Below are 72,089 nucleotides of genomic sequence, written 5' to 3'. Positions count from 1 at the left end.
GTTGGGTGTTTGGCTATTTTCCATTCCCCTATTTATTTTGTCTGTTCCCTTTTCTATTCAATATATGCATGAATAAAATAAGATTTTGTGGTCCTGTGATGAATAAAATAAGGTTGTGGTATGTACTACTGTAATATTGCCTTTTTGTTGTTGTTGTTGTTGGGAAGTTGTTTTGCTTCTTACTAAAGCATTATTTTTTTGTGTTTTATTTTATTTATGTGCAGATGTTTCAGACACAAGACATATTTTTTGGTGGGTTGAAAAATTTGTAAAACATCCTAAACTTAGTTATGTAGGAGGGCATAAGAAAGTATTTGAGAAAGTGGATATAGATTATCTGGGTTTATATGAATTAGGAGAAATGCATCAACAGTGTGGGAGGAAAAAGTCAATACTTAAATTTTATTATAAAGATCCTACTCTACCATTTGAATGGGACATAAGAGAAATTAAAGAAGAATGTCCTGATATTTATTTGGTTGACTTAAAAAATTGCTATAAAGACTTTGATGCTCTAGTAAATATTTATATAGAGAAGAGGATGTTGAACCTCTTCAAACCATAGATAGTCATGGTAATCCAGTTGAAAATGAGCAGGAAGTAGAAATTAGATACTTGTTAGATGGAATAGACTTTGATGAATTTGATGGGAATGAGATAGAGGGTGATGGGAGGAAGGACGGTGAGGGGCAGGGAGTGGGGGGATTGAGTGTGGGTGTGATGGAAGGAAGAACTGTGAAGGGCAGGATATAGAGGGTCAGGGATTGGATGGGGTTGAGTTTGAGTATGTTGACTGTGAGGGGCAGGGGGATGAGGCATTGGGGGTTGATGATAATTTGGCTAATGCAATTGAAATTCAATTCCAAGAAAATATTGAAAATCCATCTAAAATTTCACTAAAGTTCCAATAACTGAAAATGCTGAAAATTCAAGTAAGAATTTGAATGAAATTTCAGTTCAAGAAAATGTTGAAAATCCACTTGAAAATTTCACTGAAGTTCCAATAACTGAAAATGCTAAAAATCCAACTGAGAATTTCATTGAAATTCCAATTCAATTTTTTTTTTGAAAAAATGACTGAAAAGGGGAAAAGAAAGATGTATGGAAGATTTTTGATGAGTCTTCATTGGAATTTGATGATTCATCTGATAAGGACTATGTGCAAGGTAGTGAGGGGAGTGATAATGAAGCCCCTAGTGCGGTTTTAGAAGACATTGAATGTGAATATGATCATGACATTTTTCTGTCAAAAGACCCAAGTAAAAAAGAATTAATGAAGAAATTGAATAGGGTGATCAAAGAAAAAAAGAAGAAAAAAATGCCTGAAAGAGTTGAAACTGAGTTTGGAGAACATGAATGGGCTAGTGAGGATGGGAATGAAGATGATTTGGTTAGCTTGGAAGGTAGTGAAGAATCTGAAACTGAGAAGCATCCTATTTTTAAAGAATCTTCTTCACTGAAAAATTTAAATCTGGTAGTTGGGATGAAATTCCAAAATGCTGCACAGTTTAGGGTGGCTTTGAGGGAGTGGTGCATAAGGAATGGGGTAGATGTTGAGTTCTTAAGAAATGAAGCTGCAAGAGTGACTGCAAAATGCAAAATAGAGGGTTGTCAATGGAGGATCCATCCCTCAGCAATACAGGGTGGACCTACATTCCAAATTAAAACAATGAAGGGCAAGCATACATGTGCAAAAACATATGAAAATAAGTTTGCCAGTGCATCATATCTTGCAAAAAGAATTGCAAATGCAATAAGAGATAATCCAACAATTCCTGTTCAACAATTGAAAATAGAATTCTCTCAAAACGCAATGTAAAATGTGAGTAGATTTAAGGAGATGAGGGCAAAAAAAGAAGTGTTAGAGAGAATGGGGGGGGGGGGGGGGGTGCAAAGCAATATGAACTGCTGTGGGATTATTGAGGGGTGATGCAAAGCAATATGAATTGTTGTGGGATTATTGTGAAATTATAAAATTATAATCCAGGGTCTAAGCTCATACTTGGAAAATTGGAAAATTCTGATCCTCCAGTTTCTGATAGAATGCATTTCAATCTCCATGCTTTTAAAAAAAAGGGTTTATGGAAGAGTGTAGACCAATCATAGGCCTTGATGGCTGCTTTTTGAAAACAGTTTATGGGGGTCAGTTGCTTGTAGTTGTGGGAGGGGATGGGAATGATAATATGTTCCCAATTGCAATAGTTGTAATACAGGTAGAAAACAGGAACACTTGGGGTTGGTTTGTGGGTGAGCTTTTGTATGACCTAGGGGGAATGGGCACCAGTAAATGGTTTTTCATTTCTGATAGACAGAAAGGTTTTGTTGAGACCTTAAACGATTTAGTGCCAGATGCTGAATATAGATTGTTTTAGACATATGTATGAAAAGTGAAATTCAAATATGTTGAATTGAAAGAGTATTTTTGGAAGCAACCTCAGTTATTAACTAAAGGCAATTTGAGGGTTTTATGAAAAAAAATTGAAGAACTTGATCCAAAAATCACAGTTGATGTGGAAACAGCTTTTGAATGGCTAAGAAAGATAAATCCACAATATCAGGCAAGATTACATTTTTCAGTTCAAAACATGCAAATAACTTATGTGGAAACTTTAATAATTATATACTTGAGGCAAGGGACAAACCAATTCTAAGTATGTTTGAGTGGATTAGAACAAGATTGATGTCTAGGTTGCAAATGAAAAGAGAGGGAATGGAGAAGTATGAGTTGTCAATTTGCCCTAACATCTTAAAGAAGAATGGCTGCAAGAAATTGTTTCATTAGGTGGTGTTGGGGGAGTATGAAATTGACCACTCTTGAACAAATATGTGGTTGGGTTAGAGAAGAAAACATGCAGTTATGGCATGTTTCAGTTAACAGGATACCCATGTTGTCATGCTTGTGCAACAATTTTTTCAAAAAGAGCTAGAATAGATGATTATATGGATTATTTTTATAAGAAGTTAGTGTACTTGAAGTGTATAATGACATGATACATGTCTCTGGGGCAGAAGATATCATAAAAACTAGTTTTCAACCCTTTAAACCTCGAAAGATTAAAAAGAAAAGGGGAACACCTAAGAAACTTAGGAGAAAGAGCCCTAATGAGCTGCAACCAAAGACATCAATAGGAAAATGGTTGACACATACCTGCAGTAAATGCCTTCAAACAGGCCACAACAAGGGTAACTGCAAGAATGAAATACATCCAAAGTCTAAGTTTTTCAAGGTTTTTGTTAGTATTTTTATATGTCATATAATAATTCTAATCTGTTATGTAACAAAATTATCTTTTTGCAGGCAAATGTTGTTGTTCTTGAATAAATCCCACATCGATCTCAAGCCCCCCCCCCCAAAGCCAGGAGCAACCAAGTGCAAAGGCAATATCAAGCCTGTTGAATGAATTGTGCTTTTTTGTTTTATCACTGAACCTTTTTCTTAAACTGATTTTTTATCAGATTTTGCAGGTTGCAACAATAGGAACAACACAAAGCAGAAATACATCCTTATTGGGGAATGATACTCCAACAACTTCTTCAGTACGTACAACTAGGAGATACAACAAGAAGCCAACTATTTCACATGTCTTGAACAAAATGAAGGAAAGACAAAAGAAAAGATAACAAGAGTAGTTTAGACTACATCCTTCTTTTGTAAATGGCCTATTTTCTTTTGTAAATGGCCTGTTCCTTTTGTAAATGTGGATTTTTTTGGTAATATGGAAAAATTTGTCTGTCATATGACACTCAATGGCCTATTCTTTTTATAGATATAGATTTCATTCAAAACGTGTAATATAGCATTGAAAACTATATCAGGTTGCAATCTGTTCTAATGAAATTCAATTTTATATTTTTGTCAATTTTGTTTAGTGTTTGTGTTTAGTTTTTCTGTACATTTCCAGCTTTTGTTTTTGGAATTTTATCTTCAAGAATCCAATTTCAACTTAATGTTTCTGGAATCTAATTTTAGCTTATGTTTCTGAATCCAACTTCAGCTTAATGTTTAGTGTTAGTGTTCACTTGTCATTTTTTTTAGTGTTAAGTGTTTGTGCTCAGTTTCTGCATATTCAAGATTAATTTGAACATTCACTTTTATTTTCCAGTCACAAAGGTGCCAAAACCCACTAGGTGCTCATGTAGCTCTTTCAGGCTCCAACCAACGAAAAAATCTATAAACTTCATATCTGCAACGATAATAAAACTTACATTTGGAGGGCTTTGTTTGTGACTCCACTACTCTAATTTCGACCTTCAAATGGCACCTAAATAAAGGCGTAGTTGAGAATCTCCAATCTAGTGATTGTGTGTTCTGTCTTGATATGCTTTTTCGAAATGAGGAGCTTGACTTTGACATTTTCTCTCTTTTTGGAGAAAAAATTGCGAGAAAAAGGTGGAAAAAAGAGAAAGTGCAATAACAGATGAGTTGCTGCACTTTTATTTGATGGAGGGGCAGAATTGTCAAAATACAACGTAAATACGGCCCCCAGCCGCAACATTGGTGCATGTGGCACACCTTGGACACGCAGGGGTCTAATTGCTAGAATAAAATTTTCACAAGAAGGTAATTTGATATTTGTTATATCACATGTGGATATCATGCACATTACACATATCACAGGGATGCCCTGCATTTTCCCCTATAAAGATGTGTCAAATAGTAATATTATAAAGTAAAATACCGATATGATTATAGTAACATTCTAAGTAATTATAATTAAATTTTAATAGTATTTTAAATGGAGGAAAAATTTAAGATAGCCGAGTTTGGCCATATTAAATTAATTGTAATCGAAATGCAATTAGGAAGTATTAGCAATTGTTTCGAAAAAGAGAATTTACTATTTTATTTTTTATAATTTTTTTTATTCATTTATCATATCACAAAGTGTATGTTATATTTTTTGAATTAACCAAATATTTTTTTATTTAATAAAATTAGAACACATAATTTTAAATTTATTTACGGAAAATGAGTGAACGTATAAATTAGAATAGAGAGAAGCGTAGCGTAGCGGTTGGGGCAAGTAATTGGAGTCGTCGTTCGTCTCCGAATTTGGGGCTCGTTTTTGTCGAGGATGTTGTACTTTGGTACAGATAAGCCGTTAAAGTTCGTACAAAGCTACAAAAGTTGTGTCGTAATATGAGGAAAATTGTGAATTGTACACGCAGTAGTACACCTACTCAACAACCATACTCACATTTATTAGTTGCTTATTATTTTATTTTTAAGATATTATATTTGAAAATTATAAGTGAAATATAAATACTTTGAGTAGATGATAATTACTTTTGATAATGTATGGTGAAGTATATCGATGATGTTTTAATTTAGTGATTAAAGTTGAGTAATTACAGTAAGAAATATAATATCTAATTAGGATTAATTATTATAGTTAATAATAAATAGTCGAAGCAAATAGTTTTGATTATGACCACGCAACGATTGCTGGTCGTATTTATTGTAAGGGTGGCTAACTTTTAGCAATAACAAATATTTTTGTCGTGACTTTTAGCTATGATAAATATTTTTTATGGTAAAAAAGTTAGTTTTTTGCGTCGATTTTATTTAACCGTGACTAATAATAATTATTTATCATGACTTTTTTACCATAGCAAATAATATTATAGCCAAATAGTATTTTTTTCCTAGTGAAGTTTGAGATTGTGGTTCGAAGATATATGAGTATTTGTCTCTTTTTATGTGAATTTAATGTAATTTATTTTATTATTGTTAACTATACTAATGTAGTGATTGAACATTTTTTTAATTATTTAGATATTATCGCAATCATGTAATTAAAAAAAAAATTCAAACTTGCAAATCGTACATATAGCGAGGTGGCAAAATTAGTCCTATAAATATTTGCTTGGCAATTTTGATCCTGTAAGGTTTATTTTAGTGGCATTAGTCATTTCAACCAAAAATTGCAAAGTCGGACAAATTGAGATTTAGGGTTCCGACTGCCAACTGAACTCAACTTAAATGCGTGGTGTTGAGTCGACCTAGTAGGAGGGAAACAAATCACATGAAAAGAAGACGATTCTCAGACTTTGCTGCATGTTATTCGCAAGGAGGATCAAGCTCCTAGACCTAATCCCTTTACTCGGGGATTGCTAGAAACTTTTGACTGATTTCGATGCAGTCAAGGCCACTTTTTGCTATAGGGAGAAAAATCGAGCTGCAGACATTTTTCCTCGAACTGCAACGCTATCAGGATCGTCGTTTACAATATTTTTTAATATCCCATCTTTTGCTGAAGACATAGTTGATTCTGATAGGTTTTTTTGTATCTAGTAGACTTGTTTCCCACCAGTTGTAATCTCTTTTGAAATGATATAAAATCTACTTTTTTTTTGTTCAAATAAAAAAAAAAGAAGAAGAAATGAGAGAAGTCAAGCGATGAAGAGGCCATAGCGTGGACGGTATTGTTGACGGAAAATGATCAAAGGGGTGTATGTTGTGGGGAGGCGAACACATGGGTGGTAGTCCATCAAAGAAATGATCATTAGTGGCTGAGACATAGAGAAAAAAGGGTGAATAGCAATTTATCCTCCCGTGAGATTGAAAATGAGCATATTACCTTCATATGAAAAAAATATAGGAATTTGCCCCTCTATACTTTTTAAAATGAAGCAAGTTATCTCCTTATGCAGGGAGGTAAACTACTTTATTTTAATAAACATAGGGAAGTAAATCGTTGTATTTAAAAAGTATAGGGAAGTACGACACTATTTATTTTTTTATAAGGGGAAAATATGCTCATTTGCAATATCACAAAGGGGTTGCTTACATCTAGAAAAAATGGCGACAGGCCGGCAAAAAAGTGAAGGAAATTAAAAGGACAAAATGCATAAAATCCCCTTATGTTTTAAAAAGTCTGCAAAAAAAATCCTCTTATTATGAGAATATGTTAAAAGCCCCTCTGTGTTTTGTAAAACTCAGCTCAATCGCCCCCTCTCCGTTAAATCCAACTAACGGTGTTAATTTTTTAAAAAATGACCGTTATACCCTTACTTATTTTTCTTATATTAATGACCGTTGGATATTCTTTGATCAAATACTGATCAATAGATCTAATCAATTAATCTCAACCGTTATATTTTAAAAAAATAAAAGGTTATCTATTCAACAAATTATTTAACTTATATTATATATAAATAATTTTAAAATTTTAAAAATATATTATTATATATTTTAAAAAAAACTAACTACCCAGAATCGTTTTGAAGAGACGAGTCTAATGGTGTGGTTTGAGACCGAGATTCGACCGGACGGAGACGAATCAACGAAAAATATGTTCGGAAGTCGTGACTTGAGCCCACTTTCTATGATTGACGAAAACTCAAATTGAAGGTACAGAAATGTTCATCTTGAAGAGAGTATTCGAATGGTACCATTGGCCGTTGAAAATTCATCCGGACGGAAAATCCCCTCTTTTTATAATTTTTTAATTAACTTTAATTATATTAGTTAAAATATATTTTAGTTAATTAAGAATATTTTAAATAATTATAATAACTAAATATTTTGGTTAATTAATAATAATTATAATAATAATTATTGTAATTAAATATATATTTTAATTAATTAAAAATAATAGTTAGATTTAATAATTAACAATTACAAAATTATTTGAATTTAAATATAATTTAATTTAATATTTCAATTTAAATTTAATATGACAAAATTTAATTTATTTTTTAAGGTGGAAATAACAAAAGGAATACACAAAACAAGCAAAAAAAACCCCTTTTTATGTTATATAGATATATAGAGGGGTATTTTGGTCCAAAAAATCATTAAATATCAACCTAAACCGCAGAAAAAGACTACCAAACGCAGCAGACGCGCGTCTTCTCCACTTTCCGTTATTTGCTAACAGAATGGGGATTTTTTGCTAACTAAAACAAAACAGGAGAGGGTTTTTAGCCTATTCTGAAAATAGGGGGGTGCTTTTTGCAGACTTTTTAAAACACAGGAGGGTTTTATGCATTTTGTTTAAATTAAAATGAAGAGAACTGGCTAGATAATGGATGAAAGCATTTTGTTTAAATTAAAATGAAGAGAACTGGCAAGAAAATGGATGAAAATAGATGGGCCTGGCTTGGTGCAATTGACTCACGAAGGATGGGGATTCGATTTGTGGTGGTTTTGAATGATGGATAGTACCGACAGACGGTGGATTGAGAAAAGAGAGAAAATAAATCTATATTAAGGGCTAATGGTGGTGGGCAGGGGGTTGGGCGTGGGCGAGAGAGGGGATTGGGTTGGCGAAGGGGTGGGCAAGGTTGAGTGCTAGAGACGACGAGAGGCGCGAGAGGGAGGAACTAGGTGATCATGACGGTAGTGCAACTAGGGGGTTCGACGGTAGAAAAGGGGTGAGGATTGCTTTTATAGGTTTTTTTTTCCTTTTTAATTAATAATAAAATTTGATACGATTAAAAATAATTAATTAGAATTTCTTAAATATTTATTAAATAAAAATTATGTAATTGGACTTTGTCTTGTCAACATCCGCATAGGATGTTGAATGTGTTAGTAAATTTCATTTGGATACCGAAACCCGAAGTCCTAATTTTTTAATTTTCGACTACTTTTGACTAAAAGAACCAAAATTTTTATAGATTTAAAACATAAAGAATTAAAAATTTCAATCCCATAATTATGGGACCAATTTTGCCAATCCCATATATATAGGATTAATTTTGCAAGTTTGCCTTAAAAAAAAGCAACAGAATATGTATGGTGAAGTAAGTTTATCTAAACAATAATGTTGCGACACGAGCAAAAGAAGAAATCGACAATATACCTCAAATGATTTTATTCTTCAGTATCTGAATGGGAGAACTACATTTTCTCGTTCTCAAATTTTATCATTAATTCGATTTTGATCCTCAAATGAGTTAAAGTTTTTTTCCCTCTACAAAATTGATTCTTTTCATTAAGTGCTCATTACAACGAATGGAGAAAATTGGCCGATAGGAACACGGCCATATTGGAGAACACGACGGGGATGTGTTCTCCTTAGCTCATGTCGTAATCCTCATTTTCTTTACCTTCATTGTCAGTACCAACTGCAAATACATTAGTGTACTTCTAAACTGTAAAACGAAGTATAATGATGCAACAAATTAAATCACCAAGAAGAACAATCTGATTTTTGTTGGAAATAAGTTTTAAAATTTTTTACATTGTCAAGTTATTTCCAACACTTTGTTTGATCTTAATGTGCCAGTTTAATTAGATATTTATTTGAGGTTTAGGGCCCCATTATTATAATTATTTAAATTGTAATTTTATGAAGTTTAATAAGTATTTGATCGTTACATTTTGTTTATTTATTTTTTGATCTATTTATAATGGATCTATTATAATATTATGAGTTTTAATTAGGGCACCTAATGTTTTATAACATCAAATTCTTACAACTATTTAAAGAGTCATTAACTTTCTTCATTTGGCATATTGAGAGAGTGAAATTTAAGTTGATAGTTTATGAGATTTGAGAAACACTTCATGGTCTCCCCACAAGTATTTTTGTTTTTGGCAACGTGACTGTGGACTGGTTCCTAGTTTCCTCGTGGTGGTGCATATGGGATGAGACACTACTGGAGCTTATGAAGTTTTATCCTAAAGTCATAGTCAACAATTAAAACCTGCATGCGGGGAGGCAATCATGGCTTTAGGACAACACAAGTGTCTTGACTCTCCATTAATGCATCATTTCTAATTTCAAACTTTATTTTATTTATTTTATCACTTTATATATTATGATAATATATTTTATTAATGAGATTATTAAAAAATATAATATAATAAAAACCACACAATATGTACAACAATTTTTTCTTTATTTTGCAACAAATCAACAAGAAGAAAAACCATTAATGGGGAAGAAAAATAATAAGCAACCATGAGTTTGTACTATATTATTTTCGAGTGAAACCAACCTTCAATGGGCTAAGTTGCTTGATATTTTCTTTTTCTATTTTTCGTATGTAGATTATTGGGGAGATTTTTGGAGAAGACCTAAGCAATTTCATTATTGTGAAATATCTGAAGTTACAAAGAAAGTAATTGCAGGAGGGACAATAGATTCGCCTCTAGCGGACCACAAGCAGATTGAGCTAAAGCATGAGCCACGACATTACAAGAACGCTTGGCATATTGAAAGGAACAAACCCGAAAACAAGGAAAGAAAGAACAGATGTGTGAAGTTATAAGTCCAATAACAGAATTATCACAACCTGGAGATAGAATTTTGTGGATAAAGGTAGCAAAATCCCCTTCAAAAAGATTACTGATTGCCAATTTTTGCGTAGCGCCAGAAGGATAGCTTCTCGTGCAGCCAATGCCTCTATTAACTTTCTATCCCCCATTCTGTACACACGTTTCGAAAGCCAAGCCAAACACTCCCCTGAACCTCCTCGGGCACACCTAATTCTTGACTTCTCCTAAATGTCGTGTTGTCAAAGTTTACCTTGATGTGTTCCGGGGGGGGAGCCCACCTAGTTGCCGACTAAGACCACCCTGCATCACATCATCCGAGTTCTGGGAGAGAAGGGAAAGTAGGTATACGGAAGCAAAGCTTACCACCTGCAGAGGGTTGAGGCAGCGTCCCTACATTGCCACGACGTTCTTGCACCACCAGATGGCCCACCAGCTGAACAAAATTAGCTCGCAACCATTCCCAAAAACCCATTTTCCATGTAGGAGCCAAAGGTAAGTGGAGAGGAGCAAGTTCCCACACCTGTCTAGCGAATGAACAGAGAACAAGAGTGTGCAGAACAACCTCATCGCTACATTGATAGAAGGGGCAGGGAGCAGAAAACCCAGGAATACGTTTTGATAGAGACTTACCTATCAGTAGAGCATTGGCCACACAAAGACTTTGAATTTATTCGGGATCTTTACCTGCCATAGTTTTCCCACCAAGATTGTTCATTCTTACGAAGGGAGCTAGAGCAGGGTAGGTTTTCAAGCGAGCAAGCAAGGTGATAGGTGCTTTGAACCGAAATATCCCGCTGCACGAGTTGTGCTAGATCCTCAAATCTTGGGTATCAATTCTACTCAGCGGTATACTAGAGATAAGATCACTATCCATCAACCAAAATAGACATGATTTTAGGAAAATCTCAATCCTAACTACGGGGAGTGATTAACTCTGAAACTCTCAAATTTTCCAAGGAGGCAGAGGCTGGAGTGATAGGCCAAAAGGAGTGCGGTCGAGGAAGCCAAGGATCAAGCCAAAGCCGAATAGCCAATCCTGTACCCACTCTCCATCTACAGCCCACTTGGAACAAGGGCTGACTGCCTGTTAATGGTCTCGGGCTCGCCATATATGCCGGTGAAGTGCAACCAATACAGATTATCATCCAACTGAACAGACACATCAATATGGTTATGAGAGTAATGCTGAAGGAAACTAACTGACCTTGACCACAATAGTACGAATCCCCCACTTTTACCCTAATTTGGAACACAGATACCATTCATGTCAAATTTCTGTCTTACTGAATCAATGCGGCTAGTCCAGCACATAGTTTTTGCCAATAACACCAAGGAAGGGTTATTTGCTCGAATAAGGTACCCATGATGCTGAGTTGTCCAGTGCCCCCTAACCCTTGACAATTCCAAATAAGCAGACTCATGATGAATGGCGCCTCCAAATTAGTCACATCCAGCAGTGGTATAGTAAGTCAACAAGATTTACTTGGCCCCTGAGTTGCCAAATCATCAAAGGTCTCATCCACTAGTGGGCGTATTTGCGAGAATACCGATTTAGTTTCAACTTTAGATGATTTTAAAGTAAGGTGTGGCGGGGGTTGGCTTTTTTTGAATGCAGAAGAGGTGGGGGAATGTCAGAGAGGCGTGCTAGCGTGGAAGCGGGCTCGAGAGGTGGGGGAATTGGGGGAACCAAAGAGGGGTGGTCGAAGTAGACCCACTTACCCGGTTCATTCGGATGACCCACTATCTGATCCATGACCTGTTCGAAAATACAGCTATTTATATCCCTATATTTTCAAAATAAATCAATTTACCTCTTTAACAGTCAGGTAAATTGCTTTGTTTTAAAAAACCACAAAGGGATAAATTGCTATTATTTTTTTTATAGGGGAACAAATTGCTATTATTTTTTCGTAGGGGGTAAGTTGCTATTATTTTTTCGTAGGGAGTAATTTACTCATTTGCAATGTCACGACTCACATACAAATAAATTGCATTAAACCCTTTACAAAAATGCCTTAAACGGCAATTCTTACCTTATCACTACCTTACCTTTTTAGCTTATTTAGCTTAATTCTTTTTAAAAAATATATATATAAAAGCAAAAGATATTTTCAACTTTTCTCTCTAAATTAACACTTTTCTTTTCTTTGTATATTTTCAACTTAAGGTTTTATAATTTTCTAAAATAGAATTTTAATTCTAAATATAGTACCTCTATAACATGATTAAGATAGTATTTGGGTGAATTTATAAGTTATTTAATATATTTTATAAAATATTTGCAAATTATCATAATGTGTTTTATAAAAAGTTTTAGAATATCATGAGCTGCATAAGATTTAAAATTAACATATTATGGGTTTACAAATTAATAATTGGACAAGTTTTTTTCACATTAATTATAAAATTGTTATTATCAACTTTATAAATTTAAATATTTTAAGAGTTTATTTTAAAAAATAAAATGTCATATTCTATAAGCCCAAAAATATTTTATAAGATATATGAATTTGTAATTTTTTAAATATCGAAATGTTGTAATTGGCATGATTAAATTGCTAATTTGAAACAATATTTTGATCTAAAAGTTGTATCAACAAAAATATTTTATTTTGAATTGACCTATTAAGATGCATAAGCTCCAAATTTCGTATGGACTTACGAATTTATTATTTTTTAAGAATCAAGAAGCCTAAATTTATTATAACTTTTTTTTATTTAAAATCTAGTTATTAGCCAATTTGTTTTGGGCTTTTAATTGCTGGTTTATTCCAAATTTTTTATGTCAACAATATGTTAATCCAGATTTATTATTAATTTTAATTTAAAAACTAAGTATTAGCCAATTTGTTTAAAACTTTTAATTAATAATTTATTTTTAAGATTTCGATGCTTATATGAGTGCCATAGAACATGACTAATACAACATAACTGTAATACTATGACTGATCAAATTTATTTATTTAAAAAATGAACATGTTGAGAATTAGGACTTGATTTTTCAGATAATTGTAAAAACATAAAATAATTACAATGATAATTTAATTGAGTCTTATGATACATAATCATGTTCTGATTTTGGAGTTATTTCCTTCATAGATGTATAATTCACAACACCTATAGTACATGAGCATTTTGAAAAATTATCTAATGCAGTGTCGAATACGTATTGAACACGCTTTGAACAAGTAGACATGCAGATGACTTGTCCAAAAAAAATATTTTAAAAAAAAGAACACGGCGTCGGACACGCTACGGACACATCTATTGGTGTATAAAGTGAGAATATTTAAAATTCCTTTCATTAAAATTTGAATATTCAATGACAGCACGTCAGGGAACTATCCAAGTCCAAGTTCATGGTATTAAAATCAATAGAAGTGAGCCCAAACTACAAATCAAAGCCTAATCATGCCTATAAATTAGGACATCCACCACACAACAAGAGCACATATACATTACACAACACTAGTTATGTTAAAATCATGGTATTCAAGTATAATAGAAGTGAGTCTAAGCTATTTAAGTCTTGCTTGTGCCTATAAAAAAGGGCCTCCAAAACTATGGTCGGCAACTGGGTGGGTTTGGATGGACCTGAAACCCGCACTGCCCCAATTAATTTTAAACCCCTCCCCAGTACTAAACCCACCGGAGTGGGTCTAATCCGGTAGACCACGTTATTTTTATTTATATATCTAGGAAAATTTAAGATATCAAGTACAAATAAAATTATTCATGGTCTAACTCAAGTATTCAAGTTCAAAAAATAAATTCTCAATGATAAATAAAATTATTGATAAAAACAATCCAAATAATTTATAGCAATTATACATTACTAACAACTTTTTCATTTTCGTCCTCATTAAGTATTGTACGACAAATTTTCAAAAATAAAATAATGTATTTTGTTAGTGTTTATTCTACCAAGATAAAGTAACATAAATTAAATAATTCTAGCGAAACGAGTCTTGGGGCTGGTCCTTAAGGACCTGGAACCCACCCCAAACCCGACTGGATCCTACTTTTAAAACCCGTTAGCTTGTAATTTTTTGGACCCGATTTCTATCGGATTCGTTGTTCAATTGCCACTCCTATCCAGAACCCACTATACACTACACACTTACGTATAGTAAATCCATAGCAACTCAAGTTCAAAACTCTCTACCACAACGATGTTATGCAAATCCTTCAAATTTTAGTACCATATTTTAAGGTAATCCATCGTTAAAAGCCTGATGAGATTACATGCCAACACCCCAAAACAAGCTTTTATCCCTTATACAACAATTTGAAGAAAAGAATCACGGGATAACTCTTTTTTATTTAAATTTAATTTATTTGTCATATTTTTTTAGTCTCGTAATTATTTTTTGCAGACTCGAAATTTGTGTGAACTCAGAGATAATGCATTTATGATGGTCTATGCAATTTCATTCTCTAATTAATTGTCTTTATGTGGTTGCCGTTTATTAACTATGGACAACTCAATAATTCGATATAACAATCATATTGCGTGATTCTCTTTTGATCTTTCTTGAAAGCAAAAATTCTGTTATGCATTCCTATCTCATTATTATTATAAGGGAAAAGTATTATTTTAGTCCGTTAAGTACGTCTAATTTTAATTTTAGTCCAATAATTATGTTCATTTTTATTTAGGTCCAGTAACTTACGAAATTGTTTACTTTTAGTCCCTTGGCATATTTTCAGACAATTTTACCCCTATGAGTGCATATGGATTAAAACTGCCTTTCAAATGTTGCATAGGGGTAAAATTGTCCGAAAATCTGCCAAAGGACTAAAAGTAAGCAATTTCGTAAGTTACTGGACCTAAACAAAAATGGACATAGTTATCGAACTAAAATTAAAATTAGGCATACTTACCGGACTAAAATAATATTTTTCCTTCATTATAATCAATTAATTGGGCAAAGGATAATTATCTTAAAATAATAGTTAAATGTTTTAATTACACTTCAACCCATTTCCAGAAATTTATTGTTTATATCTGACTCCCTTTTGTTAGGATCTGGTCGAAAGATTAGCAAAACAGATTGTATAAATTTTTAATTTTATCTTGTACTTAATATTTTTCATGTAATTATTTGTACTTGTAAAGGGAAAAACGTAATGAGTAACCTCACTCTATATATATATGTATATTATATTTATCTCTTTATAAGTTAAAAATAATATTTAATAAAAATTAAAAATTTATGTAATTAATTTTGCTTACGTCAGTATTTTTCGTTCAAATTTAATGAAAGGAATTAAATATAAAGTGAGAATATTTAAAGATGTATAAATGCAATTTCAATTTTTTTTGAAAAAGTGTAATTTAAGAGGGAGGGGGTGAGTGTGGGAGGTTGTTTTGACATGTTACTGTAGAAAAAGTGGGTAATCCAACTCCAACCAAAGCAGTATCATCATTACATCAAACGTGTGTTGTACGATGAGTTAGTTTGTGTGTTTCCTTCAATGGTACATTTTTCAAACGTTGGAGTAATAATATATACATATATATATATATGTATATGGGGTTTGTGTTGAAATTATGTGGTTCATGTGCCCACCGTCCTATGTGACTGAATTTTCTTGTACATTCCCTATCGGCTCCATTACTTGAGAAGTTGACTTAAAAAAAAGGTGTTTATATAGTTTTGATTCTCAAACAATTAAAGATTGAAATTTTGATTATCAAAGTTTTTTTTTTTTTTTTTGGCATTTTTAGTCTTCCGTTAATAGAATCGTTAAAGTTAACAGAAGCTTCATTTGAAAACAAAAAAAAAAAGAGAAAAGTATTATTTTAGTCCGCTAAGTATGTTTAATTTTAATTTTAATCCGATAATTATATCTATTTTTGTTCAGGTCCAGTAACTTAGAAAATCGCTTACTTTTAGTCCTCTGGCAGATTTTTTGACAATTTTACCCCTATGCAACTTTTTAAAGGAGTTTTAGTCCATATGCACTCATAGGGATAGAATTGTCCGAAAATCTGTCAGAGGACTAAAAATAAGCAATTTCGTAAGTTACTGGACCTAAATAAAAATGGACATAATTATCGGACTAAAATTAAAATTAAGCATACTTAGCGGACTAAAATAATACTTTTCCCCCAAAAAAAAAAACCATTTTTGTTAAGATTATATAAAATTTTGCTGCTTAAATCAGTTTTTTAATTTTTTCTCTCTTGAAATTTGAAAAAAAAAATAAAAAATGGGTGCAGTGAACCAAAACTTGAAAAACACCACAAAATAGAAGGAAATGACTATTTTTCCTTTTCAAATGAAGCTTTCATTAACTTTATCAGTTCAAGGACTAAAAACTCCAAAAGAACAATAACTTAAGGATCAAACATGCAACCTCAAATTGTAGGAGGATCAAAATTGCGTAAGTAACTTTCTTTGAGAACCAAAATTGCAATTATCTCATATAAAAAAGATCATAGCTTGAAAGGTAATTATTTTCTTTTTCCCGTTTTTCTTACCATTTACGTGCTACAAGTAATCTGCTCCTAATCTTGTCCCACATACAATACCGGTTTATACTATCACCCAGTTATTTCATGAAACAAAGTACATACGGCCTTAAAGCTGTTGGCTTCATTTTTGCCAACTAAACAAAATGAATGAAAATTCATATTTTGACTTACTACTAACTTATTGCAGATCAAACACATCTGTTCCGATCAAACTATCCTTATACGTAGTTACATTCATTAATGCACGTCAGGAGGTGCATCTTCACCCTTATAAAAGTAATTTGGTCATGAAAAGATTTATTTAACCTGTAATAGGTCAACAGTAAGTCAATAATAGATAATCATATATGAATTTTCATTATTATTTTTCTTTTAGTAACGTCGGCAAATTCGTTGAATTTTAATTAAAAAAAAAGAATTTTTATTTGTTGAACGCAAATAAATATCAACGATAATAGATTTAATTTTTCAAATATCATAAAAAAGAGAGGTGTAATTAATCCTTAATTTAACTATCAATTTTAATACAAGAAATAGGGAAAAATATTATTTTAGTCCGCTAAGTATGCCTAATTTTAATTTTAGTCCGATAACTATGTCCATTTTTATTTAGGTCCATTAACTTACAAAATTATTTACTTTTAGTCCTTTGGTTGATTTTCGGACAATTTTACCCCTATGAGTGCATATGAACTAAAACTGCCTTTCAAAAATTACATAAGGGGTAAAATTGTCTGAAAATCAGCTAGAGAACTAAAAGTAAGTAATTTCGTAAGCAACTGGACCTATACAAAAATAGACATAGTTATCGAACTAAAATTAAAATTAGGCATACTTAGTGGACTAAAATAATACTTTTCCCCAAGAAATAATATCATAAGTTACTTTCCGTCCACAATAATAAGAAAAAGAAAAAATCAGCTTTTATGAAGTTTTAATGGTATATGTACCAAACTAGTCAAATTAACTACACGAAGTTGACATTCATATTGAAATGTTTTGTCATGTGATGCTACTTCACCGCCCACTTATCTGTTACTGCTAATCAATAATACCAGAAATTTGAATAATAGGTTTTTCGGTAAATTCAATAAACTTCCCTTACATTTGTCATAATTATAAATATTCTCTCGTTACTTGAAAAATTTATAAGTATTTTTTGATGTTTGAAGAAATTATGTAATTTTTGAATGGAGGTATGAAATTATCAATTTTGCCTTACTTAATTTTTTATTTAAAAAAAATTAAAACTTATAAAAGAATCGAATAGGGTGGATGGAAAACATTTTAAAATTATCCACTTAATCAAAAAAAAATCCAGAAAATTTTAAACAATAAACAAGACTATGCTTTAATCAACGACGGCATTTTTGTCAGTTCATCATAAAAAATTGATAAAAACATAATGGATTGAACTAATTGTTAGACAGTTGTTAAAATCAGGGGGTATTAGTAATTTTTCAAACAATAAGGGAGTATTTGTAATTATACGAACCAAAGGGGAGATCGTTGTAATTTACCCTAAGTTTTATTTATATCGACTCAATAGTTTTATTTACTTTAAGTTACAAATGAACAAATTACCCCCTTATAAAAAACCAAATAGCAATTTACCTCCGTATATTTTTTAAAGTACAACAAGTTACCTTCCTATGTTTTTTAAAATGAAGCAATTTACCTCCCTGTATAAGGAGGTAAATTGCTTCATTTTAAAAAGTACAGGGGGATAAATTGCTATAATTTTTTTTTTCATAGAAGGTAATGTGCTCGTTTTCAATATCACATGAGGATAAATTGCTATTCACCCATTTCTAATATGTAATCAACTTATAGAATGTACGGAACATGATGGGGGAATCATAAATCCATCAAACATCACCAAAATCCAACATAATTGCTGGCAAATTTTTAAATGTAAGATATATGCATTAATAGATTATTGAATGCGAGAGTGAAGGGTTTATAAAATTATCTCCAACCATTGATTCAAATCACGAAAAACGGCCAAGAAAATTGAAAAAATTGTAGGAAAAAAGATGTTGGATTCTTCGAAAATTTGATGCAATCAAGCCGATGGGGTGTACTTGTAAGATCCATAGAATTTCAGAAGACCCAGGTTTTAAATCGTGTTTTCAAAAGAACTGGAAAAAGAATTAATATTTTCTGTATTTTTTCATAAAAAAAAATTACATTTATTGATACGGTGGTTATACGAAAATTGCTTAATATTTGGTAGTTGACCATATTATAAAATTGTCGCACAGTAATAAATTATGTGCACTTCTACAATAAGAAACATAAACGATCATGTAATAAGTCATGCCCAACTCGAGATCACGGAATTTCAACTTAACCAGCTAAACTACTCGCGTCGGTCCAAATAATATACAGATTTAGTAACCATATCTTCCAGCTTTAAGGAGTAATATTTATTAGTGAAGTTAACATCTTATTATTATTTTCATGATTTTTTTTTAATGATAATTTGATTTGATCAACACCAATATATATTTAACACATAGGTAATGGTTGTGTATTTGATATTTATTAAATGAGGCATTAAATTATTTAATTGATTTTTTGATATAATTGTATAATTATTTTTTATAAAAAAATAAAAATAAGGATAAATTATATTTTACCATCCGAATTATATTCATTTTTACACGTTGCATCTCAACCTTTCTTTCTTCTTTTGTCAATTTACCAACTCAACTTCGCGAAATTTGCACTTTATCATAAATGACCCTTTTTTTAGTTAACTTTTCCACTTGAAAAGCATTACATACAACGAGTATATGATATTTACGGATAATGTAATGTAATATTTTTCACATATGCACTGCATGTAATATTTTTCCTAAAAAAAATCAACAAGAAAACGACTGTATAGGCAAAGTGCAAATTTTGCAAAGATGAGATAATTATAAGTTGACATAAAAAATAAAATTAGATGATAAAGTGTAAAAATCGACGTAATTCGGATTCTAAAATATAATTTATTCTAAAAATAATATACCAAAAGAAAACTTATGTTATATATCCAAGAAATTAAATTATTTTACAATACAAAAACTATTGACATCTAAAATATTATTATATAATGTTATATAATGTCAAGAATCAAATGTTAAATCAGATGTGATTGATGAAAGATAAAATATAGACTATGAGATGGACCAATAAAAAACCTTCTAATAATAACTCAATATTTTTGTCAATTCAATAAAAACAGACAAAAGAAAATAAATAAGAAAAATGAATATTAAAAATATTTATTTTAGTAGTATAGCAAAAATATTTTAATCATTTATGAACTTTTGATTGAAGTTAAGCTAATTGCGGTTTACAGTCTTTTTTCTATAAAAAAAAAGTTAATCGTTATAACACATTATTTCTGTATGTATATAATTTTTTTATATTTTTAAATATATTATAAATAAAAAGAATAAAATCAACAAATCATAATTAAAAAATAAATAAAAGAAAATCAACTTAAGATATTAATATATTATTGATATAATAAAAGAATTTATATAATGATATTAAAATAACGTGGAGTCGTTTTTTGTAAAAATTACTAATACTAATAATGATAGTTACAATAAATTTTGAAAATTATCGAATTAGAGGTATAATTGTCATATTTAATCGGTCTTTTGAATGGTAAAAATAAGAAAACATTCTATTACTCTGTTTCTACGGAAAATCTGACAAAGTTTATTTAAACCCTTGTAATTTGAGTTCTAATGGTTCAATTCGCATTATTCTTTTGTAAACTAAAACTAAACAAATAGGAGCCATATCATGAAAATATGGTGATTTTTGGAAGAGTATGATTTTTGAGAAAATATTATAGTACGTTCGAATTTGTTCCGGTCTAACCAAGTTGTACTAAAACTTAAATGACTCACTACATGGAGATCCAATTTGTATGATTCTTGTTGGAAATAAAACTAGGCACAAATAAGAATATTTTGAGTGAAAAATGAAGCCTGTAGCGGCTATATTTCTATTTGGAAAGAATTTGTACAGTAAAGCAGAGTTGCTGTAACTTACATTTATAAATGTAACTTACATTTACCCAAAAAAACAGAGTTGCTGTAAAAAATTGTGCGAAAAAAAAGTTAAGAAAAAATCGAGAGATAAATATTTATATTTTATTGTTATTTGTTGAAAGTGTGAATATTAAAATAAATATATTTGAAATATTATTAGAAGCTGGATCAAGTGGAAAAAACGCACACTACCAATTAAAACTGTGTATCAAATTAACTTGACATAAAACAGTATTAACATTGGGTAGCGTCACATAAATTGATAGTACACTAACTTTTGTTTCAAATACTTTTTATATCAAAATTTTCTGCTAATGACTTTCAAACACTTCCAACTTTTGAATATCTTGAAACGTCTTTCCTACTTTTTCTACAATTCCACTTTTCAAACAGCATTGAGGTTTTTGCAAACACCGCCATATAAAAGAAAACAATAAAATTTGGAATGAAGAGTAGTTAGTGGCTGTGAAGATTGGGCGGTTTGGTCCTCAACAATTTGTGTCCACACCAAATGAATCTGTGCACTGTGTGCGAATGAGTATATAAAGGCCCCCTACCCACACCATCCTGAGATTCAGGGCCCATCGTTCTTTGCAATTTTATCTTCAGAAGTGCTCGCTGCCCATTGCTGAGCTGTTGAGGAGAGGGAGTATCTTTTGAAGAAGAAATCGAAAAGGGGTCTCTTGAATTCTAGTTTTTCTGGGCAGCCATGGCCTGTAGAATTGCGCACTCGAGCTTCCTTTTCCTGGTATGAAATCCTCTTTGACTGACTCTAGTCTATCTGTTTGATACACAAGTGTAAGATGCATGGGAGTTGGTGATTGGGTTGTTTTTGATGTGGTTATTTGTTTTGCTTATGGTATGTTTCTTGAATTTGTTAGGGACCCCAGAAAAGGCCGACTGAGGGCAACAGGATTTTCCCCCAGAGTTCAGCTTCATCAGGTAATCGTGGTGTTCTTGCAAGTGTTTCCACTAAATTTAGTTTAATTTGTAAATGTGGGATGAGGGTCTGAAGTATTATGTGGCTTGGTTTCTTTAGTTCCTTAAGTTTGAATGCTAACATGGTTTAGGAGAATGGTTGTTTCCGCCGGTCTGAGAAGCTAAATTTCCACAATTACACATTTATGTAAGTCTGTCATAGGCTGAATTTTGAAGTGAACCAACTGTTATCTAAGTTTCAACTATAAGATAGGATGATATGTGGAATAAGTTGTGGTAACCATGGATTATGTCTCCCTAAATATCAAGCGTATCTTTTGAACTGCTGCATGTGAAAGAGATGACATTGGTACAATCTTGTTAAATTGGAACTGACTCTGTTCACAAGGGTTATGATGATCCTTGGTATGAGGCTTTATGTTATAGAGTTCTGCCTTCCAGGATCAGATGTATTATTGAAATCATAGGGTATCAACGTTAGAAGCCGTGTTTGCATTTTCACATCTGAAGGGTACACGACTCAGGAAGAATGTAGTGTGCAAGTGCTCTTCCAGTATTCAAGAATTTGGAATTTCAGATCATAAGTCTTTTAATGTACATCTGCAATTTTTCCTTGAATAAAACAAAGAATACGAAAGCAATTTGATTGTCTTTTTCAGTAATAAACATCAAATCTGTTGTAATTGCATGACTAAAATCACTTCTTTCTGGATTCTCATTATGAATGATGAACATATAGGTGCATATCTTCTGAAGTGGGAAGGTCTACCTCAAAGAAGAAGCAAACAGAACCAAAGTCTTATATCCTTCAGAAAACACAAAGTTGTGAAAGCTGTGGCAGTCTCTGTGGCACCACCTCCAGCAGACAGTGCAGAACACAGGCAGCAATTATGTCAAGAATATGGTTTTCGGCAGATTGGAGAAACCCTTCCCGATAATGTGACTCTGAGGAACATAATTGATACACTCCCAAAAAAGGTACTTACTGTCTTGTCACTCATATGTACCCAAACCTCTGCCTGCTGCAACAATTTTTCAATCGTCATCCTAATTTTATTCGTATGTATATTCTTATGAAAGGTCTTCGAGATTGATGATGTAAAAGCTTGGAAGTCTGTGTTGGTATCTGTCACTTCCTATGCTTTGGGGATCTTCATGATTGCAAAAGTACCATGGTATTTGCTTCCTCTAGCTTGGGCTTGGACTGGAACTGCAGTTACGGGGGTTAGTTATGCTCTTATATTTTCCGTACTTGTCATAATGCTGGTTAATCAACTGAATGGCCTCTGACATGAGGAAAAAGAAATTTAAGAAGTGTATTTGCAAAAGAGAGGGTCCTGGCTAAAATATACCCACCTCTGCCTAACCAACATATAACAGTTCCTGTTGACGAAATGTTGCATGCTAGAAACATTATAAACTTTTTTGATCTGTTACTTTCTCTCTTCGCTTCTGACTATCATGCAATACTTCCATTTCATTTGAGTTCTTTTTATTCTGATGTATAGTTTGCAAACTGTTTCAGATTCATTTTCCCCCTGTTGGTGCAGTTCTTTGTTATAGGACATGATTGTGCACACAAATCATTTTCGCGGAACAAATTGGTCGAAGACATTGTTGGAACTCTGGCCTTTCTGCCACTGATATACCCGTATGAACCATGGCGATACAAGCACGACAGGCATCATGCAAAAACAAATATGTCAGCATCGTCTCTCTTGACACCTTTGCTTTAATATAACTCTATTCTTGACACCTTTTCATTATATGTAGACCTTGCAATAGCACAGATATATATATATATATATATATATATCACAGTGGCTTGAGTTTTCCAAGCAATTGCTGCCGAAAGTTTGCATCTTGCTTAACATACCAACATTGCACATGTGAAGTTTCTTAAATGTTAATTCTGATAGATAGGCAGGTGAAAACGTGTTCAATAAGAACAATTTTTGTGTTGATGAAGTTTTCACTAAATCCAATGGCAGACAGTGATAGAGACAACTGAACTAGAAGCATCTACCTTTAATATTGTCTTTAAAACTGAGTTGTATTAATTCTGAGTCAAAGAAATACTCAGTCACACTTCTCTCTTATCTGTTCATGTCAATGTCGTGGATATTTTTATGAAAACTTGGAGAAATTAGGGGCTTTCTCATCTTAAGCTAGCCTATGAGCAAATTGGTCTATTTGGTTTATATATGGAAATCAAAAAATAATTGTCCATCAGTTTGATTAGTTTATGATATAATACCGATCTATGAGGAAATGGGAGAAAACATGAAATATGTAGCAAAAAGTTCCCCTTGTAGAATTAACCTACATATCTTTAACTGTCATGTTTGTATGATTATTCTCTCAATATCTTAATGATGGTGTCCAAAGTGTTGTAAACTAGTCTCACAGAGACTGGAGTGGCAATTTTGCATTTGACTGTATCCACAGATACTAGTTTGTAAACTTCACAAACTTGACAGCATTTTACTGGGGTAAACTATAATGTTTAACTTGCTGTGTGCCCTTAAAAACTAATATCTATCATCCACTGTATAGCAGAGATACAGTTGCAACTTGCTGCGTTTGACTGTATGCACGCTGTGTCCAAAAATTGCAGTGAGCTATAATGTTATATACTAATTATGAAATTGTTGTAAACTTGCTGCATCTTACTCAATTTCCCACTCTCATTACAGGTTGGTAGAGGATACAGCATGGCAACCTGTTGACCCAGAGGAATTTGATTCTTCTCCAGTTCTTCGGAAGGCAATTATATACGGATATGGGCCATTCAGACCATGGATGTCTATAGCACACTGGTAATATCATCTGGGGTAATTATTTTAATAATATCCAAAAAAAGAATTACGAAAGTAGTGTTGTTATGAAATTTTTAAGGAAATAGGCAGCACCACATTTTTAATAGCGGCACCGCGATTTCAAATCACGGTGCCTTTTCTTATTGAAAAAAAAACAAAAATTCAGTGGCACCGTGATATCAATTCGCAGTGCCATTTTCTATATAAAAGAGAAAACCTTGGATGTTGTTGTCCTTAAGGGTTGTGCCTATTTCATCTTTAAATTAATAATACACATGGTTTATCAATTAATATGATACAGATGGTTTATCAATTTTGATGGTTAATAATATGGGTAAACACATTAATATTTTTTGAGGTTAGATCAAATTACACAAAAAAACCGTATGTGTTTTATATTAAATTAAAATTACTTTTTCCTATAAAAATATATTCTAATAGTAATAATAATAATTTTTTGCCTCGGTATCGTCACTTCAATTAAGTCACGCGATATAATTGCTGTTAGTTTTAATTTCATTTCTTTTAAAATATAAGTTACGAATAAATTGGCTCTTAAATGTTTTAATTGGTCATTTACCTTCTTATTATATTACGTCGTTTCGAATAATAATTTAATTGTGTATGTATATTATCATCTTTCATTTCTTCTTTTGTTTTTTTTTAAGTAAATTACGAGTTCTATTAAAATTTGGTATAATTATAAATACTTTATGGTTTGAAAATTGTCACCAATACCCCCTGATTTTAACAGCCATATAACAATTAGCTCAATTCATTAGTTTTCGAAACGATGTAATCTAATAAGAAGGTAAATGACCAATTAAAACATTTAGGAGCCAATTTATTCATATTTATATTTTAAAGAAATAAGATTAAAACTGACAGCAATTATATCGCGTTGACTTAATTGAAGTAACGATACCGAGCAAAAAATTATTATTATTATTATTAGAATATATTTTTATAGGAAAAAATAATTTTAATTTAATAATAAAACACAAACGGTATTTGTGTAATTTGATCTAACCTAAAAAATATTAATGTATTTTACCCATATTATAACCATCTAAATTGATTTTTAAATTGATAAACCATTTGAATTATATTAATTTATAAAACATGTGTATTATTAATTTGAAGATGAAATAGACACAATTCTTAGGGACAAAAACATCCAAGTTTTTTTTTCTATATATAGAAAATGGCACCACGAATTGATATCGCGGTGCCACTGAATTTTTGTTTTTTTTTTTTAAGTAAGAAAAGGCACTGCGATTCGAAATCACGGTGCTGCTAATTTCTTTTTAAATAAAAATGGCAGCGCTGCCTATTTCTTTAAAAATTTCATAACAACACTACTATTGTAATTTTTTCTTTTTGATATTATTAAAATAATTACCCCAATCATCTGTGGTTAAGTGATAAATATTATGAGTATGAACTCTATTTCACTGGAGTTCACTATAAAATTGTGTAATGTAATTGACATTATGAAGTGCCTTATAGGTTAATATGTCACTTCGATTTGAAAAAGTTCAGACCTAATGAAGTTAATAGAGTGAAGATAAGCTTGGCTTGTGTGTTTGCTTTCATGGCAATTGGGTGGCCGTTGATAATCTATAAAACTGGCATCATGGGGTGGATCAAATTCTGGTTGATGCCATGGTTAGGTTATCACTTCTGGGTACTGTTTCTTTCTCACCTCCTTGATATTTCTCAATTGCTCTGTTCATTTGGTGACCAGTATAGGGTTTGCTTGTCATGAAAAGTAATGACATACTTTATCATATGCTGCAAGAACTAAACAGGATAATAGTGTGAAATTGATTGGATCAGAAGTTATTGGCTTAACCTTTGGATATGAATTAGCGGAATATTATATTTTCGCGATAAAGATCTCAAGATGTTGCACACCCTTAGTGGGCAATAGACCACACGGCATTCTGTAGCCTGGAAACTACAAAGCATACTTAGACCCCAATGCCAACCACACAATTAGGCATTTCATTTCTGCATATATTTAATTCTTGAATTATAGGAGATTCTACATCCTTACTTTATAACGAGCAGGTCATTTTCATTGTGCTTAATCAAAGATTACTATGGCGTTTTCTGGCCAGGTTTAATGATCCAGCTTTTTATATTTGTGATTGATTTGCCACCAAGCTGCTTTTTCATTTTAAAATATCTTGTCTAAAATATTTTCATTTCCGTTGTTTTCTTGCTGATATCCCTCTGAATCGTTCGAGAATAACTTCTATTTAAAGAGTTTGTGTTCCTCATCTAGACAGAAAGCATACCTCCCTATTCGATATGCCCTCTTATTTGTATGGATCCTTTGCTGACATGCAACTAACATATCGTCTGTTCGAATTTGAAGATGAGTACTTTCACAATGGTCCATCACACAGCACCTCATATACCCTTTAAATCCTCGGAGGAGTGGAATGCTGCTCAAGCCCAACTCAATGGCACTGTCCACTGTGATTATCCCAGTTGGTAATACTTTCATATCTCCCGACACTATAAAAACAAAAAAAGTTTATCAGTTTAGGAGTAAAACCTTTTCTAGACGATATTGTAATCTGTGAATACTTTGTAGTCCCTTTCCCTTTAGCTTTTCATACAAGGCCACTCATCTAACTTCTACAACTTAGTGAGAAAATCATATTCATTCACATGTGTTCTTTACCAAAGATTTCGAGATTTCATCAACTCAATCACCTGCTTATCAATCTGTCACATTCACAAGCAAATTGATAGTCTTATTTGCATACTCATTTTAATACTCATTATATATATATATGACAAGGCATGTCAAGATACAAAACAATTGCTAAATTATGGTGGTGAGCTGTGAGAAAGCCTCCTTCAGTTTATGATTAAGAGTGAAAAGTCATCTAGTGAGATAGGAGTAGTAAACTGTTGAACTTTTTCTGTTGCAAATAATAATCCTGCATGTTTTCTTGACAGGATCGAAGTTCTTTGCCATGATATTAACGTTCACATTCCTCATCATATCTCCCCCAGAATACCAAGTTATAACTTGAGGGCAGCTCATCAATCCCTCCAAGAAAACTGGGGAAAGGTAGTCTCCATTTTGCTTTTCCATTACTCTTATTATCATCATACACCGCTACCCTGTTAGCTCCCTCTCTCCACGGCCCGGCCCCAAAAAATAAATTTGATAAATAAGGGGACATTGATCAATATAGTTTTTGCACAAATTTTTAATTATGTATACTAACGCATTTTCAATATCCCATTTTCCCAATGCTTCAACAGTACATGAATGAGGCTACATGGAACTGGCGTCTGATGAAGACAATTTTGACTGTTTGTCATGTTTACCACAAGGAGCAAAACTACATCGCCTTTGACGAGCTCGCCCCTGAAGATTCTCAACCAATCACATTCCTTAAAAGAGTAATGCCCGATTATGCTTGACTTATTGGAAGCCGTCCACAGCCATTTTTGTCGAGTCTTACTCCTCTACAGCATTTACCGGTCAAGTCAGGTGTGGTAGCATAGGAAAATACATATCAGCTTTCTCATCTCTGAATAATTCTTTTAAGTTGCATGTCTTAATATAGAGTTGCTTCATTAAATGTATCCATGACCTTCAATTTCCAATTCAATTTTCTAATAAAAAAACTCTACTTCTGTCGTAGTATTTTTTTATTGCTGAATTAGAGTGAACTGTTGGGAGCATACATAAGACAAAATGCATAAAGTCTCCCTGTGTTTTAAAAAGTTTGCAAAAAAGACTCTCCTATTGTGATAATTGGCTAAAAGTTCCCTTGTATTTTGTAAAACTTAACTCAATCGCCTCCTCTCAGTTAAATTCAACTTGTATTGTTAATTTTTTAGAAAATAATCTTTATATCCTTACTTAATATATATAATTTCTTATTTTAATGACCGTTGGATTTTCTTTGACTAAATTTTGATCGATAGATTTAATTAATTAATCTCAACCGTTAGATTTAAACAAATAAAATGTCTAGATTTTTAAATTATTTAACTTATGTTATATATAAATAATTTAAAAAATTTAAAAATATATTATTATTATATATTAAAAAAAAACTAACTACCCCACCCCACCTTTCCCCCACCGACGAGATTTTGTTAAAATCATCATATCTCTATAATATTTTTACCAAATTTAGTGAGGTAGGTCTCGTTAGAATCGTCTTGAAGAGACGAGTCTGATGGTGGTGGTTTGAGACCGAGATTCGACCGAATGGAGACGAATCGACGGCAAATAAGTTCGGCAATGAAAACTCATCCGGACGGCGTCGAAAACTTAGAAACAAGTTTCCGGTGAAAGAGGGGCCTAATTGTTCAGGTTTTTTTTAATTAATTTTAATTTTATTAATTCAAATATATTTTAGTTAATTAAGAATATTTTAAATAATTATAATAATTAAATAATTTAGCTAATTAATAATAATTATTGTAATTAAATATATATTTTAATTAATTAACAATTAACAATTACAAAATTATTTGAATTTAAATATAATATAATTTAATATTAAATATTAACAGGATGTGAACTTGGGATTAGACAATAATGTGTGTGAATGCATAAAATGTTTTTATATTGGTGATGCATTAATTAGACCTTGGTTTCAGCTATTAGTTATCTCATTTGTTGTGCAAATTGCCGGCAAGGGTCAAACTTCTCTTCATATTTTTTGTGGGGCTAACTTCCCACTACATGATTTTGAATTTGAATTTGAGAAGCATGATCTTTCTATTATTTTCTATGGATGGAAAATGGTGGGGTATGAATTTCAAGCTGATTTTCCATCCCATTTTTCTCCTTTCCACCATTAAAAAACAGTGCTCAGAAGCCCATTAGGTAATAGAACGAAGCGCAACTCCACCAAACTGGTTGACCTAATGAACTGCTCCCAATGAAGCAGCCAAGTTAGCAGTTTGAACTGCCCACATGCTTAGGTTGTCTCCTTTAGGAATCTGGAATCTCAAAAAAAGGGAATAAATAGTACTGCAATGTCCAAGTACTACAAGGATAAGAATCATCTTTAGAAAAGTAAAAGGTCAAAGAAGATTGTTGATAAGGTTTTTGTTCAAAAGGAGACTTGGCAATGACCCTTTTTGGGGGGTCCCAAGAGAACCACCAAACCAGTAGAAACAATTTGGCTAGGATGGATCTGCTGCTATACATACATACATTCCATTCAATGGTCATCAGTGGCCCGGGTGTGTTGCATCAATTCTGCTATAGGAAAAAGTCCATACATTCATGTAATAGAAGCAAAGACATGTTTCAACATATGGTAGTTAAGCAATAAATTTTATGTCATTATGAGATCTATACAACACTCAAAACTTCAGACAAACACTCGACTCGTTCTATAACCTACTGGCATTGAAACCTTAATTTCAACATCCAGATCTAAGCTCAGTCATCCATCAAGCTAAAATATGTCGATCGCACGTGGGTTAACCTGCAAAGAATCACATAACCGGAGAAGGTCGGGTCTCCCACACATTGAAGACATTTTCCTCACTGTGTAACGAGAAAAGCCTATCACCCCCTATCGAGAAATCACAAATGGAACCACCGTAGCTGTTTCTCAGCCTAGACGTCAACACCCAATCAGGGCCGGAGAACACTGATATACTATCATTCATTGATGAAAATAGCTGCCCCTCGTGCAATGCCAGTTTTGGGTAGCATGGCTCATCAACCATTTTTCCCTTCATCAGTCGACTTCTTGAGCTCCAACGGACTGATCCAACGGAACGTCTCAAGTCCATAAACCCTAAATCCTCGTACTCATTCACCACGCATACAGAATGAGTTTCCTCCATAGCTATCGCATCTCTAACCCTTCGCTCGTCCGTTAAGGGCGCCCCAATGTCAGACCACAACCAAACCATGCTTTTGTCCCTAAAATCCAACAAACTAATGTAACAGTTGTCCTTCCTTGGAAATAATGTTGCTACCAACAAACAGTTGGTACCATGTAGCCATTGCAGCTTGTCGGCCTCTCCAAGCGACCATCCAGCCGGCTCGTAGAAAAAGTCGACCTGCTTTCCGGTCACTTGGTCCCATACACCAATGCCATACTCATTGCTCCTACCTTTACAACTAGAAAACAACTTATAGTCCGAGTTGAAGCTCAAAGCGCCACCGGTATAGCTCTTCACCTGATTTTCATGCGAGACACGGAACTTATACCTTAATTCTCCGGTTAACGAGCTAAACAACCCGATGCCTCCTTCATCTCTGCCTAACCTCTCACAAGCACTGATCACAATGTTCTCTAAGTTGACCCAAACGGCATCGTTCACCCTCTGGTAGTCAAGACTGATAGGATGGTGCTCCTCCAGCATCCAATCATAGATGTGGACCATACTACCATGAGCCACGCAGCATCCGCCATCGGGGCTGGCCCGGATGGCCGTCCCATCTCCCGGTGCTAGACCCCGTATCGACCGGGCTAGAAGGAGCATGTTCCCGTCGAATGGGCCCCACTTGGCAGCCCTGACATGGTCCAAGAGGCCATAAAACAGGGCCTCTCTGTATAGGAGTTTTTCAGGAACATTTGAGGGAATGTAAAGCTCCCCAGTCCTGAGGAGGTCAAGAAGGACAGCAAAGCAATCCGGGTTCCGATCAATGAAGTGCTCAGTCGTCGTGGTGCCGGCATTGGACTGGAGATCCCAATTCTCATCAAACATAGCTCCGAAGAGGGAGTTCCGGCCGGCGTTTGCCAGCGTCGTGGCTGTCGTCTCGAAGACTCTGCCGCCAACATTGAACCTCACTCTGTCTTTCTGAACACCCATGATTCTTGAAACTGAAGAGAAACACAGAATCCTGACCCGAAGTCTAAATTTTTCACCAAAACCCCACAAACAACGAAACGCAGAACACGATTTCTTTGAGCAAAATACTTCTGTTCAATTCTGACCAATTTGAATTTCAAACAACTACATGTAAGGAAAAGATCGACAGAAGATCATACAGACAGACAGTTCAAACCAAGCGAAACACAAAGGTAACGAAATCTTTCAATTCACCATAGTAAAAATCCAGGATCCTTAAAAAATTACAAGAACAAAACTGAGATGAAAATTCAACGAAATCCTATCTCAGAGCTGAGACAAAAACAGGGGCAGCATCCCAGAAACAGCAAAAACAACGAAGAAAAAACTCGAAAACCTGTCAACTGTACGTCGAATATTTGCAAGAACAAAAGATTTGAGAGATGGGTTTTTAATCTTGTTTTGAATTTGAGAGGAGGAAAAATTCTTGGAGGCGGTCGGCTTATTTCAAAATTGACTCTGTTTTTTGATCTTCAGAATTATGAGTCTTCTGGACATAACTGATCTTTAAATATTATATATATCAATTGGTCTGCAGATGGGGTCCAGTTTGTGGAGTGCTAATCTTCTTTAGTTTCCAGCCGTCCGATTCAATCAAGAATTGAATCAACGGTGTGAACAACTCCTGAAACATGTTATTTTGGGCATGGTGGTTAAGACTTAAGTCTCTGGTGTATTCATGAAGTCAATTCAGCTCAGCCATATTGCAATAGAAGAAGAGAAATGGGATTGGACTTTATTTAATTTTTGTCCTCTTGAAAATGATATATTCAATTGATTGTCTTTTCAAATTATTGTTTTAGATATTTATAATAATTATAATATCTTAGTTAGGTATAAACATATTGTGTTAAATTATTTTAAAAAGTAGGATTAATTATACCTAAACTCTCTCGTAAAATAAAAAAAAAATACTCTTCACTTCAAAAAAAATCTTTCAAAATTTTTCCGAATAATTGTCCCATTTCATTAGGATCTAAACAAAATATATTAATATTAAAATAAAGAAATATATGTATATATATCTACTATTATAAAAGAAAATATTTTGTCATATCAATTTTTAAATTTCAAATTCATTCTTTATTTTATTTTTTTTCTTTAAAAAAATTTGATCAAATTAATAATTTTAATATTTTTTAATAATTTTATAATTATATACATAAACTTTCAATTTTACGCGTAAATACCACAAATATTACATGAAGCCCAAGAAAATAAGACCAAACCTTCGGCCCACGGAGGGGTCCATCACGGAGGAAGGACCTCAAGGGCCCATGAAGGATATTTGTGATCAATATTTATATAATTATTTACTACTTTGAAGATCATAATACTAACGTATTTTTTGCAAATTCTCGTTTCAAGATTTGGGATAATCTTAGCCCAAAAATATTATTGAGTTGGACTAACTTGAATGAACAATTTTTTGCTCACATCGCCTGTATTTAGTATTTGCTAATTATATTTTTATACTTATAAGAGGAATAAATATAATTCATATAAAGTCAAAAAGATGTAATTATAATAAAATATTATTACCTGAACTATAACCATTGAGTTAAAAGTATTCATCAATAAAAGAAAAAAAAACACTATTCATTATTTTATTTTTTTTGTGTGTTAAGTTTTATATAGCCGTTTATTTATCTTTACAAGTATACAATTATTGCTAAAAAAATATTGAATGAACGGTAAAATTAAAAATTTATATAATTATTTTGTTGATATTAGTATTTTTCGTCTAAATTCTAAAAAATGAATCACTTATAAATAAATAATTCTCGAAAGGGGTGTGAGTGTGAGAAAATATTATTAAAAATCAAGCAAGCCCTAGAAAAATCCAAAGATGATAATTTCAAGAAATGTCATCATTAATCCAACACTTATCATTATAGTTTCTTGTTAATCTATCAAGAAAAAGCTATTGGTTAGCATTTTTTTCCTCATAATTAAATAATTACTTCAATATTCAAATAAATTAAGTAACATGTGGATTCGATCAACATATTAATATAATTAAAAATAATAAATTAATATATAATAACTTTATATAAAATAAGACAAATAATAATACGTCTAGTGAGACTCATTCTCATAATCTCTAACGTGTTAATAGAATTTAAAATTTCAACCTTAATCATTAGTATGAATAGAAATTTCAAAAGTCAGTCTTAAATTCACTTATAACCATTAGACTAAATTACAACGATCTTCCTTGAGGTTTCACATAATTATAAATATCCCTTTGTTGTTTGAAAAATTATTAATACCCCCTTAATTTTAACTGTCGTTTAACAATTAGCACAAGCCGTCAGGTTTCTATCTAAATTTTGTGGTGAGCTGACCAAAATGCCCTAGTGAATTAAAAATTATAATTTTATTTATTTTTTAAGTTTTTTTTGGACTAACTGGATAATTCTTTATATAATTTTTAAAATTTTTTCATCCACAGTGTTTGATTTTTTTATAAGTTTTTTATTTTGTTTAAAAAAAATAAAAAAATTACAATTAGGGCAAAGTTAACAATTTCATACTCCCATCTAAGAATTATATAATTTTTTCATGTATCAAGAAGTAATTGTAATTTTTCAAATAACGACAAGTATTCGCAACTACGATAAATTTCAAGAAAATTGTTGTAATTTATCCTAACCATTACAGCCATCTTGATGAAGTTTTTAATCAGTAAATTGTGAATTGTCAAATCATAATATGATAATATCATAAAGTTGAATTGGAATTATTAGCCCACATGGGCCATAACTAACTTCCCAAATATCAATATTAAATTGATCACTCTTATTTATTACATGCACTAAAATGCTCATTTATAATAATTTTAGAAATCATTCCAATTTTATGTTTTGCTTTACACTTTATAATAATTGGTTTTTAATATTTGAAAATACTAAATAATACAATTTTATCCATCAATCCCTTTGAAACAAAGTAATAAAAAAGAATAATTACATTACTCTTTTTTTAAATTTTGGGTAATTATATATAAATTGATTGTGGTTTAAAAATTTACATTTAATACCCTTAAGGTTTGCTTTCGTCTAATAAATGAGTCCATTCAGTAATTAAAATTTACTGAATTTGATGATATTAATTAAAAAAATTGAATTAAAACTCATATTTACCTCCGATTGACTTATTACTGATTTATTGCAGGTCAGATAAATATTTTTATAACCAAATTACCTTTATACATCTTCACATGTTAATGCATGAGGAAACATATTCGACAGTTATAAGGTTAGTTTAGTCACAAATCTTTGTTTGACCTACAATATATTATTAATAAATCAATCAATGATAAAATCAATTTCTATTTAATTCTTTTGTTAATATCAACAAATTCATTAACTTTTGACTAACGGATGAACGTATTTGTTAGACTGAAATAAATTTCAGAAAATATAATTTTTTAAAGCACGAGAGGTTTATATATAATTACAATAAACTTTTAAAAGGGGGATTGTAGTTACAGCTTTAAAAAGACAAAAAAAGTAAAATATGATTGTTTTCATTTTTAAGTTATCTCCGGGACGATTCAAAATATACCCAATATTTGTCATAATTCAAAAACACCTTATTTAGATGTTTTTAACTGTTTTAGCATAAATACATACATATACATAAATATATATATATAAAAAGATATGATTTGACAATGAATATTAATTTTTGTCTCCCAAAACACAATATTAAGTATGCAATACTTATTTTAAATTATCTCCAAAAATAAATTTCAAACATACATACTATCACTAACAGACACTTATTTATCTTTGTTTTTCTCTTTATATCTCTATTAAATACAACAAAACACTCAAAAAATAAATCCAAACACTGCGAATGGTAGTAGAATATTTCCAACAACTGAAGAATTGTGTTTGGAAAAGGTTTAGTGTTGAGTAGGGAGAAGAAAAGGCTAAGATGAAATGATTTTACTTAAGCTTTGTGAAATCATCATAATCATATAACCAACCAAAAAGACTTACATCTAAAGCTATATATATATACAACTGAACCTCATCATATGCATATTATCTTACACAACTATCAATACTAGTTTGGTGAATAACACTTTTGCCTTTTCCAACTACAGTTTTGAAAAAGTGCTTTTTAGCTTTTGATTTTAAAAAAATATTTGAAATGTTAGCTTTTTATTTATAAGATTGATACAAAATTCACTTTTAAATTAAAAATTAGAGCAATTAAAGAGGTGCTTTTAGCCGTTTTGATTTTTTTTATAAATGAATTTAGCTTTCTTTTGAATTACTTTACTCTCGTATAATGATTTTAATTTGATTTTATACTTTTAAATTTATTTGTAAAATTTCCCATCTAAAGCTAACAAAATTTACAATTTCACACATTTAATATTTTAAAATTTTTATATTTTATTTTTTTTATATTATCTGATATTTACTCGTATATTGTAAAATAATATAAATTAAATTGCTATGAGTAATTGAAAAAATATAGTTTTTGACAATATAGAAGTTTGTTTGCTGTGTATGAATGAACAATTATATTATATAGTGAGAATATTATTGAATTTTTCAATTAGGATTTAATATTTTAATAATATATAAGACAAATATTTTTAAAAGGTTGAATATAAGATACTAATTGAAATAAAAAGTTTATTATATTTTAGGATGAAATAAAGTTTATTATCAAAAGACAAGTGCATATATTAAGTAAAAATAATATCTTTTTAACATATAAGGACGTGACGGTCTTTAATCAATTAAGGTTGTTTTAGAAATATTCTTTTTCAAATACAACTCAATTTAACTTTTATCTGTTTTTCACTTTTTTTTTTTTTACAAACATTACCTACTTTTGATTTTGTTATAACTTTTAACTTTTTCCACGAAAATCACTTTTCTAAAAGTAGAAAGTTTGGCAAATACTCCCTTAATCACAGTTAATCTCCTTCTAAAATCGCGAAGTTATTTCTTCTCTAAAAAATTTTGAAATCATACTTGTACTCACTCTAAAAATCACTGTCCACTTCTGTTAGGACTTGTGTAGAAATGACTGACCTCAAGTAAAAAAGAAATACATAAACTTCTAACTTTACGTTTCATTCAACATTTCATATAAATTAGGGATAATTATGCTCCCATCCCCTGAAGTTTGGTGTAATTACACGTAAACTTCCTTGTGGTTTGAGAAATTACATCTATCACTCTTGAGGTTTGCTTTCATCTAATAAATAAGTCCTCCCGTTAGACAAAATTCACCGAATTTGCTGATGTTAACAAAAGAATTGAAGAAAAATCTATATTTACCCCTGATTCACTTATTACTGATTTATTACAGGTCAAATAATTTTTTTTATGATCAAATTACCCTCATACGTCTTCACGAGTTAATACATATGAGGAGGTATATTTCAGCGGTATAAGAGTAGTTTAGTTCGAAAAAATTATTTGACCTACAATAAAATATCAATTTTATTCAATTTTTATGTTAATATTAGCAAATTTAGTGAATTTTACTAATAGAGGGATTTAAACAGGGCAAACCTCAGGAATGCAAGATATAATTTTCCTAACCACAGGACGTTCACGTATAATTACGCAAAATCTCAAAGGAGGGAGTGTAATTATCCCTATAAATTATTGATAGTACAGTTATCATTTCCATTGGTCACAACTATCTTTTATTTAACATCAATAATTCAAAAATAAAATTTTGTTACAGTTACTCCTTATAAATATAAAAATACTGCTATGGGGTCTTTATTAATATATTAAAAACAAGTTATAAGACATCACAACCATATTGCACTGTACATACACGAGTTATAAGACATAACAATCGTATTGCACTAAACATGCACGACTTATACGACATCACAACCATATAACACTACACGACTTATAAGACATCACAGCCATATCGCACAACCATATTGCACAGTTGCACGTCGGATTTAGCAGCCCCATGATTGGAGTTTTTTCTCCTCGTCTCAAGGAAGTTTTGGTTACCGGCAGTTAAATTACACCATGTTTGGTCTAGTTACAAACCAACCTAAAAAGTCGGCTTGAAATGTTCTGGCGATAAAAGTTCAAACCAACTCTCCCTGAAAACAATATAAAAAACTTCCAAAACCTCTCGAGAAACAATACCAAACACTCAGCACATTCCGTAATATGCATTTCAAAACCTTTCAACACTCAAACTTATTTTTTTAAAACCTTACAAAACCCACCTAAAAACAACTCCAAACAAGAAGGATTGATACAATTTTAAAGAGGTAAATAGCAGTCAAAATTGGGACAAATTTCATCCAACCCCGTATAACTGAAAGAAATTGTAAATATTACAACAGCAGCAGCACATAAGTATACAAGTCAGAATGGTTTCTTTCCTTCCACAGCAGAAAGAAAGATAGCAACAAGCAGATGGTCTACAAAACATTGTTGAATGCAGATATTTGATTACACCAATGATTGACTCGGCCAAGTTTTATTGGCTCAGGTAAATCCCGTCATCTGTATTCCTGGAAGTTCACATGACCTGTTGCCCGTGCATGCTCCATTGCTTCCTGCAGTGTTCAACCCGAAATATAGACCACAACTTAAAGATTTCAATAAGTGAAGGGTCTAAGAAAGAAAAGGATGGGTTTGATATAACCTTCTGCCCCACAAGTCCAATTTGGCAAACTCCACATCGCAAAGTGAAGTTGGAAGTATCCGTATAACTCCTCTTCCTAAAATTCAGCAAAAGACTATTAAAAACGTGTTGTGAATTCTAAGAAATAAGCAGCATTGACAGTTCCAAACCAAGTCATTAAATATTCATGATCACTGATTGGGTCGGATTATATAAAGCAGCCAATATGAAACATCACAAAGTTAGCTCAAATACCGTAAAATCAAAGTTTCTTGTAACTTATCATTCAGAATATATGCAGTGAGTTTTGAAGTCTATGTTAGGTTAAGCAATAAGAGAAAGCTTCTTTTTTTTCCTGCTTGAGCTAAAAAGAAATGTAACAAACACAGACTCCAAGCACAAAAATGTGATGCGAAAATACATGGAACTATTCACATAACCATTTCAGGAACTACTTATTAAACAAAGAAAATTTACAAAAGAATTGCTTTAAATGATAGAAAATATGATTCTTTGGTAGAGGGAAGATAGTGCAATCATAGAGAACGAAAAGCCACTGATCAGAATGAAGAGGAAAATCGAGTAAGATGCTGCAACTCTTAACATTTTTACCTTTGCTGGTCTTTAACCAGATTAAGAGCAAGTCCCTCGACAGGGCCCACAGTTCGGTCCTTCTGCACGGGAAATATGGTCTGATCAAATTCAGCTGGAGCTCCTTCGAAGGGCGACATCTGTTGAAAGGTAGACATTTATATAGTGCAACAAACAAATACAGATTCTTCAGACCAGACTCAATTGTGCAACGATTTCACATTTAGGGACTTACTATTGCGCCCACAAACACCCTGGCCCCCATTCCCCCCCCCCCCCCCCCCCACCCCCCCCCCCCCCCCCCCCCCAACCCAAAAAAAAATAAAAAAAAATAGATATGTAGGAACTAGGAAATATATTATATGGCTCTCTATTCTCATCAAGTGTTTACATAGAGAAAAAAATATTAACTAGAAAATTTCAATTTGACAGCATAATCTATTCAAGACCAATTCTAATAACCTAAGGACCGCCTTTATAAAATACTCATTAACATGCACGCCTCATGCACGCTGAGTGAATAACACAAATCAAAAGGGAAATATGTTGAAAGATTGGGCATAAACAGGTTAACTTTTCCAATGAAGAATCCTCACATCTGATCAAGTACGTGAACATACAAAACACACAAACACAGTCATCTACAGAGAAAGAGGGGGAAAGACAAAACTTCATACTGCTAAAGCATCGTAGTGAAGCCCATCGTATATCAACATGACTCTTTCCGCAAAGTTCTTTTCCTGTAGATACAATCCATAAGAATGATGAATCAAATAACAGTAAGAATCCAGCCATGATACCAATGAACTAAATTAGATGGATTCTTAACACCAACCTGCCCATACAAATCACATCTTGTGGTTTGGATGTCATACGCTGCAATCTCACGCCCATAATATTCAGCTAATATTGAAAGCTCAATGGCACCTAGAGGGAAAAGACCAAGAAAGATGAGCCATTCATGCCAGAGGGACAAGCTTAACGTATCAAAGTGATTTACTGTAACAATCAAATACATTAAAGGCACTTAACATAGAAAGACCAAGAAAAATGATCCCTTTAGATTAGTGGTCAAGATTCTATTCACGGATGTGTGGTATTGTAAGAATTAAATATGTAAAAAGTCTCAACTAATGATGTGGAAGAATGTTTATGTCCAAGAAACTCTTAGTCTAAACCTTACAAAAAATGAAGTGGCATGATCATTGACTAATAATTGAAATTTACATCACTTGGAGAAGCAGCAATCCGCAGGCCAGAAACATAATAAGATTTAAAGCACTGTCATCAGACAGATAAGCATCACATATGTATAAATATACATACACAAAGCACACACGCACGCACACGCATACGCATGTATATATACACACTAGAAAATATCACATGCACTGCACATTATCTTTTGCATCAATCGTTGTTGGGCTAAAGTTGATCATCTCACTTCAGCACAGGCACATTCTTGTGTGTAAATGTCTTTTTCTCAATTAAATGACATTTTTTGTCTTGCATTTTAGATTTGTATTATTATATTCCCATATAATACTTTATTCACATAAATCCTATGGATAGTTTTTTTTCCTTTTTCTTTTTTATTAAAATGTAGTCACATATACTGCATGCCGGCACTTTTAACAAAAAATTGAGAAGAACTTTTTCACAACTATTCGCTCACAAAGTAACATACAATGGCTATAAAATGCAAAGACCAGAAACTAGTTATATATTATTCCAGAAAAGCGGAAAAGATTATAGCAAGCTTAAACTTTTACCATAAAACATAACTACCAGAAGCAGGATCTATAAAAATTCAGCAAAATGAGAATACATGATCAGCAGTAATTGAATTCTGGAAGACAGAGTTCGAAAAAGAGAAGACACTAACAAGAACACGGTAAACACATTTATAGGCCATGTTTAGGCTTTCAAAACCACATTGAGGTCACCACCACACACCATTTGAACAGAAGTTAGACAATCTCAACTACAGCATCTTACAATGTTGAATGTTGTAAGAGTTCTTTGCAAAAGTGAGCAAATGGTAGATTTGGTCCACCACGAATTTTAGAACTCAATTCTCCAACAAATAACTTCACTACATATATCCTTGTAGATCCAAATTTCTAAATATTGCATCAAATGCATTAATGTCTTTAACAATCTTAAACCCATGATTCTTAACCTCTTATTGCTTTATAGAAAATGTGGAAATGATTAGCATTACATTGTTTTCAGGACAGGTAATTCTTATCACTATTCTAGTATAAATGGCAAAAGAATGACACAATCACAGAGATATTCGTTAATTATATGTTCTAGGGCCATAGAATCCTAGCAGAGTTGAGGTGCAATAAAGGCTGTGATGAATCCCCGAATTGGCCCACATCCTATGCAGTGGCCAGTCTCAATAATTAACCTTGACATACAGTTACCAGTTGATATCAGCATATCAGGGTGTCTTGGTGTTGATTGTTATTGGCCAGTGAATAAGGTAGTGAATGTGAGGACTTTTTTCCAGTTTAGTAAGACATATGGAGTCCCATTAAGATATGTAACCTGAAATACAGAGTCTAAACATCCAACATTATGCTTGGTTTCACTTTGAGTCTTGGGAAAAATGTTCTGGGGAATATGTGAAGAATAAAAGTATATTTGGTTTTATTTTGAGGACAAACTTTCCATTGTAGATTTCTTTACATCTAACCTGTTATTTGATTGGTGCCGTCCCATCATTTTTAATACTATATTAGTATAATGATAGAAAGATATAGAGATATATATTTTACCATGTAATAGTTTGAATTTGTATAGTTCATTGATTATTAGACATTTCTCTAAAATAATTTGAGGGAAGAATTTGACTTTTCATTTAAATGTTTGGATTTATTCTGAAGGAATGACAACATTCCCAAAAACAAAGCCCAAGCATCTTTTGAAGGCAGCTGCTTTGGCTTAGATGCAAACAGTATTCCTTGTCATATGGTAGCAAGAGCAGCCCAGACCTCAGCCCTAAGGTTCAACTTCCATCAAGAAGCAACCTTTCACTCACAATGCACCGAATATTAGAAATCTTTAAAGTAGTTTGTTGCGAGAGGATAAACAAAGTGTAAAAATGTTACCAAATATACTGCTTACCTCCCCACTTCTCTGGGTTAAGAATCCATGCGCAGTACTCTTCATTAGTCTTTCCAAGAAATGCTTCAGAGTACTTCTCCGGATCGCTGGCCACTGTAGCTGCTATAACCTTCAACAGTTCGAAGTTATAAAATGTCAAATGGAAAGAAAAATACAGGCAACCAAGGTTCAATGATGTTCGTGTTTGAACTTTTACAGCGACATTTTAATGCAGTGTAAACTCTTCAACTACATCAAATGACTAACTCAACTAGATGGAGCAAGGACAGCATGTCAGTACAATAATATCTGAGTTAACTTGCAACGTCACTCTCTGACCAAAGTTAAACTTACTAAAACAATTATTTCATTATTCTTTAATGATTGTATGTATCAATTAGAACAAAATAAGAGTTCCTTGTTTTCTTTCTTTTTAAATAAATATTCTCCCCACATACCATAATAACTACTCCTATTTCCTTTTCAAAATGCTCGCTAATAATGTTCCATTTAAGCATCCTCCAGTTAAATCATTGTGATGTAACCTCTCTAATTCCGAGATCATTGGTGTAAGGAAAAAGGTGTAAAGCTACCTGTAACTTTTACTTGACTTTGGCCCGGAATTAAGAGGGTTTTTGAGTAAGCTCATTTAAAAGAGCTTATAAGTTTCAATCTTAGAAGATATTTTTCGAGCTTATAATAATTAAGAAGCGCATCTTATTTTATAAGTAAGTTATTGAAAATATTTGGGTAAAATAAAATAATGAAACTTATAAGATGTTTGTTAAAAAACCCAAGGGAGTTTGTAAAAGAATTCAAAATAAGTCGGCAATTGCTTCATTTTCTAAATGAGTTTATAAAATCTTAACATCTTATTTTGGATTTTATAAGCTCATTTTGAAATTTTACCAATTTCTTTATACCATTTTATAAGCTGGATAACATCTTATAAGATATCTTAAAGACCTTACAAACTCAATCAAGCACCCTCTTACTGCAATTCAATATGGGACATTTAAGAAGTTACAAGCACAAATGCAAAATGAATAAAGTACCTACGCATATTAATTTCAGATCAACTATCACATGACTGTAAAATGTAAATTGATTACAGGTTTTCATTATCCAAGTATCACAATAATGCATCACAAGTGGAAAATTCAGGAATCGCATTGCCAAATGTATAACATGATCCAAGTCATAACCTGTCTCAGCTCGGACGCCTTGTTTTTGTCGTGATCCATGACATAACTGAAAATAAAATTCCATAAATCAGTTACTATATAGATTCACACATGTGCACTAATCGAAATAACTCTGGAGACAAAGATAGTCCTCCGCCTTTACTTTTGAGGCAATTTAGGTAAAAACTAAGATTCAAGGCTTACCCGACTGCATTGAAGAGGCAACTGTTATCCGAAGGAATAACTCTCCTAACCACAACACCTTCCATTTTTACACCTGAAACCTACATAATCATCGTTCAGGATTCAAGATTCAAAGCAGAAACAAAGATTCGTCCTTCATTCTTATCATCCTACAATCAAACAGATTTGACAACCTAGAGTTATAAAGCACAAAACTTAAGCAGTTCTTGCCCTATCAACCCCCAAACTCCATCCCCTCACACACAAGCAATGAAGCAGCCATTTTAATTCAATTCACAACCATTTCATCCAACAAATCATACTCACGAATTTTAATAACATCAAGAAAAAAATCAGTAAGCAGCCATAACTCACCAACAAAGGCACAATACCACAACCTTCGTCCAATTAACACTAACTACTGATTGACGAAAGCCGGTAAGAGAATGTATACCTAAAACAAAAAGCAGAAAATCGAAACAGAGGCGAATTCGAGATCTGCGCTATGTCCCACCAAATGTTCTTGCGTGACCGCTGAAAAAGCAATTAAAGCAAAAGGGCATCCCTGGCAAAAGGCAGAACCTATAATTGAATTACTATAACCACCATAATCAGGTTTTCACAGCTCTGAATCTGCAATTAATGAACGCAGGAAAAACGCTTTAATAATTTGTTACGGCAAATTGCAATAATCTCAGTGGTTGTGCAGCTGTAGATTTCTTGATTGGATATGAAGTTAGTTGCGGTTCCCATCAGCAAGAATATATTATCTTAATTCGAGCTTTCTCGATAGAAACTGAACAATGCTGGATCCGAATAAGCAATTCAAAAAGACGGTAATCGTTTTCGTGCGTGGTTTCTGATTCGATCGATCCAAAGCCCAATCTTTTTGGGCTGACAACGCTTCTAGGGCGCTAAACAGTTTGATTTGAGCCCAACATATTATTATTTAAATTTATTCAAATTATTATTAAAATTAAAAAATTATGATTGAATTTTATTTGATTAATAATATCTAAGTTTAAATAAATTTTAATTAAATCAAATATAATGAATAATTTGATTTTTTTAATATATTATATTATTTTTATACTAATCGAATAGAGTTCATGTCAAGCTGAAAAGCTTATCAAATCAAAGTTTGGTTTAAATTTAATTTGTCAAGTTTAACACATTAAATTTAAATAAATTTTTATATAATTGATTTCAATCAAATATCCATTAATTTAAGTTGTTATTTTTTCAACACACCACTAATAGACGCATTTAATAGGCTTTGATCCCTACAGGCAACGACTCAAATGTAAAATGTTGAGTTCTCAATCATTACATATAACTCAAATGTGTCCAAAAACACAACATTGGCATGAGACATTATATCAATGCTAGTTTATTTATTTATTTATATTAATATAAAAAGAAATAACTCTCCACACACACAAACGGTTGTTAATGACAATGCTACATTAATTTTTTATGAAGTCGAAAATGCTTTTTAATTGATAAGATAATTAACTTATTCAACTTTTTAAATTTTACTTTAAACGATCAATTATTTTTTCTTTTCTTTCTTTATTATTTTTTTTAACGTAATGTATTGGTTTATATATTTTACTCTTATTTATAATATATTTCAAAACGTGAAAGATTATTTATTGTATGTGATGCCCCTTAAAATTATTGGGTCAAGCCCACAAGATAGCCATACTAGCTGGCTCATCAGCAGGACAGGGCCAGCTAGTATGGCTCACCAATAGGACAGATAAAGCCCATCAGTAGGGAAGAAAGGCCCACGGGCTTACATACTATTTTACTGAACTGACAGACCCAAGAAATAAGTCAATTTCAACCGAACGCATCGCATCCAACTGGAATAACATGTCATGTATCTTGGCAACTCATTTGTACACTTCACCCTCCAGATAATTCTAGGTAAATCAGACATAAATGAGTTGGAAAGTTTATGAATAACTAACTCTAGGGATTGCAAGCAGATTTGATAGGGTTTAGTCCAGCTCGCATATCTCAGTTAATACTTATCCAAATTTCCAACGGTCTGTTGCGTATAACAACCAATTCAAATAGCTTTCTAATACCGTATGGAACTTAGTACTTGACTTTGTATTCAACTCTGTACAAGCCTATAAATAGAGGTCTTGTGCAGGTTTCTAGTAACATCATCCTTCATGCTCAAACTCTCACTTACACTTATTATTTCTCTCGATTTTTGAGTTATCCAAAGCTTATATTTTGCACTCCATACAAATACATACACCTTATCACCATTTTATACAATTATTCTTACTTTCTTTCAAGTTTTTTCTTTTATTTTTTTTATAAAATCGTTATTAATTTAAGCATTAGAGTGCTAACCTCTGTTTGCAGGGCAGTCCTTCGATAATCTTAGAATTTCCTTGAAAATCCTTCGATCCTTGTGGTGTGGCCAAATTTCTGGTATGCATCAATATGCATATAGAAACGATATGTTACAACGGCTAGCATAAAAAATAAAAACCCTCCACATTTCCAAACAGTAGTTAATAACACTGCCATATTAATTTTTAAATATAATAATTATATCCCAATTATTTTAAAAATTAATTATATATTTTTTTTTCGGGGGTAACTCTGTGCCATTCTAATACAAGTAGACCAATTATTTTATTCTGTTGACAATACCTTTTGATTCTCTTTTTTTCTTAATAAATATTTATGTATTTTATTTTTGTTTATAATATATTCTTAAATTGAAAAACTGTGAAGAATATACAATTCCTAAATTGTATAAATTTGAAGGTTATAATTTTTTAAAAAAAATAAATTAACTCAAAAAACAATATTACCTCACTTAAAATCAGCTTATTCTCTCTCTCTCTCTTTTGTTTTTACTTTTCTTAATGTTATGCTCACTTTTTTTATATACATAAAATATTCTCACATCAACCAAAATACACATATTTCTCACTGTATTATATTTATATTTCTTTTTAATTATTTAGCAAATATACAGGCATACATACATCTATATATATACATGTGCACAAGTTACATGAATAGCTTTTCATATCAATTCATGCAAAGCAAAATGACGAACTTCCTAAAAGGAAAACGGACTGTGTGAGGGAATTTTGTAAACTGAACAATCTGTAAGGGTTGATACACTACACTGATCATAGCTCATGTCTTCCAAATTCACTTCAAACTATAGCCTCTGGCAGCCTGCCTCTCTTCTCAAAATGAGGCCATAAGCAAGAAAAGAATAAAATTAAAAATAAGGAAAAACTCGATTACGAGGAGGAACTATAACAAAACTCATATCTGAAGCCTTGTACCAACAAACTCATAGCAACCGGCTGAGGAATTAACGAGGATTGAGATTCTTGTCTTGGAACATCGCAACATGCCCAATGCTCCATCACCATCATATCCTAAATGGTTGGCTTTTAAAGCTCGATCTGTCCAATTTCCCTCTCTTTCTTTTTGAATTTTTCGTGGCGATTTCTTGGAATAAATTCGGTCCACCGAAGCTAATATTTGAGCTCCTTACCTTCTTCCTCTTTCCTCTGTCATATTCCTCATCCCTGTCACCAAGATATGTTAGAACCAATACATGTTGACAAAAATGATAAGTGAACAACTCATGGTATCTGATAAAGATATGAAGATTTTTGCAATTCATGCCGCTTAAAACCTTTCAAATCCAAACAACTATAACTGATCCAACTAAAATCAAATGGACACAATATCACTCGAAACCTGCAAACTTGCAGAATATATATCAACCTTTACTTGGCAATCATCTTGATGGAAGCCAAATTCAGAAACTAGTAAGTATATGTTAGTGTTCCAAAACCGCCTCAATCGGTATCTCCAGTTAGTTATGTGATTAGCTAAAAAGTTTCCTTCAGTCTATATATCCAGGAGAACCTCCTCCAATTGGCCCAAGGACTATTAATCCCTTAGAACAACTTTGTCTCCAACATCCTTTTCCAAGTTCTTGTAAAATATTTCTTCATTGCTCAGCAAGCTGTATGTCAGGTGATATTTTACTATAGGAAAAACAATAAATAGCCCAATGATAGCAACCAAGTTCGATCATAATCTGCCACCAGGAATCTTTCTATTGCCAATGCAATCAGTATTATGAAGTGGACGCTCACCATTCATCGCCAATGTATCCGATTTGGGTTGCCCTTGCTTCCCTTGCTTCTGAGTTGTCTGAAACTGAAACATCCATGTCATCCCAGCGAGCAACTGCAGTCAAGCAAACAAACATCAGGAAGGAAGAAATGACCAACTGCGGATGGACAATGTCATCAAGTTGGTAAATGGTCATTTGACATATTGCTTACCAGTTGTCTCTTCTAAGCCTCGAGTAAGTATGCTCATCAGACCAGTCTGCCTCATTTCCCATGTGTAACCTTCAGAATCTCCAGGTTCTTCAGCAGCAGATTGCCTTACTGGTGGCTGCTTTTCAGCTGAAAGTGTGGTGCCATCTCGAACAACTCTCTCTCTAAATTCATTATTGATACCATTACCTGATATTTGACCTTTGCCACCAGTGTTTTTAACGCTTAAATTCTGATTGTCAACATCTGAACCACGTTCTGCTTTCTTTTTCTGAGAGTGAGTTGGTAATGATGCATCAGAAACAGATGGCCCAAGATCTGATGGTAAGTCATTCCCACCCAAGACATGTTTCCAAGTGGGAGAGTTCTTCCGCTGAGAACTACGCTTCCTTTGCTTGTGAGTTTTCTTTCTCATGCAAAAATGTGCACCAAATATAATGTTGGAGCTGAGAGACATGGCGGCAACCTGATACTTGAACAGCTTTCTTTTCACTTTCAGTTCGGGTCTTTTGGTCTCAGCAATCCCAAGACAAAAGTGCTCTCCTGTGGCTGGTGAGAGTGATAACTTGGATCTGACACCTCTCATCCTGTGCCCATCTCCACGAGTTTCCTTATCACCAGTCTTCCTAGGGGCCACTCCAATCTTGAAAAGAACATAGTTAGTGAACTGACAAACAAGTGCTCATAATGCAGGTATGGTTTCATGCAAGAAGAGGAAAGAGGTACCTGACTCTCGCCATTTATGTTCTGCTTTGATGATTTCTCATGGCTCACTTTATTCCATGCTTCCGCAATCACCGCCATTGGCATGATCTTACCATCATGCTGAATGTAAAAACAAGCCAGATTACTATTTCTACCTTATATCGCAACAAAGTAAAGAAAAAGAGTAACATCATACAAGAAGCTAGGAAAGACCATGTTGGAACACGTTTCCGGAGCAATTACCATTTCAGAATTGGTGCCATCCATTTTGCATGTGTCTCCAGATGATGAGTAGAGGATACTGCTGTTTGGTGGCTTCTGAGTTGATTCACTTGGATTTCCCTTGGGATTGTCATTGTAGCATGCGGATGGAATGACTACATCACTTGATCCCTTTTTCTTAAGTGAATCTTGCGGCACATTGCAGTCGGGGAAAAGGCCCACAGATGGCTTTTTATCTGGCGTAACAGTGAAGCTGTTGTTGCGGGAAACATCTTTGGCAGCAGTACAACCAGAGTACCCAACAGTTGAACATGACTCTCCCTTACGGCCCACAGAATTAACATCAATAGTAGAATGGTCCTGTTCATCCATTTTGCCATCTGCATTCTGAGAAGATATTTTCTTCAAAGGGATCTCCCTTGGCGTAGTGGTGACTTGTGCATCTTTCGCAGATAAAGGAGCAGAAAAAGAACCATCTAACTTTTTCTCGATTGAGCCATTTTGACTTTTTTCTCTTAACTCCAGATTGAATTTTGAATATGCAGCATTTCCAACTGCATTCATAACGATCTTCTCTTTATGCACAACATCAACAGGTTTCTTTGTTGGGAAACTTCTCCTATCTCGAACATAAAACAACATATAGGCCTTCTGTTCCAGAACTTTCCTCTCGTTAACTTGGATGACCTGTTAAATGTCATAGTTAGGAACTCACAAAATTTTCAACCAAGCAGAATAGTAGGGGCTTGCATCTAAACCAGATTCACAAATGAAAAAAATTTAAAGCAGTATAAACAATCCTTAAACTGAAATAGGAACTGCAAATAATGTTACTGCACGGATTAGGGTTAAAAATGTTTGCATTTTCATCCATTTAAATAATATGTAATTGCTTGAAAAGTCCGTTTCAAATTGACAAGTTAAATTAGAAGACGAACTATTGATGTGCCTGCTTTTAAGGAACTTAACAATTTGCAACCAATATTTCCGCATACCTGATTGTCATCAAGGGAATACCACATGCCACTTGATGTGCGGACAAAGCAGTAGTAGTGGCCAGAATGAGTGCTCCAACCCGCATGAACAAGAACACCATAGAGAGTGTATTTCAGATCCCCATCCTGCAGTTATTATAATACAGAGACTGCAAATGTCAAATAGACAGCAAATATAGGGATCATAATCAAAGCAAGCAGCATTTGAGTTGTAAAGCATGGATGTCAAGAAAAACCAGACACATTTCTATAAACTGTAACCAGACAAAACACAAGAGTCGTAAACAATAACTAGACCCCTTATAGCAGAAGCAGAGAAGAAGGTAGAGAAAAGTATCATGAATATATCAAAATTGAAGCCTCTATAATTGAACATAACCGGAAAGGGGGAAGAGGAAAAAACCAAACATTTCAAGTTGAAGCCTCTATAAAAGAAAATAACTGAGCAAAGAGGATGAGCAGCAGCAGGTGGTAGAAAAATACGATAATAAAATGAACTGAAACCTCTATAACTACACTCAACCCGAAAACAATATGAAAAAGTGAAACTTACATAGGGGCCAGTTACATAAGGTTTCAAGTCCAAGGTAGGTTCAAAAGCAATTTTCTTATCAATCTTTTGCCCTGGTAGATGTGAACCGAATCGCTTAAGGTGAACAGTAAGTACATAGGGTGCCTTGTGAACTGTTAGCTGCTTCAGAGCCTTAACTTTCTGTTTGCATTGCTGACACTGATACTGCTTAGCACCTCCATCTAACTGCTCTTTAGCCGTAAAATGAGCAAGTGCCTTACGTAACGAGTCTGCTTTCACTATTTCCAGACTCAAATCCAAGAAAGGATCAAATTTATTGGAGCAGAAGGAGCATTGCATGCATTTCACCTAGAAGAAACAACAGATGTCATTTGCACAACAAATAGAAAAGCTGAAAGACAGAGGTCCTTAAATTGAGCATAACCAGGGCAGAGAACCTCCAAATAATTTATCTTACTAATTTCCATATTTATGACAGCCACTAAATTACCTGACTCCTTAAGCGACCGCCAAATATCTTGTGGACTAAACTTTTCTCATAAGCACTAGGTGATTCACTGGGCAAACCAGATGGTAAGCAGCATTTGTGCATTGATTCCAGCAAATTCACCATATACTCATGAGCATCTTCTTGCCTGGCATTTCGAAAGTTCCTAGATATGCCTAATATCTTGATCAAGGTTTCCAACTTTGACAGAATATAAAAAATAAACCACAAATGGATTTAACGTATGTATAGATATATATAATGCTCCAAGAATTAAATCAGTATTAAGATATAAAATGCTTCTAGAATTTGCAAGAATAAAGGGACTAGTAGCAAGATTTCCATGAAAAGGAATTCCAGAAAAGTACATTTTGGTATGCATAAAAGGGTATGGTTAATTGCATTATCTTAATCTCTTAGATAGGTTGACACAAGGAGAGGAAGCAAAAGAACAGACCAATAAAGGGTAAGGAACAGCTAAGATTAGCATCTAACAACTCCTATACTGTGAGAAGAAGCTAAAACACCATTCTATTTTGGTAAAAAATCGAGCAAACCACGGCAGACTAAAACTGTCACGAGATATTCATTATTTTATTTCAAACCAAAGAACACAAGAAACAAGCTGCTAACCAAAAGTGTAGATACTGGGGGCGTTGCCAAAATCAGAATCAATAAACAAAATCATCAGGTTTTTTAAATAAATAACAGCACCTAGGATACAGCGCAAGTTTGAAACAAGATCTTTAGGCTCTAGAATTCTCCCGGTTGATTGCAGAGCACGGCTTACGTGTTTCTGGATTGCACATAGAGCACAAAAGCCAGCAGTACGACCTTCACAAAACACAAAAGGATGATCAGAATAGAATAAGATCATAATTTCAACTTATAAAAAGCCAGCCTAAACTAAGCACATGCAGTGAGTTGGAAAAGCACACATCTAGCAACTGAAAATTTGAAGGAAATGCTTTATAGCAAGTTTTCAAGTCCACGCGATTCGTTTTGCGCTTCTAATAATATGACCACGTAAGTTTGATATATGGGCAGGTGATTTCACATGCACCAATTTTCAGGGAACAAAAGAAACAGAAATCACTTTTAATATGCGCTTGTACATGTGGGGGAACGGAAAGAAAATGGCAGAATACAGGGATTAATAAAGGTATTACACTGCATCAAGCTCACAAAGTACACCAACAAGTTTAAGGCTATGGAGTCATCATTCTCCACAATCACAACTCTTGGACAATTTTCATATCCCTCCTTTTCGAGCGCTGAACCAAGTGCTAGAGCATCACTATGACACATGCAGCAAACTAGACCAGCTAAGTTTATATAACATTACAACAACTGTAGTCAAAGCATAGTAGTCAGTGGTGCACGGCGCACAATGGCGCCAAGGGCTCTTGGAGCCATGGCGCACAGTGCACGGTGCGGCGCGCGCCTTTTCAAAGGATGGCGCAAATATAAGAAATAATCATATATTTATATAATTAGTATTATTTTGACTAGATTAATTTATAAGTAGTTAAATGAGACATATAAAACTTTGTATGCTCTTAGCTTTGATAATGTGAATGTGGAAGTCTATCAGTCTACAATAAATACCGACATAAACATACAATAAAATATTGTAATTAATCATCCCAAAAAGAAAACACTACCAGAACAACTAAAGCACTCAAACATTAATAAAATCACATCAAATTCAATGATTCAATCGGCATAATTAGAGCTTGTACTGTTGTACAGGCCAAAGATTTACACTTCATGAATTTAGAAAGAAAGTCATACCATAAGTAAACAGTGACCAGCAATGGCAGATTACTATGGAAGAGAAGAAGAAGAGAAGAAGATGCATTGGCAGAGGAAGAAGAGAGAACTGAGTAAAGAAGAGTCAAGAATGATAGTTACCCATGCATGCAAAGTACTATAATTTGCTGAAATTCCTTTATAATTAGGGTTTCTTTTTTTTTTTTTTTTAATTTCATGGGCTTAAGCAACCTAGCCAGCAGCCGGCCGCCCAGGCCCTCTTCAGCATGGCGCGAGAGGCGCAGAGCTCACGCCATACGGCGCTCATGGTGCACGCCTTCTCCATGGCGTCGTCATAGCGCGCACCTGGGTGCCATTTCAGTGCTGCCCAGGCTTCGCCAAGACGAAGAGGGGCCTGGGCGGCCTGGCTGCTGGCTGGGCTGCCCAGGCCCATGAATAAAAAAACCCTAAATAAAAAAGGAATTTCAGCAAATTAAATACTTTGCATGCATGGGTAACTTTTCTCCACTCTCTGCCGTTATTTTTCTCTCTTCTTCCTCAACAAACAGTTCTCTCTTCTTCCTCAACAATGCATCTTCTTCTTCTCTTCCATAGTAGTGTGCCGCTGTTGTCCACTGTTTATTTACGTACGACTTTTTATCTAAATTCATGAAGTGTAATCTTTGGCATGTATAGCAGTACAAGCTCTAATTATGCCGATTGAAGATTATCTAGTAGAATCAGATGATTAGATTTAGGCTTATTTGTTTTTTGATAAACTATTTAGGATTTTATCTAGTAGAATCAGATGATTAGATTTAGGCTTATTTGTTTTTTGATAAACTATTTAGGATTTATTTGAATCTTTAAGACTTTTGCTATCCTTCAATGGTTCAACATTGGTCATTTTAATTATATAAAGTTTTGTTATGTTGAATTTGTTGTTTTATATGTCTTATTTAACTCCTTATACATTAATCTAGTCAAAATAATACTAATTATATAAATATATAGATTATTTCTTAAATTTGCGCCAGCATTCGAAAAGGCGCGCGCCGCGCGTGCGCCCTGGCTCCAGGAGCCCTTGGCGCCATTGTGCGCCACTGACTACTATGAGACAACATATAGTATGAGGTTTGTGCCATTGTGGAGCTTTTCTCAAGCATGTTCAGAAAAGATTGCCCGTCAGAGCCTCACTTAGAAATGGGAAGCATGCTCCTTTGAGTTTTGAGACATTGAACTATTTCTAAAGAGGAGCACATACTGTTATTACGTTCCAGACGGTTCTTAAGAATACTAGCAAGCAATGATATTTTGATCTTTCAAAACCAAATTCAAAAAACAAAAAGGAACTCCAAAAAAAATCATTCTACTCCACAATTAACTTTAGAAGTCATTTATCACTTAGTAGGCCCCTATGTCACAAATCCAGTAATGAAAGACATGGACATAAACCAAATATAAAAATACCACCATCATAAAAAATGCATCGTGCAAGGTATATAAAACACAATAGCAAATAGACTAGGCAATTTACTTTTGAATCTAACTAAAAAGGAAACTGAGAAGAGGAAGAGAGGAAGTAGGGAGATACTCACAAGAACTTTGATGCTTGCCACTTTGTAAATAAGCCGCTAATGGTTCAGTATAAGTCAGACATTGCAGTACTGAGTTAAGGAAACAAGTATTTCCAAGATTGCGTAAGCCGGCACCCTGAAACAACAGTGTGAGTTCCATAATCATGCTATTTCATTACCTCAAACAAATAGAAAAGCCTGAGGGTCTCACAGCACACAAAATCAATATATTAGTTGAAGCCATCAGCACAATCAAATGAAACCCACAATAGATCACCAAATCACATAAAAAAAGTCAGCTGATTTATTTTGTCTCTCCCAGAAAACTAACATCAACAAGTTATCTGCCGGGGAATATATTTCCCGGTTTGGATTCCTGAGATACAATCAAGTGAAGCAGGTATCCAAACTTGATAAAACTAGAAAACACAATATGGAATAGGAAGGCCATAGTATCTCAAAATAATACAAATAGATAAATTGAGAGAAAGAGAGAGAAAGAACGAAACAAGAAAAATCAAACCAATTGAAGACAAAATACTATTTTGTAGCTCTAATAAAGAGCAAAGAAGATTTTTATCCCTGAAAGCAAAAGAACCCACGTGATTTAAGTTGCTTTCCCTTTCCTTAATGGGGTGCAGCACTAGGAACTCGACTTTGTACATGATTACCAGGGTAACCAAATGTACCATATCCACACACTAACCGAACTTTACAAACTTACCAATCATTATTTGTCAACTAACAAATGAGAAGAAGATAAAATATGTGATCAAAAGCCTGATGGGAAACCATATCCAACCAAACAAAAGTTAAAAAGCTGAGAAGCTGAGAATTTCAGCTCAATATGATAAAGGCAATCCACAGTCAAGTGAATAAAGCAACCAAATGTATAGTGGCTTTCCTACAACTGGTTTCCTAACAAGGTCGACCACTCTTTGCTAAACAAGTTCTACTGCATATCAAACACCCTCTTTAGGTTTCTAATCTGGTGTCCTCAAACTAAGATACAAGCAGACTATTCTTTTTATTTTGCAAACCTTATAAAAGCACCAACTTCTTAATATAGGTCATCAAGATAATTCAACCAAAACAACAGAAATGATACTGGAAAAAAACAAAAGAAAAGGCCAAAAAACTCTAGAGTAATACTAGTAATAACAATAACGATAATAATAAAATTAATAAAATCTAACAAAAAATTCCTCATTTTCTATAAAATAAACAGTTAAGAAATAAAAACTTTTCAATCAACCATTGAAAAAGTTTGCAAAAAAGAAAAACCGCCAGGGAATAAAAGGTAAGAGCTGTTGCAGATGAGATATGCAGTAATGAGCTCCAGACTTAGAAGACTAGATAAAAATCAAAGTATATCTGACATAAACTTATAAAGAAAAAAGATTATCCAAACAGAAAATATAAATAAGACAGTTTTTAGACATAAAAAAATAAAATAAAAAAACTCACAATTCTGCGGAAAGAAATCTCAAAGCTGAGCTCGGGATCCAATCCAATCTCAGGAAGCTCCGGCTTATCACACTTCTTTCCGGACCCGGAAGCTTTATGGGCCTCGGAATTAGGATTCAAAGTCACCAGCTTAAACCCATTACTACCATTGTTCCCAAACCCATTGAACGGCTTCCTCGCTGTGTGAAACTCGATCCTCCGATGAAACAACGCCGAATCGGAGTCCAGTCCCGAAACAATTGGCGCCGCCTCCCCCATAGATAAATCAGAAAGAATAAAATCCACCGCCAAGTTCACCTCACAAACGTACAAACATAAGTTTCAATCGGTCTTTCTTCTGAATTTCTTCCCCAGGATTTCACACACCGGGGTGTTAGTGTGTGTGAATGAGAAAGAGGAGGAGGAGAAGGGTTTGTTGTTCTTGCTGTCGGCTATGGAGTGGAAAGAGCGTATAAACCCTACGGAGAGTGTGCGGCGGGGATTGAGCGCGTCGTACGTTTGATTGCGGTTTATGGATCGGGTGCGTTGAGGTCTATATTATGAACGGTGAGGTCTAAATTTACCTATTTCTTTTAGAAGTTAAAATGAAAAATAACTAAAATAATTTAATTAAAGAAGAAAATATTTATAATAAACAAATAAATTAGTTACTAATGTTTGAACGCTTTAATTAAGTTACATAATTCTATAACAAAAGTATATTTATTCTCAATATTATATTTGATGCCCCTTAAATAATTTTTTTTTCAAATTCAAAGCTAAGGATATGGGCCCCATTAATTAGTCTAGTTGGTCAAATGTTGTTCACCAACGAGCAAGGTGTCAAGCCCATAACCTGTTTATTCTTACAACTTGATAAACCAAAATATAAACTCAATCCAGCAAGATGACTTAGCATATAGCAAGGACGACATATCACATATACACTCGACATCACAAGACACATCACATCAAAAAATCTTCAATTAATTTCATTTAAACTGACTGAAGTTCACTTGTCAAGCAGCAGGTAAATGGATTCTCAAAATTCTTAAATGGACTGAGCAAGACTCATTCAAATATCACATCTTCGTTCTGATAAGTCAAAATCTCAATCTGATTCTTTTATTAGTTAGCTAACATGTACAACTTTTGAATAGAATATGACTTGTCTCCAACTACCTCCCGGATCTTGCTCTACGACTGCCTATAAAAAAAAAACCTTTATCAATCACATGGAGAACAAGTGTCTTGTACTCCCGCACTCGATTCTTTCTCAATTTTCAGCTACCTTTTAGAATACTTTTGCACTCGACACGACTTTAATCCCTTTGTCATCAAATTCAACCACTAGTCTCACAATATTTCAAGTTATTTATTTATTTATCTAGTTAAATAAATTAGTGAGTTAAAAATCAGAGTGCTAACCATATTTTGCAGGTTAGTCATCCTTTGATCTTAGGATTTTCATGAAAGATCCTTTGACCATTATAGTGCTACTGGATTCCAGTATATATTAATATTACTTCTTGTATTAATAATATGATAAATATACATTGCTTTTGTATAAAAATAAATAAAATTTACTTATATCGACGTAGGCAAGTGTTCCACATTGGATGCAGACGATGAGTTTGAGTGGCTTATAGGCTCCAAGACCTCCTCTACATAGAGAGAAGTCTTTTTAGGACAAACTGGTGAGGCTCATACGAAGCTAAATTGGATGATACCTAGCGCAGCGGGGCACCGATTGAGTCGCAAGCTGCATTATTTTGTGCCATATGTGGAAGCAAGGCCATGTACCCCACCCATGCCCCTCGTCTGGAAGGCTGATAATGTAGACAAACATCCCACATTAGTTGCAGGTGAGGAATTTGAGTGGCTTATAAGCCCCAAGCCCCCATCCCCAGCGAGACGCATTTTTAAGACTCGTGAGACTCATATGAAGTCAGAGCGGACAATATCTCGCACAATGGGGGCCCAATTAAGTGCAAGTCGCATCATTTTGTTGATGAAGGAAATAATCAACCCAGGAAAGGAAAGGTCGTCATTCTAGAAAATGAAGATACTGAAGAAGGAAAAAAGTCAAAAAAGAAAAGGAAAGGTTGACATTTTTGGAAAGGAAGGTGTTGAAGAAGAAAAAAGTCAAAGAAAAAAGAAAACATCGACTTACAAAATTAATATGGATATGACGAATTACTGAAATGGCATTGGCCAATTAATCCTAACCATGTGATAGGGGGTAGGTAAGGGCAATCCTAAGCAGCACATGGCTCACTTTGTCGAAACATGCAACAATGCTGGAACATATGGAGATCGTTTAGTCAAGCAGTTTGTCCAACCACTGAAATAAAATGAATTTGATTGGTATACTAACTTAAATACTGGCTCAATTGATGACGGGAACAACTAGAGCAAGAATTTTAAATTATTTCTGCAACACTAGATGTAATATCAACATGATTAAGCTTACGAAATTCCCGCTAATGTAAGGATGAACCAATTATCGACTATGTCAATAGGTGGAGGAATTTGAGTTTCAACTACAATGATCGATTATCCGAAACTTCCACCATTGAGATGTTCGTCCAAAGGATGCATTACGGCCTTAGGTATATTCTCCAAGGAATCCTACCCAAATATTTCAAAGAATTAGCTACCCTATCCCATGATATGGTGTTGAGCACGACAGCGAGTGGGGTTAACGGACCACCTATTCAGGAGCTTCGCAGAACCAATGAAAAATAAGAAGTAAAGAAAGGGGGCGAGCTCTTTCTAGAAGCTCCAGACAAGGAATCAATTAACGTGAATGTAGCATCTTTCAAGCTCAAAAGCATGACAAAAGACAAGTTGTCCAAAAGAATAATGCTCCTTTCAAGGAACCGCAAGGAAACTAACTTTGAAAGAAATGCAAGCTAGACAATACCCGTTCCTTAATTCCAATGTCTCTAGGGTATTTGACGATTTGTTGGAAGCTAATCTTATCGATCTGCTCAAAATCAAGCGACCTGAATAAGCCAAATGGATGGATGATCCAAAACATTGCAAATACCACCGTTGGTTGGGCATTCGAAACAAGATTGCTTCATATTCAAGGATAAAGTTATGTAACTGGCTCGCCAAGGTAAAATCTCTCTTGAGAAAAATACTATGACAAAAATATTACTACAATCAATCGTGGATCATTGGATAACAATAATGCTTCATGCAACACCACACATGGGAATAATACTTCAATCAATGAGGATACACTACTAAGAAAAGAAAATTCCTCTAACATTGATGAGTGTATGACCATAATTACTTTCATGGTTGAAGATTTGTTGCTTGCATCTAAGCCTCATAATTGTCCTTTGTTCATTGCTGGATATGTACGTGAACAAAAGGTGAATATGATTTTAATCGGTGGAGGCTATGCAGTTAATATCTTACCTATGCGAACTTTGAAAGAATTGAAAATTCCTATGGATGAACTCTCAGACAACCTTCTTATGATCCAATGTTTCAATCAAGGAGGACAGGGTTGTTGGGCTTATAAGGATGCAATTGATAATGGACGACATGGTGTCGACTACACTATTTCATGTTATAGACGCAAAACTTCTTATAACATGCTTCTCGATCATCCCTGGTTACATGAAAATGACTTTGTCCCATCTACATAGCATCAATGCTTCAAATATTGCCGTGATGGTATAGTAAAAAAGGTACTTGGTGATAGCAAACCTTTTTCCAAAGTTGAGTCACGATTTGCAGATACTAAGAATTATATTGAGGATGCTAAAAAAGAAAAAAAAGGCTCCGCCCTCCAAAGAGCCAAAGTTATATGGTGAGCAAAATGTGAGAAAGAATGATTCATCCACCACTGAAGTCGAATTATCAAAGAATCTAACTTCACCATTTTCTCATATCAACATGAATTAGCCATCTAAGCCGTCACTCAAAGGATTTATGCCCTCAATCCAAAAGAAGAAAGAATATATGAGGTTTGGCCATAGATGAAAATGATTCGATCCTAAAGCCTTTAAACTTCTTGTTAAAGCCGGACACAACCCAAAAGAAAAACTAAGCCTTGGAAAACTTCCCCCCCAAAGCCATAAAAAAGAAACTACATAGACTTAATGTTACCTAAGTAATGCTAAAGAAAAAGGGACATGCAATTTAAGATTCTCGAATAGGCTTGGGCTTTACTCTTCCCAAACCTATCCCTATTGCCGTAAAGAGAGTCAGCAACAATTATGCCACCAAAGGGTTCTCTTCCACTGAAGATGGCAAGATAGAAGAAAATCCACGAGAATTTGTTTTCAATATACTTGGCCCCCATAGAAGAATGGTGCATGGAACAACCACCGAACAATCTGTCTTCAATAGACTGGAGCCATGTAAAAGAATGATACATCGAAAGAAAGGCATGTTTAAGGTGGCCCCACGTTAGAAGAAAAACATCAAGTCTTTGCATACAACAAAACTTAGAAATTTGATCCATTCCAGAAAGAGGCACCAAACAATTTTAGCTATATTGTGTGATAGGGCTTTGAAGGCTAAATCGCAAACCACGATCTTCACGCAAGTACAATATGATGATGAGGATGATAGGGAGAGTGTAGCATCGTCTGATTACATTGGCAATGGTGCTGAAGAGATGTTGCCCAAGCTTTCCATATCACCTTAATTGAAGATGGTGAGATTGAAAAAGAAAACGCCTGAAGACGGTCCATTAGAACTTGAGGAGGGTGTTAAAGCCACCATCGAAAGAAGAGGAAGATTATATCGTACTACTCTATGAATTTAAAAGATGTGTTTACATGGTTCTGCGTAGGATTGCCTAGGTTAGACCCAAAAGTAGCTATGCACTACTTATCAGTAAGAAAAGGAGCTCGTCTTATTAAATAAGGCTAGCGTATATTTCAACCTAAGTTAATCGCATTGGTTGAAGACAAAGTGAACAAACTCATCGACGTCAATTTCATTTGAGAGGTCAAGTATCCTATTTGGCTTTCCAGCATCGTCTCTGTAAGAAAGAAGAACAGGCAAATTCGAGTATATGTTGACTTCAAGGCCTTGAATAATGCATGTCCTAAAGATGATTTTTCATTACCAATTGCTGAACTAATGATATACACCACTATAGGTCATGAAACTTTTCCTTTCATGGATGGATCATCTGTATACAACCAAATACGTATGGCACCAGTGGATGAAGAATTCACAACATTTCGCACTCCCAAATGTATATATTGCTAGAAAATCATGCCTTTTGGGCTAAAGAATTTTGGTGCCACATATTAAAGGGCTATGTAAAAGATCTTCATGTTCCACAAGAATGTTGAATTGCTAAGTTGACGACTTGGTTGTGAAGTGAAAGATGCGAGGGGATCATTTTCATGACTTGAGGAAGGTTTTTGAGCATTTGAGGAGATACCAGCTAAAAATGAACCCTTGTAAATGTGCATTCGGAGTTACATCCAGGAATTTTCTTGGGTTCATCATCTGCTAGCGAGACATAGAAATTAAGCAAGCAAAGACTTGATGCCATTTTGAGAATGCAGGACCACGAAACATCCATGAGCTTAAGAGCTTGCATGGAAAGCTAGCATATCTTTGGAGGTTATTCAAATCTAGCGGGCCATTGTCAACCGTTTAGTCTCCTGAGTGGGACGAAGCTTGTGACAAAATGCTTAAAAGTATAAAATCTTACTTAATGAAGCCCCCCATGTTGGTTGCACCTGTTTTCGGGTGCCCTTTAATTCTTATGTTGCTGCTTAGGAACGCTTTATGGGAATCTTACTTACTTAGAAAAATGATGAAGTAAAGGATAAATTACTTTATAAAATGAAGACAACAAATGAGCTCAAACATTCACCTATTGAAAAATTATGCCTGGCACTCATTTTTGCAATTGAAAAGTTGAAGCATTGCTTCCAATCCTTCAGTGTCCATTTGGTCTCAAAGGTAAACTCTTTGAAGTATGTCATGTCGAAGCCAGTAGTTTCTAATAGGCTTGAAAGATGTTACGTCCAACTGCAACATTTGAAATCACATATGTTCCCTAAAAAGCCGTGAAAGGGCAATTTCTAGCAAACTTTCTCGCCAATCATCCCATGCCTATCGAGTGGGAGTTATGCGATGACTAGCCTAATAAAGACATCCTTGCAATCAAAATTACACCTCTTTGTAATATGTACTTGGATGGAGCCTCCCATAAAGAAGGACCCAGTGTTGGAGTTGTTTTTGTTACATCCGAAGTAGAGATACTGCCTTATTCCTTTACTCGACACAAAATTGTTCAAACAATGTTGCAAAATATCAAGCTCTAATCTTTGGGTTAGAAATAATTGTCGACCTAAAGCAGCTACATCCCAAGGTTTATGGAGATTCTCAATTACTAGTCAATTAACTACTTGGTCTCTACGAAGTGAAAAAGTCCTAATTGCTTCCATATCATAACTCTGCAAAAAGGCTGATGGGATGGCTAGAAGATATAGAACTTGAGCATCTACCAAAAAAAAATAAAATAAACAAGCTGATGCATTGGCGAAGCTTGCCTCAACACTTTCAATGATCGATAAAGAAACAGGTATACCAATATGTAAGAGTTCGGTAATACGACCAATCTTTAGTGATGATTAGGACAATACGTTCCAAGAAAAAGAAAATCATGTCATGGAGGTTTTTGAAGTTGAAAAGAAAGCTTTGCAACAACTGCTAGTCGACTATTTGAAATACGGAAAGCTAGTTAATGATCCATGGCGGTGAACCTACACCGGACGGAGGGAAACTCGTTTCATTTACTACAAAGGCATGCTCTAGAGATGATCATTTGAATTTTCCTACAGTTTCTAAGTGATGATGAAAAAAATCAAGCTACGGAAGAAGCCCATTTTGGAGTTTATGGTGCTCAACAATCGGGACCAAAGCTACACTTCTGCATAAAGAGGATGTGTTGTTATAGACCTACTATGGTTAGAGATTGCACGGACTATGCAAGAAGATGTCAAGCTTGTCAGTTCCACGCCAATATGATCCACCAACCACCTGATCAGTTGCAGCCTACTGTTGCCCCATAGCTATTCGACGCTTGGGGTTAGGATGTTGCGGGATCTATGACAAAGTCCTCCAGTGGTCACTTGTATATTTTGGCTACCACAGATTTTTCTCTAAATAGCTGAAGCAGTCCGCACCAATATCATCTACCGCTATGGAGTACATAAGTATATCATCACCGATAAGGGGAGACCCTTTTTCAATAGCATAATAGATAAGTTATGTTAAAAGTTTGGTTTTAAACAAAGAAATTCTTCTATGTGTTATGCTGCTACCAATGGTATTGCTGAAGCATGTAATAAAACTTTGTGCAGTCTACTGAAGAAAGTGGTAATCAAGTCAAAGCAAGTTGGGAAAAAGGAGTTTGGAGAAGCTTTATGGGCATACAAAACCACTGTTAGAATGCCTACTGAAACAACTCCCTACGCGCTGGTCTATGGGGTAGAAACAGTCTTTTCACTTGAGCAACAAATCCTATTATCGAGGATAACAATACAAAAAGAACTTACTAATGAAGAAAATGCCTGAATATACTTGAAGAGTTGGAGCCCTCGATGAAAAAAGATTGAGAGCACAACAAAGGCTCGAGGGTTACAAAGGTCAACTATCAATGGCATTCAATAAGAAGGTTCATCTGCTATTCAAGTTGGTGATTTAATGCTCGTCATAAGTAGGCCTATAATTACAATGCATTAGATGGGGAATAAATTCTTATCAAAATGGGACAGTCTATGTGTTTTCAAAGAAGCCTACGCAAAGGGTGCGCATAAGTTGGTCGCTAAAGAAGGCTTGAGAGTAGGCCCGGTAAATGGAAAGTTCTTAAAATGATACTCCTCTTAAGCACAAAAACAAAACTCCTGCCCTGCATGAGTATAAACTGTGAGTGACCATCCCTTCTTCAAATAATTATTTTGTATTTTGGACTATGTATTGACTTGATCCTCTTAATGAGGTACGTAGGCAACTTAGATATTTCTAACTTCAGTCATAATATATAAGCTGTCTTTATTTCTCATATGAAATTGTTAACATGGGAAATATCAAAATATGTTCAAAGATTGTAAGATAAAAAGAAATGTTGTTATGTAATAGCAGTTGAGACATGGGGGCAAAGTAAAAAAGAAAAAGAGAAAAAGGAAACTCAACAAGAGATAAAGCCCTAAACGAATCTCAAGCAAAAGGATTCAAATCTTCCTTGAAGATTTTCAAATTTGCTTTTGAAGACTCCAAATCCTCAATTATTGCATCATTGAGTGGGATGGTGTTATCAAGTGATGCAATGTTCTCCTCGATCTTATGAACTTTATCTTGATTATCACGAACAAGTTCGTTCAGATTCCTTCCACAATTTTCTTCTCAATATGCTCCAACTTGGCCATAGTGGATTGGACCTTAAAAACCTCTTAACTCTCTTTAGCTTGAGCATCTTGGAAACGATCCTTAATTCCCTTTGATTGTTGCTCAAGAAGACTTCTAGATAACTTCTCAGAAGACAATGATCTTGCTTCATCACAAGCAGCAACTTTGGCAAGAAACATGTTCAACGATACCTCCACCTTCGAAATGTCAAATTTCTGAAAGCTCTTCATGGACTAAAAAAATGAGGTAAACATCTTTGATTGATGAAATGAAGTCAATTAGAGTATTTGATATCTTCATAAGAAGATCACTCCACATTTTTGAAGAAACTCCCTTTGATGATTAAGAACGAACTTCTCACTTTCAAATACCGATATTGCAGCATGACATGGAAGTTATTTTCTCTTGAGTCCCATTCCAAGTGGAGAAGTTGTAGTTAACGAATTAGGCCCCAAAGTAGATCCTTGGCTATCTTGAGAAATCTCATCGTCTTTAGCAACTAAGGTTTCATTTTCTATCTGAAAAGAGAATAAGGAGAGAAATTTAGTGAAACTGTTAGAAAAAAGTGAAGTTTGAACTTATTCAATTGAGGAGATATGACCTGTGCAATGAAATCTGCTAAGGAAGATCGGGACGCATCATCATCAGCCTCGGTTGATTTTAAAGATGCAAGCGCCTTCTTTTGCCTTTTTCAGTGATAATCCTTATTGCTACTGTATTTATCCTCCAAATTATGTGAAGCACCTTTTCTTTTACTCGTCTCTGCAACTACAACTTGAGGATTTCACTCGACCACAGTAGAAGGAACAAACAAAAGTGGAGGATTGCTCTCGCCACCATCAACTTGCTTGTCCTTATGCTTGTTATGTTTGAGTGTGATCTTAGCCAACGTCGGGCTAATAAAACATGCAATGTTTTCATCAAGAAAATTACCATGAATTTTAGCCCATCACGCTTTGTGAGCTTTCAAAAAGAAATTTTTAACATTAGTAGGCAGACAAGGGAACTAAGCTTTTGACAAAGACTTGGACAGAACATATAAGCGCCAGTGATGAAGTTATTCTTCTAAAGAAGCTACACGTGTCTCATATTTAAGAGTCGTGATAAGTTATGATAATACCCAATTTGACGCCTAAATCTATAGGGATTGTACGAATCAATAATGAACTTATAATCTTGAGGAAGAGTAAGATAACTCGAAGAAATTGCAATAAAATAATTATATTCGAACTCTTCAGCATGGCCATGTCAACAAATTTGAATGTCTCATTCTCTACAATCATATTGTAAGTCCAAGAGATGAATTAAGCCTTATGAATTCACTTGCGTGCTTCTAGTGGGTCGTAATACTTTGCACCCCCTTGACCAAAAAAATTCATCATTTTTGGGTCACGCAACCCTTGACAAACTAGATAATGAGTCTTGAAATAATACGCTAACCACGCAGAGACAAAATGGAGAGAAGATGAAGGCCTTGTACAAGTAGGTTTCTTGGAAATTGCAATAGTACTCAAAATCCCACAAATACTAGCCAAGATAAGAATAACTAGGCTCACTCATCGGCTATTTGCCATCATGAAGCCATCTTGAAAGTACTTGGGTGTATGGAGTTGACATCCTTTCAGGGAAGAATGAACATGCAGAGCCAACAAGCTAAATATGCCGTTAAGTAAGTTTCTTTCTTGAGAGTCTCTTTAATGCTTAGCTTGGAGAATAAAGCCTCCTCAGTAGTCGATCATTCATCATGAGCTTTGATATCACCAAGAGGGTTATGAGTTGACTCGGACTGAACTGCTTTCTTGTCTTTTTTAGGAGGACGAGGAGAATGGCACTTGGTAATTTTCTTCAACCAAATTTTCATCCATTTGTCGATAGATACATGGGACCACTGATTACCATTGGTGCTTTGGAGTAAGTGGTAAGCATATAGTAAATACTTGCTGGAATGAGGAATGAATCTATCTCCTTTCTTACAAGGGGTTCATACAAGGGAGAGCAACTGAGAGGCAACAGAGACAACAAATCTTGAGTTGCATGCATTGAAGGAATGAAATCATCTAAAAATCTAATGGTAAGTGGATCTTAGACATACATTTAAAATATAAAGTAGAAAAACAAGTAGATAATAGTAATATTGTGTTAAAGTTAAGATTTGATCTTTTAGTCATTAACCACTCCCATTATTACTACAAAAGCCCACCACTCTCAAGTGGATTTTTGGGAAATCATTTTCTAGTGGGTTTGGGATTCACAAGCAAAATCTATCATGCCCTGCTTTTGCGATTCACATGTCAAACAATCTATGGGAAGTATCCAACACCATTCCTCATTTCATGAGATTCCCAAGATATTTTGCTTCACCTCTACGCATGATCCTGAGGATCCAAGCAAATCATGTTATTCGGTGTTAAGCCACCCATGAACCAAATCACACCTCAATTGTCGCCCCCCACAACTCGTGAGATAGGGAAACAATGAGTGTGTGCCTTTATTCATAATAATAGTGCAACTTGGCTCTATTCCAAATGTGCCACGACTCATGAGACCACATTTGGGTAGCGTAGCTTCCTCATCACATTGTTATGGATAGAAGGCCTGGACAAATTGAAAAACCATACAGATCCAAGTCCATTATGGGTCTAATATTTACTTAGCGGTAGGCGTAACACATCAACCAAATCGCACCTCAATTTTCATCCCCCCCCCCAAGACTCGTGAGACATGAAAACAATGATTCTGTTCCTTTGTTCACAATAACGGTGTAGGTTGCCTCTATTCCATGTGTGCCACGACTCGTGAAACCACACTTGGGTAGCGACAGCTTCTCACCATGTTATTGTGGAAGAAAGTTTGGATAGATCAAAATCATTTCGATCCAAGTCCATTGTGGGCGGTACACTTTAACTTGGTCCAACCAACTAAGAGGTATTGACCGAGTCCTCATCACATTAATGTTTTGCATGTATAAATATCAAATATTTAAAAGCATTAAAAAATAAATGTGCCGTATGCAAATACACCTAGCATACCCCTACTGGATGATCACGAGCCATACCTATGAGCCCTATTGAGCCTGCAGTGGATCTATGGTCTGTCTAGGGTGGCCCTACACTATTACAAAGTTTATTTACCCATTATCATGCTAATGGGCCTTATAATCTCTCTTGGATCTCCTCATGTTTCTGCCTTGGGCCTCCATCCTGAAAGGCACCGCGAGTTGTGAGTGGATCAGCTTGGGAAGGCGCAAGCGAAAGCCGCGATAACAAAATGCGTAAAATATAATGAGATCGCAATAAAATAATAGTTCCAAGGGGTGTACCCTTGGAGTTCCTGAGCGATCGATGTAGTTAATTAAATAAACGACAATAATAAAATTAACGGAGCTATTGGTTGAATGAAAATGAGAGGTTCAAAAATTGTAAACCAAAATTACGTCTTTGATTTATTTCGCACCTCCTTCGTTTGATTCGTTCACCCAAGACTTCAATGTAGAAACTCTCTAAAGTTGCGTCTACACCACAACGGGATTAGGATCCCTCAATTCTCTTTCTAGAAGAAAATTAGGGAGAAAACACACCCAGTGTGTATGAGAGGAAGGGGGCGACAGAATGCTAGAATTAGTGGAGAGGAAATAATTTTGTGTATTGTGTATATATTCATTAGTTATTCCAAATAACTAATACACATATATACCTTGAATGGATGCATTAAATATGTCTAGGTTGATTTAACCATCCATAAGGTAATAAAATTCTTTATTCCAAATAAAGGATGACTAACATGGCACTTTGCAAAAGTGAATTTGTTAGTCAATAAATATCTTTTCTAACAATTTTTCCTAACTTAATTAATGCGCTTGGACGGATTTTAATTAATTAAAATACTAGGCCCAATTAATTAAATCCAATTTAATTAATGCCCAGTCGCGAGGTCTTCGACTTGAAACATTTCAGCCCAACCCTAAACAGTTGATTTCATGACTGTCATCCAATGCACATTCCAACTATTGCACGGTTGTTAAAGTGGTCTGCGGGCATCTGTTGTGACATTCAAGCAATGCTTGACATAATTCAGTAAGCACAATAGATACGTGTGCTGACGACGAATTCTTACCACATTTATCAGGACAACATTGCTTAAATAGTTCTGAAAATTGTCAATCCAATTGGCTTTTGGTCACTCATTCCAACAATCTCCCACTTGACCTTAAAGCCAATTACTCAAGTCAAGGAACTTGGTAATGGGAATCGAGTGTCCTATTGAGAATTGCATTAAGAGTCGCATTCATTTGATGAGTGTCGTGTTTCATCGATGACAGACGTGGAACGTCTATGCGATCTTAGTGGGTCGATCGGCTAGGTGTCGTTATATGAAAATCTTGGAGGCTTGGTCGTTATGACTCAAATCCCCGACTTCGATAGTACGGGAGTAGTCCTTAGACTTGAGGAATTACGGCAGTCATGTGCATGCGATAACTGTATCATAGATTTGTGAGAGAGGTGATCGTGTCTCAAATATGGTCATTATAAGCCTTGTCTAGTGCAGTCAATGTATGTAGCAAGGACGGTGAGTTTCAAGAATAAGATCCGTCCCCCGTCAAAACGTGACAAAAGTATCTCTATAAACCTGTGGCCACAGTCATTAATCGAATAGAGAAAAAGAGGTTCCTATGTCAAGCAATTTGGGGTAACGCGATCTCAAGTATTAGGCATAGAGGTCTGGTCCAAGATGGTGGCAGACACCCAATTTCGTACTTTAGACTAAGACTCGGGATTCTAAAAGTTTACATGGACATTTGCCTAATTTCTAATGCCATGGACCGTTGCTAGATGACCACCCATGGTGACGGGCTTTCTTAATCAAGGGTTAATCGAGAATTTTTAATTATATTAAATTTAATTAAAAATAGTATTTGCACTAGCCCGAGTCTAGCTGAAAGGCGAACCTAAAGAGTTACACACTAAACACCAAAAAGGGACAAGGAATTAATTGGGAGTTAATTCCATAAGTAATTGAATTACTTATAAATGAAAGGGCTCCATTGAATGGAGGAGCCCAAGAATAAATTAATAGGATTACTTTATATTAAGCTTACCCTTATTATTTAATAAATTGGACTTATTAATTAATAAGGCTTATTGGACTCATATATTTAATTGGATTAAATATATGATGAACTTAATTAGGTGAATTTTAATTAAATTAAATTTAATTAAAATTAGTTGGGCCTTGCATTTTATCTCCACAAAATCGACCGAACACCCTAATTAAAGTTGTTGGAAAATTCTAGGAAATAAAATTATTGATTAACAATTTTGTCACTTTTGGAAAGTGCTATATTAATCATTCTTTATTTAGAATAAAGGATTTATTACCTTATGAATTTTAGAAGAACCTAGACACATTCAAGTATATCCATATATTAGTTATTTGAAATAACTAATGAAACATAACACAACACAAAGTAAATTTCTACCTTAGAAACATCCCAATCGGCCGCCCCTCTTCTCTCAACACTTGGTGTGTTTTTCTCCCTAATTCTTTTATAGTAAATTGAATTGAGGGATCCCAAATTCCGGTATGGTGCGGACGTGTCCCTAAAGGGCTTCTATGTTGAAGTCTTGCATGAACGTATCAACAAAAAAGAGTTCGAAACAAATCAAGAAAAAAGTAATTCTCGATTTACGTTTCTTGCACTTCTCGTTTTATTTTTACCCTTAGCCCTGTTTACTTTATTATTGATATATTAACTACATCGAAGCCAAAAACTTCAAGAGTACACCCTTTAAAATTATAATATTATTATGTTTAGCTTTCAATTTAAGAATTTTCATATTATCGCTTCCGATCGCGCATTCCCGAACTAATCTACTCTCATTTTTCACTGTTTTCACAAAGCCCATAACATAATCACAGCACTACAACCTCCACCACCCCACCTCACCCCTATGTCGCCTACGACACACACTTCTGCCCTCTCCCAAATACCTCAACCCGTATCCAACCGTCAGCCTCTTTCGCAGAAGCCCACTCACTGCGCCGAACCATCGCTCCACCGGTATTGCAACACGGACCACCCAGCCACATCCTGCCCATTCCTACTCTACTACGACAAAACAAGCACCCATCACAGTACCTTGGTCAACAATCTCAAGAACCCATTCCTTCGGACTTTGAAGAACAACCATTACCGTTGTTTTAGTTTCTTGACCCAAGGGCTCGAACATCATCCCATCTTAATTCCCATCGTTTTCACAGCACACCAACCTCCCGCCGTTCGACTTTTTACAAGATCTTTTGATCGTTGCAACCCCAGACCCTTAAGACACCTTGCCGCCACTTGTACCTTATCGGATTCTGCGTACCTCACCGCCCCCATTCATCCCCAAGCCCCTTCACTTTTCCCCTTGAATTCGGCACATAATGCCCCCATCACACCCATGGATAAAGCCCTGGACCACCCCCTCGCCGAGTTCACTCACCTCGGCAGCACGTGTTACTCTATCTCCCCCTCATACTTTCATCGGAGGCCTCTCCTCTCGCACTCCTTCTCGCTCTACTCGGGCTTCCAGCCCCCTCTGTTCACACGAGAACTCAGCCCACCGATGCTCTAGATAGAACCGCCCCCATCCTCAGCTGACTCGTCCACACGCCGCCACCACTACTTGACGCCACGAGCAGCCATGGAGGAAACCTTGGAGCAATGGGCTCTTGGTTCAATTTCATAAACTCCGTTTGGACCATCCAATTGCTAACTATAGGCCCAACAATCGCCTTGATCCCACCTAATTCTCCTAGGAATCCAAAGGATGGAATGGATCAGTCCAATCACTTTATAAATAAAAGTAGGCCGAAGAAACATAGGCCCAAACGCACTATTTAAACGCCCGAATGGCTGATAGGCTACTATTAAATAAATGTGAGAGAAAGAGACAAAAGTTATTATTAGGAACAGTACTAATGGATTAACATTTAGACACTTGGCGTTAAATCCTCTTCTAGTAGTTGTATTTAGTTCATTGGGCAAAAGTAAAAGGAAAAAGTATTATTTTAATCCGCTAAGTATACCTAATTTTAATTTTAGTTCGATAACTATGTTCATTTTTGTTTAGGTCCAGTAACTTACGAAATTGCTTACTTTTAGTCATCTGGCAGATTTTCGGACAATTTCACCCCTATGCAACTTTGTAAGGCAGTTTTAGTTCATATGCACTCATAGGGGTAAAATTGTCCGAATATCGATTACCTAAATAAAATAATACTTTTCCCAAAATAATTGTTATCGATTACCTAAATAAAATTTTGATTCAACTAATAAATCAAATTATGTACCTATCTACAAATTAAGAGTTTATGTATAAATAACTCAGACAGAGATATAAAATTTGTAGGTGAGGATTTGAATTAGCTAAATCCATGAATATATACATATATATATATATATGTATATATAAATTAATTATCGACTTCATTCCAAACTGGTCTTTTCTATGCAAGGCCAAGAAAAATATGATGTTTGGATCATAATAGTTTTCCTTATCTCGATTTTTTTTTATATACAACGTATACATACAATAATGAAATAACTTTTTTTTTTTTATATTAAAAGTCCTAAATTTTATTACAGGGAATTTGATAATTCTTTTTTTTAGTAAGAGCGATGAATTATTATTAATGAAATAAATTATTACCATCGTTCTTGTCGAGTATCAATATGTAACAAACAATCATAGCAATCATACTCTTATCAATAATATCAAATACACTAAATCTAACCAATGCCTACTATTACAATAGAAGCAACATACCTACTATTCTGTAAAAACAACATCACATGCATAAAATGAGATTTGAATACATAATCTTAAAGGTTATAAGATCTCAACTTCGCCAACTAAATCTAAATCTGACAGGAATTTGATAATTCATGCCAAGTTCAATTGCACGATTTGTTCCAAGATGGGCCAAAGATTGGCAAAAATAAAAGTATAAATGGGGTGTGGTTTGAAAATTTAGAATTGTGGGGTTAGAACAATTCCTCTTAATAGGATTTTTTTTTAAATAAAATAAATAATCTAATTTTTATATGCATGACATATATTTATTAATTAATATAAAAGACGTAATAGAATTTGAAATAGAAAAGTTCGATCCACACATTCTTTTGTTCAACTTTTGTTCATTTAAAATAGATTTTACGAGTCACAAATAACTTACAGAATTTTTTATAAATTACATACGATATGTTATTTGAATACTAATAAAACACACAATATTTTATATAACAGAAAATGATCCGTACTTACCAATTTAGCTAGTGCATATAATAAATATAGCTTGTATTTATTTATGACAAGACATTGCTGCCTAGAATCAATCATATAACAACGTTAATAAAAGTATTTAAACATAGAAAAAATAATAAAAACAAATTTCCAATGACTAAAACTTGGCTGTCATGATTATGACTTGGTGGTCCTAAATAATTTTCTCCAAAAAATTAAAAGAAATTTAA

General features: G+C 34.0%; 4 protein-coding genes across 11 annotated transcripts; 1 reads left to right on the top strand and 3 right to left on the bottom strand.

The window, feature by feature from the left end:
* LOC105162940 (omega-6 fatty acid desaturase, chloroplastic) lies at positions 21,226 to 28,204 on the top strand. The gene is made up of 10 exons (XM_011081121.2): positions 21,226 to 21,518; positions 21,652 to 21,712; positions 22,449 to 22,687; positions 22,790 to 22,933; positions 23,260 to 23,411; positions 24,406 to 24,528; positions 26,038 to 26,215; positions 26,912 to 27,030; positions 27,505 to 27,619; positions 27,817 to 28,204. The coding sequence occupies exons 1-10, from the start codon at positions 21,480 to 21,482 to the stop codon at positions 27,976 to 27,978; spliced, it is 1,332 nt and encodes a 443-aa protein (XP_011079423.1). The 5' UTR covers positions 21,226 to 21,479; the 3' UTR covers positions 27,979 to 28,204.
* LOC105162939 (BTB/POZ domain-containing protein At2g24240-like) lies at positions 29,827 to 31,877 on the bottom strand. Its single transcript, XM_011081119.2, has one exon. The coding sequence runs from the start codon at positions 31,351 to 31,353 to the stop codon at positions 30,022 to 30,024; it is 1,332 nt and encodes a 443-aa protein (XP_011079421.1). The 5' UTR covers positions 31,354 to 31,877; the 3' UTR covers positions 29,827 to 30,021.
* LOC105162938 (ubiquitin thioesterase OTU1) lies at positions 37,681 to 43,918 on the bottom strand. Of its 8 annotated transcripts, none has more exons than XM_020694063.1 (10): positions 43,784 to 43,918; positions 43,561 to 43,671; positions 43,128 to 43,200; positions 42,945 to 42,990; positions 41,761 to 41,869; positions 39,461 to 39,552; positions 39,303 to 39,365; positions 38,647 to 38,765; positions 38,056 to 38,131; positions 37,681 to 37,966 (listed from the first exon to the last, which is right to left on the bottom strand). In XM_020694063.1, the coding sequence occupies exons 3-10, from the start codon at positions 43,190 to 43,192 to the stop codon at positions 37,910 to 37,912; spliced, it is 627 nt and encodes a 208-aa protein (XP_020549722.1). In that variant the 5' UTR covers positions 43,193 to 43,200; positions 43,561 to 43,671; positions 43,784 to 43,918; the 3' UTR covers positions 37,681 to 37,909. The 8 variants fall into 8 exon arrangements, with proteins under 8 accessions (XP_020549722.1, XP_020549721.1, XP_020549720.1 ...); XM_020694062.1 differs by having other exon boundaries at positions 43,128 to 43,207; positions 43,784 to 43,916; XM_020694061.1 differs by having other exon boundaries at positions 43,128 to 43,207; positions 43,561 to 43,688; positions 43,784 to 43,882.
* LOC105162937 (ubiquitin carboxyl-terminal hydrolase 23) lies at positions 46,188 to 55,704 on the bottom strand. The gene is made up of 11 exons (XM_011081113.2): positions 55,193 to 55,704; positions 53,747 to 53,861; positions 51,120 to 51,230; positions 50,400 to 50,572; positions 49,931 to 50,257; positions 49,378 to 49,503; positions 48,404 to 49,069; positions 48,182 to 48,280; positions 47,459 to 48,098; positions 47,267 to 47,360; positions 46,188 to 46,687 (listed from the first exon to the last, which is right to left on the bottom strand). The coding sequence occupies exons 1-11, from the start codon at positions 55,448 to 55,450 to the stop codon at positions 46,528 to 46,530; spliced, it is 2,769 nt and encodes a 922-aa protein (XP_011079415.1). The 5' UTR covers positions 55,451 to 55,704; the 3' UTR covers positions 46,188 to 46,527.

This window comes from Sesamum indicum, linkage group LG5, assembly GCF_000512975.1.
Source record: "Sesamum indicum cultivar Zhongzhi No. 13 linkage group LG5, S_indicum_v1.0, whole genome shotgun sequence".
NCBI classification, from domain to species: domain Eukaryota; kingdom Viridiplantae; phylum Streptophyta; class Magnoliopsida; order Lamiales; family Pedaliaceae; genus Sesamum; species Sesamum indicum.
The sequence above is the reverse complement of the archived record's forward strand: the minus strand, read 5'-3'. Positions and strand labels throughout refer to the sequence as shown.

Bases quoted from the DNA above. Each gene is read 5' to 3' on its own strand.
- LOC105162940 (XM_011081121.2), top strand. From the start codon at position 21,480: ATGGCCTGTAGAATTGCGCACTCGAGCTTCCTTTTCCTG. The intron at 21,713-22,448 runs GTAATCGTGGTG...ATGAACATATAG, and splicing joins CCAGAGTTCAGCTTCATCAG to GTGCATATCTTCTGAAGTGG. The intron at 27,620-27,816 runs GTAGTCTCCATT...ATGCTTCAACAG, and splicing joins TCCAAGAAAACTGGGGAAAG to TACATGAATGAGGCTACATG.
- LOC105162939 (XM_011081119.2), bottom strand. From the start codon at position 31,353: ATGGGTGTTCAGAAAGACAGAGTGAGGTTCAATGTTGGCGGCAGAGTC.
- LOC105162938 (XM_020694063.1), bottom strand. From the start codon at position 43,192: ATGGAAGGTGTTGTGGTTAGGAGAGTTATTCCTTCGGATAACAGTTGC. The intron at 38,132-38,646 runs GTAAAAATGTTA...GCTGAATTTTAG, and splicing joins CTGGTTAAAGACCAGCAAAG to GAAGAGGAGTTATACGGATA. The intron at 37,967-38,055 runs GTTATATCAAAC...TGAACACTGCAG, and splicing joins TTGGACTTGTGGGGCAGAAG to GAAGCAATGGAGCATGCACG.
- LOC105162937 (XM_011081113.2), bottom strand. From the start codon at position 55,450: ATGGGGGAGGCGGCGCCAATTGTTTCGGGACTGGACTCCGATTCGGCG. The intron at 53,862-55,192 runs GTGAGTTTTTTT...CTGTTGTTTCAG, and splicing joins AGATTTCTTTCCGCAGAATT to GGTGCCGGCTTACGCAATCT. The intron at 50,573-51,119 runs GTATCCTAGGTG...TCAAGATATTAG, and splicing joins TCTTGTTTCAAACTTGCGCT to GCATATCTAGGAACTTTCGA.